Raw genomic sequence first — 60,948 nt, forward strand, 5'->3', positions numbered from 1 at the left:
GGGCCTAGACTGATACCTGCTGCAGACACATGAAGGGAGTTTTGACGACTCTGCTGAGTTCAGGTTAGTATAAAGCAATGGTAGTGTTAACACTAGCGATTTTCTGGCCTTTCCTTGCGTTCCACAGGGAGCGGTGCTGGGTGCTGTAAAGCCGCGGGGCAGGCAAGCCGCCACGCAGCGCCTCGTGTGCAACACGTGCGTGCTAACTCCTGGACGGTGCTAACAGGGGACATTACAGTTTACCCTGTTCCTAGCAAGTCCAGATTTACACAGACACAGTGTCTATGTCCCATCATGCTCCTGTTGAGATCAGCGGACATTCTTCCACTAGCTTCTATAGAAATCAGATTGGTTTAGCTTTGGTAGAGGCCCAGGACAAGTAAATCCTGTCCTGTGAATTCAGATCAGGCCACTTCTGTGACTTTCAGACTGGGAGATCTACGTCTTCATTATAACACATCTAACTAACAGGATTTAGCCTTTGTATGCAGTTAAGCTCCTTGGGGTTACAACCCCTTGATTCCTAATTCAAAAGAAGTAGGTGTGAATGCTCACATATTGCTTTATCATACTGCCATGGCAACAAAACCCTCATAGCTGCAATGTCGCTGTTAGTCATGTAGCAAAGGACAGCCAGAGGATGTTCACTGCCTCCACCCCCCTCAAAGGTTAACACCACAAAAACTCCTGTTCCAAAACACCAAACTACCCACTATTGTAATAGCTATTTTAGGACCACCGCAATGCAATTGTCTCTGTATGTGCTGACAGATGTTATACGTTCTCTTGAACACCGTGTTTTTCCCTCTTTTTTGGTAAATCCATATTACTTCTCATACCTACATCTTTTTTTAGTGAAATATGTTTTAAGAAATATAAAAAGGAAGGCTAGCTACTGGTAATTATGTTTATGGGGACCTCAAGATTGATTTGTGAAATAATTCTGGATAAAACAGTGTTTGTAAACAGACATCAGTCTGGTGTAATACACTGAACAGTTGTATGAACTGACTTCTACACACTACTAAAAAAAATCAAGTAGAGCACAGTTTAGAATATGTATTTTAATTGATGATGAATTTCTACAGTGTTGCAGTATTAACAATCTCTAAAACAAATATCTGAATCTGTCGCTCAACAAATCTGATAGTCCTTGCAAATAAATAAGTTACTAAAAGTATCATACTGTGCTGTTTTCCTGTCTGTGTAAACTGCTAGTGATAACATATTTCAGAAAAAATAACAGTAATGAGCAGCTGCAGTGCGTTTACATTATTAAGAAATACAGTTCTATACATGATGCTCCTAGATAAGTAATTCTGTACTTACACTTTTACAAAGCCATGAACGGAAAGGACATAAAATACATTCAAGACTAAACAGAGAAGCAAGAGAGCTGTGAATAAAAAGACAACAAGTTTCAGTCAATACAACGTGACACAGAAAGTATTGTACACTCCAGACCTGGAAAGCCACTACCAGTCCCAGGCCTGAACCTGACAGCAAGTTCCCACGCAAGGGCCAGAGATCTCCTCAGTTTGTCTTGGCACAGCCTTAAGTTCACTTTGAGACTTACTTTGGTGAACTAAGAGTTGACAAGACAGGTCTTCTCAATCTGGTAATCCATAAGGATGAATCACTTGCTGACCTTCAGTCCTACTGACAGCACTCAAGACCCCTAGGAGGGCATCAGCTCAGAACTGAACCAGGAGTACCTGCCCATTAGTAAAGGTGTGCCGTCATGAAAGGGAGTTCAAGGAGCTACCCCTTTCGAATATTAACCTGCCCCTTTAACAGCCTCATAAAGCTTTGCAGGCACTAACACTACTGCAACTCATTTGAGCAAGAGAACACAGAGCTTTGCAGAAACGTGAGGCATTTGTTTCTTAAACAGTCATTGTAACAAACAGAGTAAAAGGTTTTAGTGGGCTAATCATCTACAAAAAGTATTTATGTTCAGCGGGAGTTTAGATTGTAAACTGGTAATAAATAATACAGTCTCTCTGAGCACTTTTTCAAATATACGTTATGAACTAAAATCTAATTTTCAGAAAAAACTTTCAACCTTATTATTCAAAGCCACATTTAACTGATTCTTTATAAACAACTGCAGCCAGTCTGCCTGCCTGAGAATTTTGATTTATGAAGCCCTCTTGCCTAGTGCAGAACTTATTTGTATTAACTTCCCTTCCTTCATTTTTCCTCAGGCAGACTAGCAAGAGATGAATTCACAAAAAAACATTTACGGAGCAACTAGATTAAATTATAATTTATTGTATTGGTTGTAATTTGTTTTCATTCTTATTTATTTAGTAATGATATACATATCCAAATACCCACTACAGTAAACTACTGTGAAGACTGAATGTACCACAGCCAGAGCAGTAGATAGACCTACATTTAAAATGCGTATGTATTTCTGGATAAATAAAGGTAGGTCCTCTCTGGTCACAGAAGAGGTATCCATGCACCTCCCTGTTAACTACTCATTGAAATCACTCCATTATCAAGAACCTGGCTAACTGTTACTTTTGATTGGAATTAGAAGCACACCACACCATTTCTCCAAGGCTGTTCATTTCAAACTATGCTAGTGGTGGAGCTATTTACTGTTGGATCTGGTTAATGGCTGGACTTGGTGATCATAGAGTCATTCAGGTGATCATAGAGTCATTCAGGACTTTTCCAGCCTGAATGACTCTATGATTCAATTGAGAACAGTATGGCACAGCTATCTTAGCTCACCAGTATTTCAAGAAATACAGGCTTATAGGCAGCATCAAGAGAGCTGCATGGAGCAGAAAAGCCCTTTCTAAGACACCCTTTGTACACACAGAACCTCCCAGCTGATCACATAAGCTCCCTATGCAGAAGGTATGAGAGAGTGCAGAGTTTCCTCTCACATCCCATTTAGGGAGTAGTGAGACAAACTTATCAACTGCTGCTCACAGAGGACTCAGTGACTCTCTTAGCAGCTAATGTTGAAGATGCAGCTTCTCATATTCCTCTGCACTGCTCCTACCCCAAGACCAGAACCTGGCCTCTAGACATTCTAGGCAGAGCTGTGAAACAAGGTGATTCACCCAGTCTGAACCACAAGAGCCCTTCCCAGTGGGAATGGTGAGTGTTGGATGGAACCTCAAGAAATCCGACTGCTTTCAGCTGTAGTTTATAAAAAGGACAGTGTGTTTCTGTTACTACCAATAGTAGGAAATGTCACTGGATGAATAGGAATCTCTTTCCAAATGCCTATTCATATGTATTGTCATTAAAAAAGCTTTGTAAGGTCATACTCTATAATAATCTGTTCCAGAAGGCAAGGAAGAAAAGGATAAGCAAGAAAACACAATCATTAGACAAACATTAAAGACACTGATGTTTGAATACATTCCTAATCCTTCATAAACAGGAAGATTTCAATGCTTTAGAAGATTGGGAATATTGCAGGGAGGAAGACAAAAAGGCAGGTGTCTTAAAGAAGTTGGAAAGAGAGCACCATACGAAACTCATACTTAAATTTTTATGTCCATTTAACAAGCTAACTAGATGTTTCACAGTGTTAATTGAAATTTAAGTGAGCTACCTAGGATAAAATCCTAGCCCATCTGAAGTCAGTGGTAAGAGGATTTTACCTGCAATTCTCACTATCTTTGAGAATATATTAAAACAAAAGATATACATTGAGGCTTCAGTGGAAGGCTTCAATCAAAAAAGAAGAGGAAGAAAAGAACACATTGCTTTTTTATTTTACAGTGCATGCCATGTAAACTAACCTACATGGCAATCTCTCTAGTCTATGAAACCATAAATGCAGTACTCTAAGTTATTTTGAGCTTTATTGTTATTTATTTAGCAAGACTCTTCTGTAGCTGTAGTATCACTTTTAAAATTGTATCATTGCCTTGCGCACTGTTGTTTTATGAACTTGCAAACCCTAGATTTTAGCTAACTGCCATATTTTTTTTTCATGGCACATGTACAAGAAGATATAAAAATAACTCCCTGATTGACATATGGTAATATCCTTAAGCCAAAATGAAACAAACCCCAACTAAACCCAACAAAAAAAAAATCCCACCACACCACAGTGTTACAGCACAAGTATTCCTTTCATTACAGGAATAGTATCTGTGGGACGCACTCATCTGACCAAAGATTTCAAAATCACATCCTTAAAATATGCAATGCATTTTCAATTAGTTGATAGCTATGGCCTTCAGTGAGCTGCCCTGACAGTAAAAAACAGACACAGAACTTAGTCTAATCTTAGGTACTCGTATTTCATCACACTCTTCTGCTTGATAACTGAGAAACATTTCAAAAAACTGCCACGATGCTCCTCATGGATTGAAAAGCAAGTCAAGTTTACAAAATAGTACTCTAAGAACTTTGGACAAATACACCTGCTAGTGTAAGACAACTATATTGTGACTGAGTGTTGTAGATGTTTATATTTTTAACTCTTAATAATTTTAGCTGCATATAAAAGAGAGAGTAAGTTAAATTATAGCACCTTGTGTGAAATTTGTCCTACAAAGATTACACTTTTTAAAATTGTAACAACTATTCTACCTCAAGTCCACTATGGACCTGTCATTTAAAATGAAACTAATTTACATGTAACAGAGACATGCATAAACATGACATAAATTTAAGCACAAAATGGAATTTGAAAATTAGGGATGTAGTAAATCCTTGCTTTTCCATTAAATTACCTGATACATCAGAAAATGATGTATCTACAATTTCCAAGAAAGCTGTATTATCATAAATTCACTGAAGCTAAAAATGGAAACTGCCTCTTAAAGTACATAGTTCAAACTCTTGTCAAAGGAAGATTATTTTCCAATGTTGTGCTACACCCAACTTAGAACCTTGCAAGAAATTGTCTGCATTGATAAGCACTACTGTGTCATTCTATAACATAACTGATCTCATTGGTAGGATCTTTCTCCTGATATTCACTGGATATTTACCTTGCCTCAGTTTTATATAATCAATTCTAGTTATACCTTCATGATAAGAAAGCCTCTTCCTTACATGTATTTATCTCGTAAGAGAAAATTATACATACTTGACGACTCAATCTTTCCAACTTCTTTCTCATTTCAACTATTTTTTACTGTTCTCTGACTTTTCAGGAGACTAACTCAATTCCTCATCCCAGAGGTACCCAAAACATAAGATCATATGCTAGAAATTATCTCAGCAATCACAAGGAGCGTTCTGATTTCCAGCTGCCTGATACAGCTCTTCCACATATATATACTCTTCTTTTGATATTCGTGATTCCAGAAGCAACAGTTGCCTACATTATCAAGGCTTTGTACTACATTATTACATTTCAATCTTCTCTCTCACTAAGTATCCAAGTTTCCTCAAATGCATTACCTCCTCTCTGAATCTCTAAGGCTGCATATAATCCTTTTCTACCTTTAATCCGCCTGTTGAACCTCTCCCACTCAGGTATCTTATAGTGTAATATCATCTGTAACATCTATTAATATACTGTAGATCCCCTCTTGCAGATAATTGAAGACATCAAACAGATTTAGGTCAACACAGTATAAACAATTAATGGGGAGGGAGCAATTAAACTTTCACAACGGGATAATTTAAAGCACAATTTATATTTTAAGACACTATTTAAAATATAGTTTATCCCACTTAAGCTATTTATAGGAAGTTAAATGTCTCATTATAGATACAGTTTCTAAATGCAGCATCATTATTTTCTGCATACATAGCCAAACGTAGAGTAGGAAACATGCTGACAATCAGTCTTCTTCGGCAAACGAGTCCCATTCCAGCCACTGACCAGAGAAAGGGAGGCACATCAAGCCTACTCCTCAGCACTACCTTTTAACCAGTTATTATTATATCTGTTATTCTACATATACTTAAGATTACAAATGAAAATACAGAGATCTACATTTGCACTGACAATCAAGAATTCAGCTCCTTTCAGAAGTCCTTCTGGAATCCTACAGCGTGACCCTGTAATTCAAAGAACGTTGAACAACATGCTGGCAGTATTTGTAACTGGAAAAATATTAGTTAATATAAAGCTTAAATAACATTTAAGCCACCTAGTCTATGAAAAACATCATTACCTAATTTATGCTGTTTTCCAGAAGACTCACTTTCAGTACAACTTATCAACTCCCCTTCTGTTCTTGATGATGACTACAGCTCAAAAGAGACCTTTCAGAACAGAAAGCACAGTAACCAACTATTCCAGTTCTTACACCTATTTGTGAACCTATTGAAAATAAGAACAAAAATTGTCTGAAGAACTAAACAATTAAAAATCAAAGCGAAACCAACAAGGAAAAGGTAAGTCTGAAGATATATTAATTGTAAAAATAATACAGTCCATGCTATTTTATGCACAGTTGTTTATTCTTGTTCCATGTTTTAAAACTTGGACTCAGAAAAATCACAGGAAGTTTTGGGGTTTTACCCTCTTTTTTTCCATTAAAAGCACCATAGTTACACGGCTTGATTCAGTCGTCCTTTTCCACAATCACCTCTCCATGAAGCACCCTTCTTCTCTGCCGCAGCATGTGGAAGTAGAGTTGTGGAAATACTTGATCAAAGCATAAAAGAAAGCAAATTAGGTGAAAAAAACGCAATAGATCACATAATGGCAAATCACAATTTTGCAGAATGATGAGCTGAGGAAAAACTACGGCACACAGTGCTGCAGTTGGTTAAGGTGAATAACAGCAAGTCACACACATTGCAGTGAATCACAAAATAATAATTACTCAGAAGTCAAACAAGGCCCCCTGAATGTACACCCTGTGTTCAAGAAACTTCCCCCCAACACTTTCTTTGTATAACCAGCACTTAACCACTCTCCAGCAGTGCCGGAAATCTTTAAATCTGTGCTAAGGTAAGCCAGTTTGAATTAAGACTTTGAGAAGAATACAAATCTACCCTACTTATTCAAGTCTGAACTGAGGAGCTTCCCTTCTGATCCTCTGAGATGTATTATATTACTGTCCTACTGATACATTTAATCCTCATATAGAAAATTGGATTTGTTCCTGAAGCACTAAGTCATATAAACAATTGTAAAACTATCAGTAAGTTATGATAGCTTAGGACATTTTTTATTTGTGTAAATGACTCTTGCTGGCATTCGTGTTTTCTTGTGACAAAAAATATCACAGTGTGTGTGTTATGAAAGTCCATGTTTAAGGTGAACTCCTTAAATTAATTCCTTTTATGGCTGCAGACCACATTTCAACTTTGCTTTACCTGCTTCTCACTGTCTCTCCCTAATCTCTTTCCTTTTTTCAACCCTCATTGTCCAGGCTACCTAAAATATTCTATTTGCCTAGTTTGGCCTAGCACCATATATGGTGCTACAGCTGAACCAGGTTACTTTCTCCTTCTCAACGCTGAGTAGGTACCAGTGAAAATAACACTGGAAATGAAAGACAGATAGTCTCTAATCTTAGCTCTGGTTAGCCAATTGATCTGTGTCTTCTGGTATCCAGAAGTACAAGGACAGTCTGATTAAACCAGAGACTGACGCACGTTTAGAGAGGTTTGAGGGGTAGATTTCTGTGAAAATGAAATCGTGGAGAATATTGCTTCAAGTTTTACCTGAGCATGCTCAAATGGTGATTTTCAGAGGTGACACATAAATGGATATTAATAGCAACAAAAGCAAGGCAAATCTCTGGCACAACTTGCAGAACAATTTTAAAGGCATTGCTTCAAAGTGGCAGAAGCACTAGAAATTCTCAGCAACACAGTCACAGAAGGTCCCTTCCAACCCAAACCAGTCTGTGATTCTCTGATTTCTGTGTGTAGGCAAAACCTTTTTTTATGTTGTCCAAGTCTTAGAAATGTTTTTAACATTTTCACTGAAATTTTTAAGACAGCTTATGTTCTGAGGCAGATAACAGGATGGAAAATTTCATTCCAACCAAATAAAGCACAGCAAAGCATGGAACAACAGAAAAACAGCTTTTATAGTAGAAAGTGTTCATCAAATTTAACTACAGCGTTGCCAGCATTGCTGATAATTGATTACTATCTGTCAGTGTTACTACAGTTAAGTAATACTTACATGGTATGTAGGAGAACATGACAATAATAAGGAAGTAATAGTAGTCAAAGGAGACATTATATTTGTTGGGAAGTCTCAGTGAAAACATTCCTGTTTTCTTCACATAGGGTAAAGCAGCATATATGGTTAGCAGTTCACCTGCAACTCCAGCAGGATACAAAACGATAAAAAAGTTGTATCTGCATTAAAAAAGAAACCAAACTTGTGAGAAATACCCCTGAATTTAAAGTTTCCTCTTGCTATTATTAGTGCCACAGCAATGTAATATAGTAGTTCCTGCACCAAAATCAAGGACCGCATCCTGACTTAGCACAGAATATCAGTTTCAGTTACTCTGGACAGCATTGCTTAGGTTCTCAGAGAATGCATTCCCCGGTCCTTTTATTTAAAAACACTGAAGTATCAGAATGGTTGCATATCTTTCTAATACTAAAGAGTAAAAACAACCCTAAAATTTGTAGTGTCCAATGTATTTTTTTGAGATTTATTGATATTGTCACTGACAGGATTCAGACCACGACTGGGTCCCAACTTCAGATGATCTTACATATTTTTGTTACAGTGCATGCACACTGGGTCAACTCTATGACTTGTAATTTCTTTGAATATAATGAAAATGTTGAGAAATATGAGAAACCCTTTTTACCCACTGCCACATGGGAAATCCAAAAATACTACATTTACCACAAATTGGTAAATTAAACTGGAAATTAAAACCAGAAGAAAATTGGAGTGCATGAGATTTATCAGATCCATTTTAAAATGGAAAGTTATTAAAAAATTTAAAAAAAGGCACGCGGTTCAAAGCAAATGTGGTTTGAATGCCACAGGCCACACAGGTGGTGACAAAATGAAAATGTAATCAGTAGGGTATGTACTGTCCTTATGCATAGCACATCATGGAGGTAAAGTTTCTCCTAAGGAACAGCTTTCGGGTCCATGCAGGGATCAGCGATGAGAGCTGTCACACAGAGAGAAAGGTACGGTGTGCACTCCATGACCCAAAGAGATGAGATCCAAACCAGCAGCAACCAAACATGAAATCCTCCTAGGAGCAAATGGCCTTAGGGGACTCACAGGTCAGAGAACAGATGAGGGGAACTGATATCATGACAGTTTGTCTTTATGCACCAACGTAAAAATTCTGCACTAAAATTTAGAGCTTGCCTATTCCATTTACAACCAGCAAGCAAATCTTTTACACTGACAAGCTAAAGATAACAACTTTCCAGCTCCCAAGGTGCACTGAATTTATGACCAGTTGTACTGTTTGATTATCCATTAATTTGATGGGATATTTTGGACTCCATGAAAAGATGATACATTTTCAAATGTTTTGTGACTAATATATTTCACCATGTATCTCTGATGTGAGAATGTCAGTTTTCCCTATTGTCTATTATAAGGAAACAAAAATCTGTCATTCAAGATACACTGACTTGATGGCAAAAAAGTGTATCCATCAATGTGGTACCTTCTGAGTGCATTTCTCTTCCTGAAACCTACATAAAAAAATTATTAATGAAACCAAACCTGATTTTTTTTTTAAGTTTGCCATTTAATACTTAAACATAGCCAAGCCTACCACCTTAGTTATGAGCAAAAAGATAAGATTGGACATAAATATCAGAGTTATCAAATAAGTGCATTAGGAGCATCACTACTGCATTATCTATAAAACAAAAAATAAGGAAAATAAAAAACACACTTTTTAAAAAGTTTGCTGCACTGAATATTTTCCTTCTAATAGTGTAAGTCTGTCTTAGGTGTATTTTTCAAAAAATTATTACATAGTATACTACTCTTCCAGTTAAGTCCCTTGATAAGCATGCAGCCTCTGTAAAATATCTGATCCAGTGGCCAACCTCGAGTATGCTTCAAAAATCAAAGCATTTTTGATATGGCACACACTTTTTATGTGGGCTGAACTAAGCCATTATTTAGCTTTGCTATGTTAATATAACTTACAAAAAACTCTGCTAAAGCAGAACTTCTCATAAAGTAATAATATGCATACTGACTGAGTGACAACTCCCACGTTTTCAAAGACCTAAAATCCACAAAGACTAGCACAGGTGCTTAATTTTGGGCATTGTATTCAAAAAGCATCTTAAGGAGCCATACTATAACTTAAAAGATAACTCCAAAGATTTAAAAAATATATATATAAATTAAAGCAGAGTTCAGACTGCGAGAGACAGAAAGCAACGAAAAAAATCACACCCAAAAATGTCAAGTAACAAGGATCCCAAGTACAGAAAGCAACTGACTTGCACTCTGCTGACACATAACCAAAGCTCAAACATCTGCGCTCCTGTGTGTTAGCTCAGCATGCGTGAAACTAACATGCACAGAACCATGAGACTGAAGTGCAAGACATCTCCACCTGGCCCATTTAATGAAGTATGGCAAATGGTTGAGCAGGTTGAATGTGTAGAAGGAATATCGAGTAATCTCTGTCACAGTCCATACGACCAGAAAAAGAATAACGCTCTCCTCATTCTGGATCTGCAGAAGTATAAAGAACCAATACTTTCTTCATCCTTAAGCTTCTTTTCGTGCAAACTGCAACAGACTTCTGTTTAAGATATATGGAACAGAACTAACAACTTGTAAAGAAAGAAAATTTTGGCATAACAGTAATATGCTGAAACCATTACCATGTACAGTTCTTTAGCATACACATTTACTAACATACGGACATTTTCCAAACTGAGCAATTTTTATCTATTATGCAAATATCGAACTATAAAACCCTGTAATTGAGCTTATCCCTCTCTCTTTCTCCACCTGCATTTTCACTATGCTATCTCCTTCTTTTAGTTGACTTTGACTGACTTATTTTCTTACTCCCCAAAACAGCAAGAAGAAAACATCACTACAGAAGATACGTTCCTTTCACCATTGGTTGTTACCCATTCCACGTTTCACTACTCTGTCTCCTAGTCTTTCTCTTACTTTTTTTTCTTGCTCCTTCCTCACCATGCAATGGAAGTCTTCATGAAACTTTAGACAAAAGGAATTGCTTAGTGTAATCTACTGATTATGCTTAGTCGCAGAAGATGAAATTTGGCAGACTTCAGGGAGTTGTAAGATAGTTAAGGAGCTGGAACACAAATGGATCACTAAATGAAGAGTGGTTGGTTGATCAAGAGCTTTGGATAAACTCACTCAACAGTCCCATTTAAAGTTTAAGTTCTGAGTCATTAAACTGCCTCATCAGTAGGTAGCACACCTATCTGCTGTTTCAAAATACCAGGTTTTTTTCACTCTAAGTGAACACATAAACAGAAGTCCCCAAACACAGAGAAGGTACATGGGGATCTATTACAAACACTACCTTCTGAGAAGAAGAATTACACGCAAGTAATTTTTTCTTTAAAAGGGGAGGGATTTTGTAATACACTTCCATGCCTGAAGGCTGAAAAGCTCCAGGGATGTCTGTGAAATAAAATAAATTTATTTTGTTAAAATTACAAAAAAGGGATTTTTTTTAATAAAATGCAACATGGTGACAAAGCTTAATACATCTCAAAGATGCTGAAAATGCACAAATCTGTCAAAAGTGAAGAACTTGAAATGTTCATCATCTCATAAAATCACGTCCTCAATGTGTCAGGCAAAGAAGGTACACTTCTAGTGAAAGAATCTCACTGACATCACAAAAGAAAAGATGTAAAAACACTGCCAAACTCACAAATAGCAACATCTGAAGTGCAAAGGCATCCAAACAAAGAGGCAAAGGGAAAGACAGAATTAGGCTGGCCTTAGCCTCATGCTATTAGAGGCAAACACTGATAACCCAAACTTGGATTCCTGTCACAGTGCTAAATGCAAGCAGAAGAGCTTTACATAAGTATGCAGAGAATTCCTATCTGTTGCCTTGCAAATCTCCAGTCAAGCAGAGAGATCTGGGTCTGGCTATTATCACTAACATGCCTCTCACCACCTAAAGTGACCCTGAACATTCATGCCTGCTAAGCAATAACAGCGTGAAATACAATAAGACATACATTAAGATGCATTTTTTTTCTCAGACACAGCTTGACTCACTGTACCGAAGACAGAGGAAACAAAAGAAATGACTAGATAAGCTAAAGATTTGGTTCACTGCAGATAATAATATGGCAAAAGGCAGTTCTTTATTCCAGCATTCATGCAAACTTTCAATATAAAAAACTTGTTAGTCTTTAAGACATTTTCCATTAAGGGAAAAATGAAAACATTCAGCTTACCAAAAAAAAGGAAAAAAAAAGAAAAAAACAAGTCAAACAAACCCCACGCTATGAAAAGCCTATTTCATGTTAAGAAAAGCGACAGTAAAAGAAAGGATGAAGTGAACGGAAACAAAGGGATGTGACAACTGAGGCAGGTGCTATACACCCCATCAACAGAAAGGCATATGCCATCTGCTGGTGAGACAGTTTAATGGCTCAGCTTTTCCAAGAAACTGAGGAGCACGGACTCAACATCTATCAATTCTCCCATGCCCTTCACAGAAAGCAGACCTCAGAAACTGAACGTCCTATCTACCATCTACAAGCAGTCTGCTTGTTACATTCTGCTAATGAATTGCCAGTCTTAAAATAACCACCTACAGCCAGGCAAATAAATTACCATCATTTATACAGGACCTTAAGTGTCACTGTGGCAAGCTGGATGACTTGATATATTTTTAATGAAAAAAATGCAGTGTGCATGCCATGAAATGTTATTACCATAGCATTAAAATCTTTACAAGATTCCTAAAATAAACTGCAAAATCACAACCACATTTATCTAGGTAACTTCACTTTAAGTTGTATTTCATTTACATTAATTTGGTAAGTGCTAAGACCAGTTTTTGAAAGGGCAGCAGTAACACTGTGGTAGGTTTGCTGTTAAATAATAGCAGTAGTCATCGATCTTACTTAGGCAGACCACAGCGGGCATGATGCCGAAGAAAGTGCTGATTCACAGCTAAGACTCAGACCCAATCTCCTGGGTAGATGCACATAAATCCCATTCTGTAACCTCAGCTTTGAAAATCACACTCAAGTATGTAAGTATTCTCTGGAGGAATATAAATTTTTATTGTTCTGCCTTGTTAAATGAGATCTGTATTAATGGCTTCTCCTTAACAACAATCAAAACAGAGCTTGCTCACACACATACCTGTTTTATACTATGTGCAATGAACCACACCATGAAGATTCTTGAACTCACTTGGACCCCAGTCACAAGCACGGATGTGCGAACTATTCCTTAAAAGAGAAACATGTTATCTCTGTTCAACAATTTGTGTGTTAATTAGTTACAGGAGAAACTAAAACAAAGAACTCACCAACTGCACAGTGGACTACCTGTAAATAAAAACAAGTTGGAGGTTACTGATGTACTGTATGTTACTATCTGCACTACAGACATGGCCTTTTGATATTTAGTGTAAAACTAAGCTTAATTCTGCAGAATGGTTTGGGTTTCTTGTCTCTAACTAACAGTCTTTGAAAGGAATACACATCAGAGCCCTGGCAACCAGTGCTGTGATGTGCTCAGTATCTGATCTGTGCAAACACATCACAGAGATTTATTTTCCTAATTAATCGTATATATCATATATTTAGATACTTAGAAAGCAGTTATTGTTTCAACTAGAAATCCTCCCTTCCATTGTCTTATTCAAAGAAGAATTTTAAAGGAGAGATTCATATAAGGGATGCTAAACACATAGCAATTTTAAAATATTCTGCATTCATTATGGATTAATAACGTCATTATAATTTCAACAATGACAGCAATGAAGCTTCATCTTCTGGTCAGTCATATTTAGCAAATACTGTGCTTTTCATTATTTTGACAGATTTGCATAGAATTACTTGTAAAAGTTTAATAGCATAAAAGCCTATATACAGCTGGCCACAGGAATTTATTAATAGCTGCTTGAACTACAGATGTAGGCAGATTGAGAAAGGAAGTTACAATGTGGATAGGCACTCTTTGCTGTGCCTGGGAAAGAACTGTAAGTGCTCAGTATACCCAACCATTTCATTCCATAGGTGTTCCATAAACTGAGACCACTGGTGCATAGTTGGCAAAAGTCATATTACTTGAAAAATATTTTGCACAACTCACACAGACCCTGTTGTAATGGGTCATACATGGCATAGGAATCCAGCCTGGAAATAAGTAGAAGCAGGAGAGACACAGAAGGATAATGAGCCTAGTATAACAAATACGAGGGAAGCCATCATCTCTGGAGATGGAGACGAGATCCCTACAATGCTAGAGGGTTGATCTGCTGCCTAGAATGCCTTCAGAGATTTTACCTTCTGAGTTAAAGGCTCTCAAATCAAAGCAGTTCCCAGGCAGTATTTGATTTAAAGAAATATGTGAATTAAGTTTTAAATAATGTGCCCATTCAACAAAACATTTTACCCCAATAAACCCTCCATTAACTAATAAAATTAAAAGGACATGAAATATTCATACAGTGTTTTGATATTAAATTCAGGTTAATAATGTGCTTTCCCTATGATATGCAGCATCCAGTAAAGCAAACTAATGTTTAAAATTTACCTCAAGCAAAGCAAATGTCTGGAAAAATTTAAGCGTCTTTTGAACGCTTCTGAATAAGCCTCTATGTGTTCCTTTCTGTATATAAAACCGCACCATGGCAATACCTAATACCAGCCACCTACAAAAGAAAGAGAATTGATACATTTCACATTAGAATTCTAAAAATATCCATCCACCGGTAAATAATTTAGTAGACTATTTTCTTCACAGAATGTCTCTGCTTCTTCACTTGTTTGTGTTCTTAGGAGATTATTAAGAATACCTTCAGACATAAATATTGTAGATTATTATGTAAACATGACACTCTTTTATCTCTTTGCTTGGAAAAGAATAGAGAATGATTTGTTTACCTTCAGAGGGTTGACCTGAATTGAGGCAACCCCCCAAAACCACACGTCCATCAGACTTTTCACTAGCAGTAGCTACATATTTTTATTAGTAAATCGTCACACATATTTACTGTGAATTACTGTTATTCAAAAGCACGTGATGAACTCAGCACTGAAGCCACCATTTTAGGTGAAATGTTGGGTCAAATATTTGCATTTAACCAGAAAAGGACCAGAACCTGTGCACATAATCTTTATGTTTTCCGTCGCCCTGTAACTCACAATTATAAGAAATGGCTAGTGATCTGAATGCTTCTGTTTGTGATTGTCCAATTAATTTTACCACTATGATTCATTTTTTAAAAGTGTTAAGATTTCAAAAATCTTTTAAAATTAGGCTCCAAAGCACTGAACTGGAGAGATGGGTGCTCTATGTTCCTGGCTTCCAGAGGCAGGTATATTTAACCAGCATATTTGATGATGTTTTGGCTGATTTTTAAAATACTTTTTAAAGGAAACTAAACAATGACACCATCTGATAACCCTTCTGGATGTAAAAGAAAGAAATGGTATCTTTCAATCAAACTGGAATTTGATATAAAACTTAAACTAAGATCTCAAGTGGAAACTGAGACTAAAACGCTGGTGGGTTGATCTTCACCACACAGCCCAGACCCAGCACAATAACCCAAGGCATGTGCAATTTCTTCCACATAATTAATCCATTTTTAGACAATTAAGATTTTGCGAACTACTGTACTATATGTTCCATTCCTAATGCAGAGCTATACCACATTCTTACAAACATAACGCTAGTGAGATGCCTTGAAACTTCCAGTTTCAATCTGCAAAGACTAAGAAAACACACTAATTCTTTACTATATAGACTTAGAGGCATAACAAGAGATATGGATGGCTATTTTGAGAATTAACAATAAAAATACAAACATTATGATAACTTTAGCTTCACTTCTTGACTAATGATATTGGGAAGACTTACTCAGTTCTTTCATTCTACATAAAGCCATAGCAAGCATGCTGTACAGCGCCATGAGCTCTGGCTAAGGAAGTGTGTGAGTGACAAAGCAGAGAGGTCTGAGGAATACTCCGAGGCAGATTCAGAGAGCACATAAATATTCAGAAAAATACCTATACAAACATTTGGATAAATTTTTAACACATCTCCCGTTCTTATAATCTTCCCTAAGCATATGACACTGGCTAACATTGGAAATGGAGTACCAGGAAATACATATCTTCTGTTATGCTGTAACAGCATGAGAGTGGATTGTGACAGCTCTCTGTTCACCTTGGGTGGCATGTACTTCAGTCTCAGGCCCGTAGCAACTCTTACACGCAGTGGTTACTGCTATGCAGCCACTTGGCGTGGCCCATTCCAGCACTTCATGACAACGTTTCAAACATGCACCGAGTTTGTCAGGCTTCTCCACATCGTAGGAACGATTCCCCTTCTTGAGCCCTTCTACTTAAGGCCATGTATCCAATCTGCCAGAGCTTCAAAATTTACACCCTGCAAGTGTTACTTAGATTTTATAACACATTTTATATCTGAGTGCATTAATTTGAGGCTCTCTCTCCCACCACTGTGGAAACGAGGCATTACTGGAATATCACTGGTAGTCCTTCACAGCAAAGCTGCCCTGTTGTCACAGGGAGGTGTTTGACAAGAGGAAGGTGACAGTGAGTTTACATCCAGCTGGCAGCAAGAATGACAGAAACAGTTCCATCCTAGCCCTAGACTGAGAAGTTAGAATACATCTAATCTAACAAGGTGTTTTCTGCCCCTCATTCTGTAACAAAGGGTGGCAAAGAGAACTAAGACTATACTCAGAAGCAAAGACTGCATATATTTTTCTTAAATACTTTTTTATTTGGACACAAGTTTCTGTAGATCAATTTATTTAGTTGTCAGTGCTTGGACTTTGTATCTCAGTACAAGTCCTTGTACTGAGTATTGCAAATCACTGGGAAATGGAAAACACTTTCTGCAATAAAGGTAATACTTCCAGTTAGGACTTTCAGTAAGATTGGTACTGATCTGTCATTTTAGTCCATTAAACTTTTGCTAGAAAGAAAAATAAGCCACATTTTTTTAATTACAATGACTGTTAACGTGACATTATGTATTAGTTTGTTAAAATTCTAGAAACACTTTGCTATATTGCAATGTGTGGACAAATGGACAAATATATTGTTCAGTGCCTCTGTTAGGTATCGTTTTATTTCAAATACTTATTTTTATCTGAAAATGTATCTGTAAAAGATTCAAAGAATTTTTTCCTATCACTTATTTCTGTTTCTATATAAAGTATTTTGAATGTCTTAATGCCTTTATATATTAATGGGAGACGGGAAAGAAGGAAGTGGGAGACACTGAATCAGGACCTAAGGTCAAAACTAATACGATTTGATAATCTTCTACAGACATATAAAAAGTCAGTGCAAAGAGTCAGTGTTGATTAGCAAGTTCACACATGGAGCACAGGGCTGGGTATTCAGTGAGGTAACATTTCTGCTAGCTAGAAAAAAATAGATTGAGTAAAAGCCCTTTTCCAAAGGTGCTGCTGTAACATCTGAAGGCTAGAATACGAGTTCAAGGATCTCAGTTGCTAGTGAAAAGAAAGCCATTGTGATCATATTCCTGGCTTTCTGCATCAATGCTTCAACTCCTGCTCGGAGCACAGCGTATCGGTTTTGCTCTACGGGATCCAAACTGCAGAGCGTTCACCCCTTAGTAACCAAGGTAAACGTGTTCTCATACATATGACACCCTAGAATTTATAAAACTCTTGATTCTTAGTTTTAAGTATGTGGAAATAAATAGGTATTTTTCTTTCCGAGAGCTAGTGAAGAAGCCAGATTTTTCAGGAGTGAAAATACGCGCTTCAGGCGCTAACACCATAAACGCGAGTGCTGTCCCGATCGGCTACTCGAAATGAATACCCACTCTCCTCGCAGCAGAGCATCGCAGCAGCACTAGCGCAACCGGGCTCTTTCCTGCCCACCGCCCCCTGCTCATCTTCGCCCGCCCGCTGGCGCTGGGGACGGCGCTCGCCTTTGGGAATCTCTACCGGTAGGAGCTCTGCTCACTTAGATCCAGGGCTCATGGACCTGAACGGGGCGTGAGCTGACAGAGCCCGTCGCAAGCGGGAACCGCTGCCCGGAACAGCTCTCCCCGAGCCCCCGGCACCCCCTCAGCGCCCGAGACGGCCGCCCCGAAACCCCCAGCGGCACCGAGGGGCGCCTTCGCCTCCCCGCGGCCCGCCGGCAGACCCCACCCAGCGAGGCGCGGGGTGCTGCGGAGGCGCGGGGGCCGGTCTGGAGGCGGGCGGCGGTGGTTGTGCCGAGGGACGCGGCTTGCGCGGCACCCCCGCCCGGCATTCCTGTCCCGGCTATACTTAACCTCTGCGGCGGGCTCGGGGTGACGCGCTGGCGGCTGGCAGCGCTGCACCGTATTAGGCAATGCCCAGCAGACACGGGCTAGCCCCGCTCCCGGCGGTTCCCCTCAGCCCCCGGCTCTCACACCCGGCTGCACCAGGGCTACGCCAGCCTGCCGGGTCCCTGGGACCCCGGCTCGCCTCGGGCGGGCGGCACGCAGCTCTCGCCGCTCCGCGCTGTCGCCCGGCTCGGCGGCTCCGCGCCCCGTAAGGCGCCGCGCTGCCGGCCCACGGCGTGCCCGAGCCCGCTTACCCCGCGGTCATGGCGACGTTGTAGAAGATGAGCCAGGACGTGGCCAGGGCGCCCAGCCTCCTCTTCTTGCCATTCTCCTTCTCCTCCACCGCGCCGTTGCCGCCTCCGTCCTCCTCGCTGGACGCCATGGTTCCCCCGGGCCAGGGAACGAGAGGCACACAGCCGCGGGGAGGAGGGGCTCCCTCCGCGGCGGGGCTGAGGCCGTGCTGACAGCCGGACCTCGCGCTGTCTCTCACCCCATCTGTCTTCCTCGAGGGCCGCTGCCCGCCGCCAGCTGCTCACATGGCGCCGCGCGCTCCTCCCTCCTCTTCGCGGGGGCTCCCCGGGGCTCGCCAGACCCTCCGGGGGCGGCGCGCCGCGGCCCCCGGCCGGGCAGGGACGCGGCCCCCGGGTAGAGCGGGTGAACCTGGCGGCGACCCTCACGAGGGGTCCCCGGGCAGGCAGGGCCCCGGTCCTCACTCGCGGCCCCAGGCCGTCAGACCGCTGTCCCCTCCCACGTGGGGAAAGCTCCCTGTGGGTGGCTGCCGGGGAAAAGTGGTGCGCATAACCCACCCCAGCAAAAGAGACAGAAAATACCAGAGTTCTTGAAAAACACGGACATGTGTGCCTGAGGTTCAACATCTGGGAGTCTGGTCAGACACTGACTGGTGGGAATGTGCGCAGAGGGTCCCACATCAGTGGTCCAACAGCCAGCTGCCGGGCCGATCCTGGAGAGACAACACCTTCCAGCCTGGGAGGTCGCAATACCCACGAAAGACTGAGGCCCACACCTGAGAAGGGGGAAATTTCTTCCTGAGGCCCAAAGAGAACCAGCTGGCAGACTGAAGGACGAGATTTTAATATTCATGTTACCTTAAGCTGTAGACCAGCACACGGAGCAGTGCTGGGTCTCTCTCTGGACAGGGCAGCAGCCTCAGCCTGAGCTATGCTTCTGTGATTCATTGTACGGAGCCACCTGCTGCATCAGCCATCCTGACACCTGGCTCAGTCTCTGCCAGCCTGGGGATTCTGTTCATAGTGGACATGTAGCCCCATTTCTACAGCTAAGCATGGTGACCATGGCTGCTCTGTCCAAAGACCTTGAACTCAGGCATATACAGACCGAAGAATTCCCAAAGTGGGTCAGGATATATCCTTGAAATTTCAGCCCTAAAAGATTTCAAGACTCCAATTATACCTCCTTTAGGATGAAGGAGGTCATCTCAATGTTTAAAACACCTAGGTGGCCTTCGTTCCCAGGGACTTCAGATAAAAGTTCAGTAGATGTGTCATGGAAAAACTTGATCTCTCTCCCTCTCCTCACCAAAGCACACAGACATTCAGCTTTCAGACTCAAAATACATGCCCACCAGCAACAGCAGATGTATGATGTGCATGCAAAATGAGTCCTCGGAAAAACGGCACCATGCATATGCCAGCAAGATTATAGTGAGTATCCATACTATGTATGCACATGTGTTTTCTGTGTTTAGGCAGTCACAAATATAAACCAATTAATGATTTCTGTAGTTAAAAAATACAGACAGGAGAATTTACACTCAGAATTGAGTGGTCTAATTCAGAAGTTTTTGCCAACCTTATGCTTCATGAAAGAAACTATGTGGTGGGCAAATTTGGGATAACCTGAGCCTAAATTTCACCTTAATGTAACTGATAAAATTTTAGTTGAACTCTGTGGCTATCTAAAATATTTTCTGTATTTGCTTTTTAAATTGAGTATTCCAGCTACTTTACTTACACATTGAGTATTCCAGCTACTTTACTTACACATTTTTCCCCGCCAAATTTCACTTTTCTTTTCAAACCTTCCTACCTTCTTGGCTTTGACAAATTAAACACATACTACGTAAAGAAATGGTTTTTGTCTCATGTGAATTTGTGAACTTATGACTTCACTAACTGATGAAGGCTTTCTGATTTTAAATTATCATACATGGAGGAAGGCATGACCTGATCCCAATTCTTAGTATTGGCTGTGGTTTTTTAATACTTTTAGCTATAATTTGTAATGATTTGAAGTAATAAAAGCTATGTGCTTTCTGAAGTAAACATTTCCCATTTTTAAATCCCTCCTTGGATGTTTTCCATGCTTTTACACAGAATCTTTTGAGATTTCATAAACAATGTTTGATATATTCTCATTAGAATACTATATTTGGATGCACAAATTATCTGTAATGATGACCAGGTCTGACTTGAGTTTACTCAAATAAGAACTTATCAGTGAGAAAACCCTGAAGATTCTTATTTTTTCTGGATTTGAATAAACTACACCACCTGTGTTTTGTTGTTTATCACCTCAGGGAGGAGAGTCAGGTTTCTAATTCTGTTATACTGTGTGATACTGACTTATGACAAGATATCATCTGTGTCTGTGAGCCTTGGAGGGTATTTCTATGTGGCATTTCTCCCATTTCCATCTATTGGGCAACAGCATTATTTAACAGTCACACTGAATTTATGGGGAAGACAGGGAGTGCGGTGGGGTGCTTTCTTGTCTCCTTTTTCTTTCAGGCTTGTTACAGCATCTTTTGAGAACTTTGACTATACCTGGGATGATCAGGCAAGTATATGCCTCTTGCTTACTCTCCTGAATGTCTTTCTGGTCTTATGTGTTACCAACAACAGTTCCAAGAATATTGTCAAGAGATCTTCCGTGGGGCTGAAGGGTCAGGGGTGGCATGGCATATGGGAATGGTATGAGCAGATACCTTGACAAGAAAAGCAGATTGATAGGCACTGTGGCTAAGCCAGAATGAACCCTTACAACAGGCACTGTAGCTACTCAGACCTCAGAGACTTCAGCTCCTCCAGTCTCCACAACAAGTACTACAGCTACTCAAACCTCAGAGGACAGCCCTGTAGCTGAGCCAGAAAGCCAACCAGTACCAATGTCAGCTGCCCCTATACAGGAGAAGAAATACATGAAGACATCAGTCTGCATCATGAAAGACGATGATGTACCGGGACCATCACAGGAACCTGAAGAAGAGGCAGTACCAGAGGTTATAACTGGATCGTTGTCTTTGTGTGAGCTAGGAGACATGAGAAAAGATATCAGCTGCCTTCCAGGGAAGCACCTCATCACCTGGTTACTCCAGCGCTGGGACAATGGGGCCAGCAGCCTGCAATTAGAAGGCAAGGAGACCAAGCAGCTGGGATCCCTGCCCAGAGAAGAAGTCATCGACACAGTGATTGGAAAGAAGTCACAAGCCCTCAGCCTCTGGAAGCGACTTCTATCAAGTGTAAAGGAAAGGTATCCGTTCATTGAAGATGTTGTGTGTTGGCCAGACAAGTGGACAACCATGGAGCGAGGTATTCAGTACTTAAGGGAGTTAGCCATGCGAGAGATGGTTTACTATGACCCTGATGATTTGCAGCTACCCAGTGATCCTGATGAAGCCAAGTGTCACCGACTCATGAGGTGTAAATTTGTGCAGAGTGCATCAGTGTCATATGCCAACTCACTGGCCGTAATAAGCTGGGGAAAGAAAGAAGCACCAACAGTGGATGAGGTGGCCGGCTGACTCCATCTATTCAAAGAAAGTCTACTGCAACATCCCATGCTTGTCTGTGTTTCCTGATCATTCATGAATGTATAAGCACAAAACCTATTACTGAAGTTTCATAAACACCCCACTGATTTCTTTTTATGGTAAAAAAGAAAACTTGTCTGTTGTTTCTGGTTTTGATCCATGCAGATATTTTGCTCCTTAGTCTGTAACTACTTCATATCCTTGGTAGTTCCCATGTGACAATTTTTCTGCAGTATTTTCAAAGTGTGTTTGTTGCATTAATATGTATTAATCTGGTTTTGTAATTGCATGTTCCAGGAATTGCCATAAATTACTTGAAATGTATTTTCCTTTTAATAACTTTTCTATTGTTCTTTTTCTAAATTATTTCTGCCTATTTACCCTGTAGATATTTGTGTTTCTGTATTTTCTGAATCACTACAAGATCCTTCATTTAAAATTTGATAAAATGTCAGTCATTTTCAAAGCATTAAGTAATTAGATTAGAAATACTGTACTCTTAGAGCGACAAAATTATTTAATCTAGTAGCTCAACGTTGGCTAGTGCTTGCCGCGACGGAGAGAGACGGGACACAGCTTGATGCAAGCAAGAGTCGATTTATTGTAAAGAATCATTCCTTTCTATATGCTCTGCAGACGGCTGCTTTCTGTCAAACATACGGTGTTCGTGGGCTACATCTGATTGGTCAACGTTTTGCTGTCACAGCAGCATCTCTATCTTCTCATGCTAATAGAACTTCTAAAACCTCGTCGGACAGCAGCTATACCTTAACAATAGAGGACACTTTTTCCTGGAGCCTGTCCCAGCAGGGGGCCGGCAAGGCTGCTGCCACCTTGTTTAGTTTCCCCAAGGTTCATGGCCTGAAGGCCCCATCCCGTTATCTGTTAACCTGGCAGCGCTTGAGGCTTTGTTTCTCAAGCTGCATGCCACAAGTGCTTTTCTCCCCAGAAAAGTCTCAGGATGATTCATAAGGCAGAGCTTGTCTAAATACAGAAATGTAATCAGTGGAACTGCGTAAGTTTATGCATTAATTGCATTACCTAATTCTAAAATAACCATCTTCTAAAAGCAATTATGACTGCCATAATTTCACAGTCTGAAATCAAACTTCCTAATAAATTTTAAGATAGTTAGATCAAGATCTTCTGTATTAGATGAGCACATCTTTATGTTTCATACTCTTTCTCAGGCTTCACAGGTAGTTCTCCTTTATTCAGCTGTAGTTCCAAGCATCAACAAGGCTACACTGTCATTACAAAAATGAATGTTTTTTTTCTGGCCTTCTTGATGACTGGTATTATAAATGTGTATTTGTCTTCTGGGCTGCTATTGCACAAGTTGATATTCAATACCTTATAATGCTGAATGGCTTTTATTTCCAATCTATGTCCAGAAATGCGAGGTGAAGCTTTTATGAGAATTACTCTCTCATGCAGTGTTCTATAATGATTTTTTTTAGTGGTTAAAAAATTTACCTTTCCAATACGGGAATATTGCTATGAAATGTTGTTGTGCTCTGAAAATAATACAGTGATTTATCAGCTCCACTATCACAGGGTAAGGTCATCCACTATGAAATGATGCAAGAATTACATAGTATAAGCCCTACAGAATCATGGGATTATCTTCATATTTAGGAATAGTTAAATGCCAGATTATAATTTAAAATCCTGTGGAAGGAGAATTTGTTAAAGAAAAAATGAACTGAAATTCTGCTTGTCCTTTTGCTCTGTCTTCACTTAATGCTCCCAACATGCTTTGCAAGAACAAAGTGTTGAGACAACAGAATTATATATAGTACTTCCACACTATTTTAAGGTTTATAGTATGTAGTAATCAGTGAGGTATTCAGGGATAAATGCAAGTAAATAGAATTTAGCTACGTCTAAATTGAACAACACAGTATTTATACACTTCTTGTGCATTCATCCGTGTGTGTATCTCTATTATTTTATTTACTACTCTAGGAATATGGCAGAAGATGCTTTTGAAAAATGTGGTGTAGAATGGATTGCATAAATTTTGTGGGAAAAGCTAGAAGATGCCTTTGTGTTTGGGACATCTGAAGCAGCTGGAGTTTTGCACTGCTACCACAAGACAAATGATTCATTTTGAGCCTCTGACTGTACAGTTCAGTAGTCAGTGAAGGAAAACAGGTGCCATGAACATGGGCTGAAGTGGAAGTTTATATTTATTATAAAAATACAAAACTTCTGGTGTCAATATTTATAAGTTTTTGTATGAAAACTATTGATTCTACATCCCTGAAAAGCATTGCTATGTTTACTTTATGTTCTGAAAAGCACCAGTTTGAGATGCCCTTGTGTGTTGTTCTATTTAATCCTCTTCAGAAGCAAAACTATAACCCAAACTACAATGTTGAAGAACACAGACGTGTTAAACAAACATGATTATCCTTCTCATCTGAGCGCATTTTATTCAAAATCAGTGTATTTTTTGCTACAATAGACTAATTGGACTTTATACAATAATTATTTTCTTCATAGGATATTTTGGACTGTGCCACTGTTTAATTATCCTGACTTTCTTTTTGCATTGCTCATCTTGGATGGATTTATGTATAGAGCAGTCCCACAGGCTGTAATCTGTGCTGCTGGCAATCTTGCACACTATGCAGACTGGCTGTATCAACAAGCTAGCTCCGCTCTAATGCTCTAATTATACAGATATATAAAAAATGATCAAAATTTAAAATTAGTACCATTAACTTCAATGGTACTCTCATATGAGTAAAATAAAGTACATGTTGAAAATTTGCTGCTAGCATAAGTAAGATACTCTTACATTCCATTCCCTATATTATACAATAAATGTAATGTTTTTCTTAAATAAATAAGCTTGGCTACCTTACCAACAGATATCAGGCAGATTTTTCATAGGGTTTCACAAAATACACTTTAATAATATTAAAAATACCTGTGGTTTCCAGCATATTTCAATACTATATGCAAGCACCTCAATCTCTATAGAGGAGACTGCTTCCATTATTAGTTTCAGAGCACACAGAGTGTTTGCTTGTAATTTAGTTTTATTTCAAGGACTCGAGTTTAAAAGGGCTCTTTATCAAGGGAGTAGTTCTCTAATCTAACTCCCATTATGGTCAGTGAAATTTTTTCCATTTTCCTGCTGGAAAACAAAAAGGTTAATTTTAATCTGGTTGAAAACTGGTCTGAGTTATCAGCAAGGAAAAGTGACCATATTGGGTATAGTCAGTTTGTTCATGCTGAGAACAGGTGTTCCTGCCAAAAAAAGCACTAGGACAAGTGGTTTCCCATGGCAGTGTTGGGGAGCTGGCACAGAGTGATGCTCCTGCCAGCATCCCCTGGGAAGCCCAGGCACCCAGAGGCCCCAGCAGAGGCCCCAGCAGCTCCCACAGTATCTCCTTCTCACAGGTTATCCCAGTACATCACCATAACCTTCCTAAAGCAAATAGTATAAACACGGTTTTGTATTTGACTTTGGTGACCTTTTAATCTGAAATAATTTAACAGAACTGTGGTGTAAACACGTGAAAAGCTACTTCATGTGAGTTGCTTTGCAAGTACTGCTTTGAATACAGAAACATTGAGGGAGATATAAACCCTTGTTTCTGGCATCTGTGTGGGCAAATATTAACTAGAAAGACGCGCATTACAATTTTTAACGTGGTCAGGGCAAAATGAATTATTTTATAAAGTTTATTATTTCTAATGTCACACAGATTTGAGGGAACTCCAGCTATATGCATCATATAACCCTACTGGCACACTTCATAAGTATTAAGGAAATAAATAAGAATACCATAAGTGAGCCATGCACCTTAGATACTTATAAAATATAAGGACACGTACAATGAGTTTATAGATGGGAAGCAAATCACTGTAGTTCAGTACTTAGAACACTTACATGTGGCCTGTGACCGGGATATATTTTGTCTTAGTCATATCATTGTTATGCACTACAGCATCTTGTATGCCATCCAAAACATCTTGTACTTACCCTGTCAAAGACAGAAGATGTGATTAAATGGACTGCTGGCACTTTCTCTCTTATGAACCTTCCTCTTTTCCTTTGATTTTCTTTTCCACTCAGTTTCCAGTTCTGAAAGCAACATACACAGTGAACTGCAGAGAAAATGCAGTTAAAATAGAGGTCAGTGTGACCGATCCCTGAGACAACCGTTGGTCTTCATATCTGTTTCCTTGCTAACAGTGTGCTGGTGTGACTTTTCCCTGGAGTCAAACACCTTATCTTTACGGTGCAATAGCCAGCAAACTAATATGTGCTAAAATAAATGGGCACACCAAGTACAATATTCCTCCAGTAAACTGGAACTGCAGTGAACTTTCCCTTCATGGCCATAATATTTTTGTCTTCCTGTAAGAAATGCACTTGTCTAATGCAGATGTGTGTCGGTTGAGAGATTGTAAAAAATGTCAGAACTTCCCCTGCAGATTGTCATTTATGAGTTGCTGTTCCCAAGTACCCTTTCCTATTGGAAGAGTATAGGACTATAGGGAAATGAGCCATTGTATATCATCATAATCCAGAACTAACCTTGGTATGGATATAGACTTATAATAATCTAAAAAATAAGTAATAAATTATATAAACAAATAACAATATTAAACAGTTGCTTAAGCAAATTTAGAAGTATGCCACATCTTTAAAATCCAGGAAGTGCACTGCACTAGCAATTAACTGAACACATGCCTTTATCTCTTCATAGTATCTGAACAACAGCATTATATAAAAAAATGAAGGGTGCAAAGAAAGAAGTGTCCTTATGAATCATCCGAGGCTGTTTGCTTTGGACAAACATAGCACATTTAAAAAAAAAAATCACTACCCAAAACTTGCTAAAAGGCTGTCTAGAGCCAAGTCCTAAGTCAGAGGACTGCTGGTTTGATAAGCTCCTCTATGAAATCAACAGAGTTGACTGTTGCAGAGGCCATCTTCAGAACAAGGTCTGAAATAGAACGGATGAATAATCCCCTGGACATGCCTGTTTTTCTTGATCCAGTCTGGCAAACCTCAGTCCCCAGCCCTGCCTTCCCACCTCTCCCTTGCCTGGATCTACTTGCAAGGTGAGTCAGATGAGTGACACAATCCAACAGGGAACTTTCTGCAGTGAGGTAGTTTTCAGCTGATCAGCTGATGGTGCAGCCACAAAAAATGAATTGGATCAAATTCCAAATCTAATGTGAGAAATGTGGTGGCAGCACATAGTTGTGGGCACAGGGAGTGCAGTGTTGCTGCATGCTCTATCAGCTGTAGTTACCCTGAAATTAGATGCAATTTGAGACTGTACCTTTGAACTTTATTCCTTACTTTTAGATAGCCAGCTCTGGCAGCACGAGTCTCATTTGAAATCCAACAGGAAATCATACAAACATTTTGAACTGCATCCAACAAAAGAAGTTTGGCACACTTTTTTTTAATAGCATACTCATTGCACTACTCACACATAAGGTGGAAAAGCTGGTTTCCATAGCTGTGTGTCTGGGAGGGCAAACGCCTCGCTCTGTGGAAGAGTGCTCTAACTGCTACCCATTGCTGTGCTGTAGAATTCTGGAGCCATGGGACAGGGAAAAGTGGGAGGTACATTGTAACACAGAGCATTCCAAGGTTTTCACACTGTGTTCAACAGGAAAAAATTGTTACAGAAACAAAACATGAGCCCTGACTACAAAGCCTACAGATGTTCCCTGAGTTTCAACTACCTTTTTCAAAATGTAGAATAGGGTGTTGCCTGGAAAATAAAGTTGCCTTTGGATCCTTTTCTGTTGCAGACAGTCTAAAATCCCCACATCTCTTGTGTTTGCTCCTACGGCAGGACTACTGCATAAAAGCTCTACCTATTTTGAAAGGATTCTTAAAATTCATTTTGAAACCCATCAGAGGGAAGGGAAGAAAAAGGAGATAAATCAGGCTTTGAGAACATCTACCATATGTCTTTTGTGAACATAATGGGGAATGATGAATGGTGAGGATGTAAGCCATCCCCTGAGAATATCTAGCAGATGTCATTGAATTGAGACAGAATCAAAAGAGAACACCCAGTTCCTTAAAAGTAATCAGTCCTAAGCAGTGGTGAGTAGATCTATGCTGACCTGCATCAGCTGCTGAGAACAGTTGTTCTGCACAGGGAAAGAAGCAGAACTCAAGATCCTGGAAAAAAATTTAGTAAAATGAGGCAGTGCCTAATGACTGTAAATCCCTGTGCGAAGAGGATTGGTGTGCAGTTTTCATTTGATGTGTCAGAAGTCTGCCTAATGCATGCAGTCACATTCATTATTGAGCGTGGTTAGTGCTATTGATTTCATCTGGTGTTTCTGCACGCAAACAGTAGTGATATCTTTTTTATTTGTTTGCAGTCTCGTGACATGCCCGTATTGCTCTTTGAGATGTCTGTGACTCTTCCCTCACGTGTGTGTGTGTGCTCTTTTTTGTGACCCAACTAGTTGAGAGTTATTACACAGTACTAAAGATCCTTAAGGATAATAACTTGAGTTTTATGTGACAGCAGGAAGCAGCAGCACGTGTCTGTTACTGTGGGAGACATCCCATGAAAGCCAATAAGATAGCTGTACGAAGTGAAGCAGCAAGATGGACTGCCTGGCCGAAGGCCACGGGATATTCGAGGTCCCGTGAACAACCGATGGCTACTGATCCCAACGAGGCTCAAACCGTGGAGCAGTGGCCAGGGCCACATGCCCCGCTGCCAAAGATGCCATCATAACCACCACCCTGCACCTTCGCTGTCAGGCCACTTACATCAGCAGCGTGACAGCAGAGACAACGAAAAGACTGAGCCCCGTGTGTAAAGGTCTGAAATTTTCCTATAGGGAGCGAACGTGTCTGAGCACGAAACCGACTCACCTACTAACACCGTGAGACACTAAAGAGGTCAGCAGAACTCAAATAGACAGGCCCCGCCTTGAGCTCCTGCCGGCCCTAAGCCGCCTGGCCTGGGGCGGAGGGGGCAGTACTGGTACCTGCGGGTAGCTGAGCGGCAGGCGAGCTGAGGCGCTTACCCGCACACCTGCTGAGCCCGGCGGGGACTAGGCGCAGCTCGGGCCGCAGGTGCCTGCGGAAAGGGTCTCAACAGCCTCTCTGCCCGCCGCTCCCCGCGCCGCCGCGGGGCGGGTCAGGGACTGCGGCCCGGGCGGGCCGGGGCGGACCGCGGGCCGTCAGGCGGCGGCGGGGCCAGCCCCGTTTCCCAGCATGCTGCGCGCGGCGGGCCGGCTCCTTGGCCCTGGGAGGAGGCGGCGGCGGAGGTACCCCGGGAGGGAGGAGCCGCAGCCGCTGCCGCCGAGGGTTTCTCGCTCCGCCGCTGTGCTGCCGGGAGGGGAGGGGTGGCGGCTTCGCTGCGCCTCCGCGTCCCGCGATGCCGCTCTTCGCCACCAACCCCTTCGACCAGGATGTGGGTGAGTGGTTCCTGCGGCGCCGCGCTGCGGCCCGGCCTCCCCTGAGGTAACCCGCGGCCGGCCCTCCCTCCGCACCCTCTCCCGCCTGAGGTCGGCCCGGTTCCCCACAGCCCACTGCCGCTGGCCTCGCCGGCGGCCGCCCGGCCTCGCGTGTAGCGGGGAGCCGGGGGCAGCAGCGGCGGCCGGGTCGGGCCGGCGGTCACGGCGCGGCGGGGAGCGGCCGGGCCGGGCCGGGGGCGCCTCTTGGCAGCGGTCGGCGGTGCCTGCGGCCTGGTCGGTGACAGCACGGGGGCGGCGGGGGCTGCTGCGGGCCCTGCCTGGCTCGGTGGGGCTGGAGCGAGGGGATGCTCGGGAGAAGCAAGCTGGCCTGTTTAGCAGAAGTAATGTTGTAGCAGAGCAAAACAAATAGCGAGAGATGCTTATTCCGGAGTGTCGCTGGGAGGATGAGTAAAGAGCACTGTCAACAATTGCTTCACAGATGGGCAGCGAGATCGTTGTCAAAACGGGCTGCGTTGGGAGCTTTAAAGTGAATTCCCGTGGGAGCTCTCTTTTTCCGTTTCGTGCGAAGCTTGGCGTGCTGTGATTGGGTTTCATCCCTACCTTGCTTGTACCAAGGCCAAACTAGATGGAGAAGAAATGCCAGGCTTTTACTTGACGAAAAATATTGTTAATGTTAATGTGTCCGAGCTGAAGTTAGAGTAGCACATTGGCAGTTGAATACTTCCTTTGCACCTCTGATCTGTGACTGTGTACTATGGTTTGTCTCCTACCTGCTGCTGACATCTGCTTTACTTTGAGTGGTAAAAGCTATGAGAAACAGTAGAGTATAAAAGGACTTTTTTTTTTTTTTTTCAAATTTGGATAAGTACTCCTCACGCCCACCCTGATTATCTTCTAACAGCAGTATAACACTGCCTGTGTTTCTTGGAACAAATTTCTTTAGGAGCCTTATACTTGCTGTAGCTTTCAACTACAAATACATTGTTTCTTTCTTAATGTTTATCCAACTTCAGAAGTCAAGGCACTAATCCTAGCTTTAAAAAAACCCCACAACTCAAAACTATTTGAAAAATATGTATTTTTTCCTGGGAGTGAGAGTTAGTGTGTCAACAAAGGACTGTGACACAATTTCTGTATATATGTTACCAGGATTTCTTAACCTGCTGCATCTTAATAAAACATAGCTCACTTTTCTTCTCATTTTGAACAGGTAAGACTGCTTTTCTGCTGAAGACTACCCTTCAGTTTATAATTTTCTTGGTGGCAAAGCTGACAATGGCATATTTTGAAAGCCAATGAATCGTTTTTCCTAATGATTTTGCTGTTTTGTAGTGTAATTTGGCAGTTGAAATGGAGGAAGAAATTGCTCTGCTTGCCAATTTTCTGTGGGCCATTAGATGATTGAAGCGTTGGTAATATTATGTGTGAGAATAATTTGAACTAATAAGATTAAAAAGCGGTAGCTGAGGTTCTGGCAAATACTCGCTTTTCTTTTTGTTACTTCCTAAGGCGTCTCTCTGGCTGTGAAGATGAGACTGCTTGAGTGGGTTTCTCTAGAGCGAAGTCTGATAGATGTGCTTCTCAGCATTGGAAGGGTCATAATTCCCCTTACAGTTACTTTGGTGGGTTATTTGCTGTTTTCTGGATGCAGGGGATGCTGCCTCCTTACCTGCTGTGCTTGCCTAGTTCTATCACCAGTAGGTATTTTTCAAAACTATTGTTCTGTATACAGTATGAGCACAGAGAAGTAACCACTCAACCACAGATTGTTCTTGGAAAAGCAGATAGTGGAAGTGCGGTAATTTTCATCGGTAAACACAGCCGCTTTCTGTTGGGGTCCTGAGGGTGACCGAAGGAGCAGAAGACTGCTCAGTTGGTGGCAGCTTACTTTCAGGAGCCTGCTGTCTTTTATCTGTCACCTAACTGGATTTGTACTGGGGAGATGGGAATGATGAAGTCTCCCGGAAAGTGTCCCTAGGCTGCTCTTCCCTGAGGCCCCTTGGGAATGTGCTATTATCTGGATGAACTTCTTGGCAGGCTTCATAAGATAACGTCAGCTGTAAAGTAAGCTCTCATGTTCTCAGGGAAACTTCCAAAAGTTGTCAAGCTTTTGTTATTTTTCAGTTCTTTTCTCAGAGTGGAAGTTGAGTTCTTTCCTTTTATTCTTGCTCAGCAAGAAAGATTTCTGCTGAAAATCAGATTCCTAAAGCAGGAGAGCAGTGAAAAGCTATGCCTAATTTCAAATTAATTTGGACATTGGTGTAGTTGATAGTATTGCTGTATATTTTCGTCTGCTGGACAGCTAATCAGTACTGTGTAATAGTTGGAAATTATTTTGGAACCATTTAGGGTGATGGACTGCAGAGAACACATCTGGAACTCAATTGTTTTCCATTGTATTGAGGAACATAAATATCTCTGTTCAGAAGAGTAAATTTCTTGGTTTGGCCAGTCATCAGTTCAAAGAAATGCTTTGACCATGATTCCCAAGGTGCAATTCATTCTAATAAAATACTCTTGCTATATAAACTCATTATTCTTTAGATTTAGCCCCTTGGTTAGTCAGCATCTTCAAAACCATCTAATTAGATGTCTCTCAGAGCTGGTCTTTTCTCTGGTGAGGCCAGGTTTGCCAGAAGGAGGGAAAACGGTTGCCGAGGAGATTCTTGACCCCAGATAATTATGGAGACTGAAGACGGTGAGCTAAGTTCTGGCTGCGAGGGAAGGTGAATTCCAAGGATTGGTTCAGCTTGTCAAGAGGCTGGCATTTTATGTCCAAGTTGGCCAGCTGCTTTTCTCAGCATTGTTTTATGGAGAAGGATCTTAACTGTGAGCTAACAGGGAGTCTGAGTAGAAAATGTGTGGGAATGGAGCGATAACCATCCCCCTTTTTAGTTATTTATAAGTGTTTATGAAAAATGAGAACTTCTCACTATAGATACCTTCCATGTGTGTTCTCAGTGAAAAGTGGCAACAATGACAGGATAAAAATCAGTGGAGTACCTCTTCTGTATAATAGCCAACAGGAGAATATTTTCAGTATCCCCTCCTGAAAATCACTCACTGGACTTTGAGTTCAGCTGGGCAATTTGAAGCCAACATGGCATGTTCCTTAGGCAAAGGAGGTTTTGTAGACTGTAGTTCTTTTTCTTTCCTCCCAGGGAAGAGCTGTCATTTTAAGTCCTTCCCCTCATTTCAGCTGTGACTGTGTGCATTATAATATGGAAATTCAGGAGAATCAAAGTAGTTCTCCAACATGTAAAATCTGTTCCTCTAGCTGATAAAAATAAGACTGTATATTTGATGTGAAAAGTTAATTTTTGCTGATCTTTCTTCTGAAATACTGCTTCTACTGTGAGTTGATTTTTGGGGCTCTGCAAATAAATCCTGGCACTATTTATTAGTATAACGTGCCTGTGATACACCTTGTTTACGGAGTAATCATCATTGTTCTCATATATCCCTAATGTGCTCACCTTCCTGCCCTGTGGTAATATTTCTAGGGGAAAGGTAGTTTGAGTTCCATTGGGTTTTTGTTAGAATTTGATGTAAGACATCTAAACATCTAAATTATTTTTGCCTGGCTTGTCCTACTGTTATTTTCAGCATTGTTTTACCAGATCTTAAACCCCTTTGTCTTCGTTCCACTCAGCTTACTGAGTTGAGCCGTGTCCGTCTTGGCTTTGCATGGTGAGATCCTACAGAGACCTCTGAAGGCATGAGTTGAGGTGGCCTCATGTCAGCCGCGGCCGCTGCTTTCTTTGCTTGCCTTGGATCAGCTAGCAGTGCTGTTACAGGACACCTTCTGCAAGTGCTCCCATAAGGACGTTTTAGGAATACTGTAAATGGGGATACAGTTAAGCCGGGATAGCTTTACTGAAGACGATGGTTCAGTAGGGAATTCTGCCTTTCTTTCTTTCTATGGTGTCATTGCCTGTTAGAGGGAATCTTCAATCTCGTCTAAACGGAATCTGGTTGGATGTATTCTTCTGTGCGGTTATGAGCATGATAGGGAAATGCAGGGTGGTTAATAGCACAGTGGTGTTTTATGTAGAATGGACCAGCAAATGCATTTGTTCGTTTTATGTGATGGACAAAAAGAACAAAATTAATTACTTTTAACTTCAGTGGTGTGGAATGGTATGTAATCAGAATTTCTTGGCAACTGCAAAAAGAAAGAAAACATTGCAATTGGTTTCAGCCTTTCAGGACTGCTTCAACTATATTGAGGAGATGAAGTAGGTACATTTATGTTTTTACAATGCTTTGGAATTTAAGTATTTGCATTTATATAGAGAGAGGGAAAATGATTTATTTAGCCTTGGGAACCGAAGCCTTGAAAAGCCGGAATCAAAACTCAGTAGCCTTGGTGACTATTAAGCAGGTATTAAGAAGACTTTCAGTGGGAGAGAGGGAAAGGAGGCTGAGGGCAGTGTTGGATTTTTTTCGTTAATTTTGTGGTGTTTACAGTGATATGTGTTTTTGAGGATTCTCTGTTGTGCTAGAACCTGGTTATAATTTTAGTCCATGAGTGAAGACTTTCTTTAGTTGTTCTTTTGAAGGCTTTTTCTACCTGTTCTTTTATTCGTAACTTCAATTACTGAGAACTTCAGTGTTTCATTGGAGAGATGTGCAACTGGGAAAGTGAAATCATGTCTGTGAAACTTTAGGTTAGTAGAATATTCTGACAGTTTTTATTCGCATTTGTTTTAACTGCTTCAAATCATGTATGTTTTAAGTGTTGGGTTTTTGAGGATGTTTTGATCTGCTGTTATTTCTTAAAGTTTTAGGTAGTTGTAACATATTTGTGACATTGTAACAGAAAAATGTATCAGTTCTAAGATGGAAGTGTTAAAAAATGAGTAAAACTTAAAGCTTAGGAAGTTCAAATCTGCCAAGACTTCCCTCCAAAAATGTTACGAGCAATGGGTAGTCTTAAAGTTTTCTACTTTAAGAACTGTATCAGGAATTCACTACAGTATCCAAACACTGAGAGGACTATTTACTCTTGCAAAAATTTAATGTCAGTAGAATGTTGCTATTCAGATACAAAACTAAGGCAGAGGAATCGAGTGAACAGCACATATTTGCATGGAAAATCTGCAGCAGTATTTGTATTTCTCTTACTCTAGCACCTAAGCAATCAATCACTAGGTCTGATAGTGGCTTTTCCAGTGTATACTACATTTCTTCTGTACTTTATAAACATGATGATGATAAATTTCTTTTAGGACAATTATAAATTATCAGGATTTTTTTTTTTCTTCTGAAAACAGTTCATTGCTTTTGTCCTAAAGTGATCAACCACAGTTGTGTCTTATACATAATAGGGAACTTTAAATAGAATCACATTGCAAATATTTTTACTTTGGTTATAATTTCTAAGTATGATTTCAACACTTAGATATTTTATTTAAAGATTATGTTCCAGAATTTACTGTGAAATTTTGAAGACACAGACACAACTGGGATTTCTATCAGAAAGCATTTTGCTTCAGAGCACTTTCTTAATTATTTGTTTTATATGTGATTTATGATTGTTTGTGCAGTTGAAGCAGCATTTCTGACTCAGGAGTTGTGCAACTGCAAATTGCTGGTCGATGAAAGGTGTGTTGTAGGGCAGTACAATTAATGCTTACCTTATTATTTTTTATGTTTTCCTAGGCATCTATTTCTTTAGGTGTAATATATTAGAGGCTGGATGTTGGGTAAGATGGAATTGGTCTGACTATAATTAGTATTCTGAGTAGAGAAGAAGTATAAAGGGAGAGGCCTGGCAGAAAAATGTGTTGTATTTGTTTTGTGTGTCATGCTTTTGTTTTAGGAATTAAATAAATTTAAGAAAGGTCTTCTTATGTTGTGCAGAGTTGTTGTCTGAGCAAGTCACAGTTCTAAGTATCCTTCTCCTCTGAAATTACAGTGCTTACCAATTTTTGTGTCTTTGTGGAATTAATTGCAAGAAAATAATTTTAAATAACTCCTAGAAAAATAAAGGTGAAAGTTGAAGACCTGTAACAAGGGGCAGTAAGGGGGTGAGGCGGGGGGGGGGGGGGGGGGCGGGGGGGTAGGGGGGGAGGAAGGAGGGAGCAGTTAAAGTAAAAAACCCTACTAATTACAATATGAGGTGACCTAAGATTTTATCATTTTGCTCTGGTTAAAGTTACTACACTAGAAAAGTTACTTCAGGTAGGCCTTGCTTGTGCTAAGAAAGCAGTGCCTTGAGTTTGAGTGGTACAGCTTTATGGGAGAGAGGTGTTTCGGAAAACTAGAGACAAAGTTCCATCATGTCATGTAGTCCTGTTTTCCTTTGTGCTTGACATAGCATTAATAAGTTTCTAAGACCATTGATGTCATGAAGGAGCCAGCGCTGCCTTTAAAAGTTGTTTTACTTAAGTCTGAAATGTTATCTGACCCTGGCTTGGTGTTCACTGAGGTGAATAAGGTTTTGGAGCAACGGCAAAGTGGAGAAATAGGGTTGGAAGCAAACATTAATACTGCTGTGGCAGAGTTACTTTTGATCAGATAGAAGATGAACACCACCCCCCACCCCCCCAGCCCCCAAACTAGCACATTTCTAGTTTGTTATATGTTCTGTGTTAATCCACCCTGCAGATTTCAAATATAAATGTCTGTTTTCCCCTCCTTACCAGAGCCTGACAGTGACATGCCAGCTGTACCTGAAGGCTGGTAGGGTGCCAGCTGTTAGTCAGGGTAAGCAAACACTGAGTGCACATACAGTTGGAGTTTTTTGGCTGTGACTGTGTGCTTCACATTAGAAGAGAGAGCATTCATGGATTTTAAATGATGGTAATGTAAGTAGTTTAGCTTGAGTAGCTTTAAGTCATGATTTTTTCTACACAACACTAATGAAATGTCAGAATTATGTCAAAGCTTCTTTGTTGCCCGTCTTCTCAGACTGGTGAAAGGTGATAGTCACTCACTTAGGCTCTGACAGTCATAGTGGCCTGTTCATGGACAGTCAGTGTCAGATAGCGTACTGCTAACATCCACAGTATGCTGTTAACTTTTAACTGTCCTTGTCTGAGATAAAATTTAACTGAAACTATAGAGACTTGTTTTTTCTCTTCACATTTATGATTAATTTTATTATTTGAGGGAATTAATGGATGCTTGTTACTAGAGAAGCCAGAAGAACATAATGAAACTGTGTTTCAGACTGAAATTTCCTAAGAAACTCTTTGGTGGGGGAAGGTTTTGCAAGCAAATGGCAGTTTTTATCAGGACTAAGTTCAAGTTCTAAGGAGTATAGCCATTATAGAAAACTGGTAGTGGTACTCATGGATCAATTTGCAAAATACTCTTCTGGGAATTAAAATGAAGGTTGCAATCATTGTGGTTGATATGGATCAAGGATTTCATCAGTCATCATCTTATTTTTAGTTCAGCCAAACTATTGAAATTAGCATAAAAAACAGCTGCTTGTGTTAAACCCTTAGCATGCATTGCTTTATTTTTTGGTTTGTAAAATATGTAACCTATTGCTGTGCCATTTCTCTCTGGAAAGAGAGGAAAGAAGGATCAATTGTTGACAAAAGCAGTTTACTGTCTGTTATGTAGAATAATGGAAAAGGTCAAAGTTTTGGCTCCGTTGGATTTCTCAGCCCTGACTACTGAAGGCTGTGCGAACTGAAGTTTGGTGTTAGGTGTGAGGGAAGGATGCATGTGGGCTGGGAGGAACTTACAGCTCTGGAGAGCACCATGCAGACACACTTCAATGCCTTTTACCCCCATCTCATTTACTTGCATGTATAAGGTATCCCCAGCTAAAGGACTGGAATTCAGGAGTAATGATACAGTATTAATTTATATAAGCAGGACACAGGCTCATTGCTATGTTATGTTATGACTTTTTTATTTGGCATGCTGGGTGGGTTCTGCCATGATGGTGTTCCTCTCAATTTTTGCTTCACCATTGACATTTCCTCTATGAACCACATGAAAATGAAGACTTTCTCTCTTACCTATACTTGTCCGAAACATTATTTGGAACAATAGTAGACTGAAAGAAAAATGGTTGTTTGATCAGCTGATATATCTTAGTGCTAGATGTTAGCATGGTGTCAACCTGCAATTTTTTGTATTCTTGTTGATTATGACCATTTTTTGTAATCAAGTAAGTTTTCTGTTTTAGTTTAGAGAGAACAGAGAGTGCTCCCTTACTTTGTCAGATAGAACATGCAGAATTGTAGGAAACTCCATCTAGGATTTCCCTGTACTCTTTTGCGGCTTTCCTTGCATCGGGCAGTACAACTGATGTGTTATGCCAGTTGTATCTGGCAGTGTTTATTTTTTTTCCTCAGACTTACATTGAGGGCATGTAACCAGAACTTTGCTTTTCTGCGTTTTTGTTCTGGATTAAGAGACTAATTAACCCAACTTCAATTTCTAGGACAGAGAAACTGATTCATAAAGCCAAGCCATCAACTTTGGGATGAGTAGTTCCTAGTAACCTTTGGAGATTAGATGTTTTGCTTTGTCTTTCTCATCTCTGCAGTCTTTCAAGTGTGAATATGGATAATGAATTTTTCATAGCATATAAATTTTTATAGGAAATATTTGTTTCCTTTCATAAAACTAAGTAATCTGAGACACTCCCCGAGGGATGATACTCATTGCTCAGGCGTATTTTGTGTTTTGTAGAGTGAGGTGAATATTAGATGAAGCAGGGATAGGAAACAAAATTTATATCATATTCTGCACCTATTCTCCTTCTGCTTGGTGAATAAGGGAAACTGCTTGTGCTCTCCAGGCCTGGTCTGATCTATCAGTGTTTAATCTTCTATTGTGACTCAGTTTCCTTTAACACTTATTTGCTGTTGCCCTCTGTCTACCTAAGCTTTTCTGGGGCAAAATAGGGAGGGTCTATTTCCCCCCACTCCTTTCCCCCCCTTCCTTCTTTCTCACTCTCTCCTTCTCTTGAAGTGGAATCTATTACTTCTCCACGTACCCTTTCTATTTTTTCACTCTTTGGCAGGGACTACTCTTGTCCTATTCAAAAGATTTGGAAGAAAGAGTTCCAATAGCTTCTATGAGATTAGCTTTGATTTAGCAGTTTCTGTAGCTGTAAAGAGAGTGGAATATATCATCGAAAGCAGCAATGAGAATGGGGAGATAAAAGTTTACTGATCATTAATGAATTGTTGAGGCTTCTTTGTTGACTTGGAGTAGACAGAAAGGAAATGCAAGACACAGCAATATAGTGTCTGAGAAAAGTGGTAAATGCAGTTGTGTCTGACTCTGCAAACAGTGAACTAATGCTTTGGTTATTCATACCCTGCTAAGCATTCTGTTGGTAGCTTTACTACTTTTGTCATATTCTTGGGTATATCTTTATTATGTGGGAAAACAACCCAAAAATATATATTTACTTATGAGTTTAAATTAATGGAGGCAAGCAGACAATTAAAAAGAATTAGGAATAATAATTTTAATATACTTATTAAATGTATGAATGTGTCATGCATTTAGCAATGTACAGAGAGGTACTATTGCAACATCTTTGTTGACAATTTGCTGAATTCTTTTATCTGTTTTTACATTTTTTTTAAACAATTTTGATTTACTTGGGTTTTTTTATTCACCAGAGAAAGCAACGAGTGAAATGAACACTGCAGAGGACTGGGGTCTCATTTTAGACATCTGTGATAAAGTTGGACAGTCACGCACAGGGTAAGTAACTTCAGAAATTTCTTCCCCAAACTTTATTTCAATCTCACATGAGAGGAATGAAGTTTTTCTTAGTTAGTATAGACTTTTGCAACAGCTCAATTTAACTGAAATTCATTACAAGGAAAAGGAGAATACATGGATTTTATGCTCAAATAGTTTGGAACTTTTTGTTTGGAAATACTAGCTGATCTGTTAAAATTAAGACGTGCATACAGCAGCCTTTCACCAGTGTAACAGAACAAACAAATGGTTATGTTTTAGCAGTGGCTTTGTAAATTTAGGAGACTTCACAAGGGATTTTTCTTACAAAATCATAATGTAGATTGGAAGTGACCTCCAGAGGTCATCTAGTCCACACCTCCAGCTCAAAACAGGTCTAATTAGATCAGGTTGCTCAGGACCATGTAGAATCTTGAATGCCTCTAAGGTCAGAGTTTCCACAACCTCCGTGGGTGACATGTTTCGGTATTGAACTACCCTTAAAGTAAGTAAGTAAATAAATAATCCTGCAATCTGATTACAATTTCCCTTGTTCCAACTTGCCCATTGCATCTTGTCTTATGATCGTGCAGCTCTAAGGAAGAGTCTGGATGCATCTTCTATGTGTTCTCTGATAAATTAGTTGTAGAAAGCAGTAAGATCACCTTTTCATACACTCTTTTCAACTTCTCCATCTCTCCTTGTACGTGACTCTCCTCTGACCATCCTGACAGTCCTCTGTTGGACTTTTGCAGTGCATCACTATCCTTCTTGCACTGAGGAGCCCCAAACTGGACAAAGCACTCCAGGTGCAATCTTACAAGTGCAAACTGGAGGCGAAGGATAACTTCTCTGGCCCTGTGGGCTGTGCTGACTGCCTGGTTGACCCAGGATGCAGTTGGTTGTCATTGCTGCCAGGCTGCACTGCTGACACCGGTCACCCAGTAAGACCTGCAGATCCTTTCCAGTGGAGCTGCTTTTTAGGGGGGCAGCTCCTGGCCTTTGCTAGTGCAAACCATCTAAAATCCAATACCTTGGCCTTGCTGTTACTGAAGTTGATGGAGGTTCCAGTCTGCCCATTTCTCCAGCCTGTCTAGGTCCCTCTGAATAGTAGCCATGCCTTCAGTATGTTGATTGCTCCCCCACAAAATTCACTGTTGTCAGCAAAGTTTCTGAGAGTACATTGCCTCCTGTCATTCAGATTAGTGAAGACATTTAGCAGTGTTGGTCCCAGCAGAGGTCCCTGAGGGACCCCACTAGTTGCTACCAGCTAGCTGGAATTTGCAACACTGTGAGATTAGCAGGCGAGCCAGTTTTCCACCTACGTTGTCATCCTTTTATCTGGCCCATATTTCACTGTTTTGGGTGATAAGGAGACTATCTGAGCTTCAGCTGTCAAAACTGTGCTGAAATTAAGGTATAAAGCATCTGCTGCCCTTCTCTGGTCTCCACTGCCAGACCACCAGTCTTTGTCACAAAAAGCAATGTGTGTTTCTTCCCCTTGTTTTGAGAAGCTATTCTCTGACATCAGGGCTTTGATAAATGTTTGAACATGTGATCATAATTAAACACGTCTTAGTATGGGCTGCTAATGCTTCAGTAATTGATTATTTACTAAGTATTCTTGTAGGCTTTATTCATCCACTTGTCTTTGACATGAGAAGTTAAAGTGTAATTTGAGTTAGCAGATAAAAACTGTGTTTTAAAGATGTTATTTCAGTGTAGTATTAGGCTTTGGAGATGTTTTAAATACGCCTTCTCCAACTACTTCCCAGTAACAATTCAGGTAAGGAACAGCTTCAAAAAGAGCTATGCCATTGCTGCTCTTCAGTGAAAGGCTTCTCTGAGAATGACTCGAATTGCCTTGTAAGGCTGCAGGAAACAGTATGACATGCCAGACAGCAGGTTCCCACCTGGGACTTTTGTTCCAATGGACAGGTTTGCAAATAAACTTATTCCTTGGGATTAGAGATGGTCTTTAGAGGAGTAATTATAAACAGCACGGCACACCTAGATTTCTGTGCTGTTATGTGTAACTGTAGTTAAGATTAACAGCTGGCAAGTTTTTAATAATGTTTCATACTATTCTGTGTATGTAAAACTGCAATTCTGCTCCTTGTGCCTGTAACAGAAACTGTTATTGAAGGTTTCAGTATTCTATTTAATCACTGAAAAATTTCCATTGGCAGGGTTTGGTCTCAGCAATTTAGCCTGAGGAGCATTCAAATGTATAAGCCTGCTTGGATGTACAGACAAAGCTAGAGGTCTTCCTGTAGCATCCAGCTAAGTTTCTCGGGGGCAGCTGGAATTCCTGTTGTGATTTGTAGGGTTTGTTTATTTTGGAGGGCTTTCTGTGTTTTGTGTGTGCTCGGGTTTTGTTTTCTTTGGGGGGGGGGGGGGGGGGGTATTTGGTTTTTGCTGGTTTTGGGGTTGTGGGTTTTTGTTGTGTGTTTTTTTTTTTTTTTTGGTTTTTTGTTTGTTTTTTTAAAAAAAGTCCTGGCTGTGACTTTGACCTTTGTAACACTTACCCTTCTTGTAATACGCTGCCAGCTGACTCGTTGCTTAAGTTCAGTTTCTGTTAAAACTTGCTGATAGTGGATTTGCTTTGTTTTGATTTGCTTTGTCATGCAATAGCAAGGTAAAGCAAGACAAAGTTCCCTTTAAGTTTAAATCAGATATGCTACAGTGTTTGTGGTTGAAATACTCCCACAGTTCCAGTGGCAAAGATGTTAGTCGTCTTGACTGAGTTCTGCTTTAATCTTTGAAACAATTGTGATTCAGTACAAGTTGACAGTTCTTGGCAGAAGTTTAGATTAGAAAATCTCTGCTTTGTGGGTGTTCTTTGTACCAGCTTGGAAGCTCCTTTGCATGCCTGCAACATTTTGGATGTAGATCAACTTACACCTGAAGCTACAGAAGATGAGAAGGTCTATTCTCCATTAAGTGGCACTATTACATGGCATGTTGCCTCATTTAGATTTGCCAACAACTCGTTTGGATCCGGGTTTGTTGGAAACCTGATATGCTACAAATCTGCTACATTTTCTAAGACAAATTAGTTACAGTTCAGCAACAGAACTGATACTGTTATTTTTACATTGCAATACCTTGATTACAGAGAATAACCAATAGCTAAAAATTTTATCTTTCTTCCCTTAATCCAACGAACTAAACCAGGTTTTAAAAAAGTTAGAATTCCACTGAATCTCTCTGTTTTCTCTATTTTTTTTGTGGATTTCAAAATCTGATTAGAGTTGATGCCAAAATTTTCATAGAAAACGCTGAAAGGACAGTAAATTCAGTAATATTTTTATCAGTATGCCTTTTTTTACAATAGCATATGTAAAGTATTGCCAGGTGTATTGTGGAAATAACAATAATTTGATCATATTCTTTGGAATTTGTCCAACTATGAGACAATCAACATGTGGCTTTTTAGTATTCAAATTTGCTTTAGGAACTCGTACAGCACAGCAGGTGCATATTACATCGTTTGTATCCCATTTTGGGGGGAATATTGACAGTTGAGTAAGCAAGTTGCCTTTCCAACATGGAAACATGATTAATCCAAAGGTTTTACAGTTAGAGGCAATCTTTTTTCTGGTTTTGTACATGTCGTGGTTTTACCCCAGCTGAGAGCTGAGATCCACACAGCTGCCTGCTCTTTAAAGGAAAAGAGGAGAGGGAGAAGGGGGGGAGGGTGGTGAGGCGAGGGAAGGGAAAAGGAAGGGGCAAATAACAACCCCAAAACCAAGAAACCAAAAGCCCGTGGGTTGGGATAAGGATAGTTTACTAGATTAGCACAAAGATAAAATATAACAATGCTAACAGGACTTTAGAGCAAAAATCTATGAAACTGTTGATACACAATGCAGTTTCTCACCGAACCCACAGCTCAGGCTGTGCCACCCAGAGCCGTCCCGGAACCCGACCGTCCCCCAAAAAACCACGTGTCCTGGAGCCGCCCCTGCTTCTCTTCCCATCAGCCCCCCTTTATACTGAGCATGACGTAATTGACATAGAATACTCTCTTTGGCCAGTTTGGGTCACCTGTCCTGGCTTCGTCCCCTCCTTTCTCGTGAATAGAGAAATATGAAGAACTGAAAAAGTCCTTGACTGCCTGACCACAACTAAAAACATCAGGGTGTTATCAGCACTGCTTTCATTTTAACACCCAAACACAGCATTCCCTCTGCTGCTACAAAAGAAGTTAACTCCAGCCTGACAGAAACCAGGACAATACAGCATTATTGAACACTTTTATTTTATAAACTTTTATCACATTTGACTGGCATTTTTAATCCTCTGACTACAGGAAAGGTATAGATTTTTGCATAGTGTTGGATTTCTGCAATCTATAGGTTATCAGCTCTGCGTAAAATAAGGTTATAAAATTTAAATGATTCATTAAGCAGGAAAAAAGGAAAAATTAAGAGCCACATATGGTATGTTTTAGCATGAAGCACACCCGCCCCTTTCTTAGTCATTTTAGTGCTTGCCAGTTCCTTTATCTAATTGTGTAATTGGCTTTGAGATTCTTTTACCTTTTGTATGAACCTAATGACATATATCAGCCTTTAGGCCTGAAACAATCACAACTTCAATTTTTCTCCAGAAAAGTTACTTAATAAAAATAATGGCTAAAAAAGAAGAAATGAAGTCAGCGACTGGGAGAAGACACCAATGGCTGAGAAAGTAGAAATGTTCATTGCAGCACTGTCTGTTGGGGTGGGTGTGGGTATTGAAAAATTGTCATTGAGAAATGATTTTTCTATATTGCTGCTTGCCTAACTTTGTCCTAATTCCTTGTGGATTAGTCACTGCCTCAGTGAGTCAGTATTCTGGTTAGCTGATTCTTCTTTGGTTGGTTTTGTGCCTGTTCATACAAGAGAGAATAGTAACATTGCTTTACTTGATAGTCTTCCAAACTAATTTTTTCCCATCCCCTCCTTGAGTTACCCAACCTCAGTAGCTTTTTACTTAGTTTTTGCATTTCATGCCTAACAGTCTTCTGGACATTTTTGCCTGATTTCCTCTTTGTTGGGATGCATCATTCCTGAGCTTGGAAGAGGTGATCCTCGAATACCAACAAGCTAACATGGGCACCTCTTCCTTCCAGGGCTTTATCCCATGGTACTCTACCAAGCAGGTTCCTGAAGAGGCTGAACTCTACCATTTCATGGTCCTAGCAGCCAAAGCTGCCCTTGAGCTTTATGTTGTCCACCAGCTGCTCCCTTGTTGGTGAGAACAAGGTCCAGCAGGCAGCTCTCCTTGTGGTCTTCCAGGAACTCCTGGATTGCTTATGCCCTGCTGTGTTGACCCTTCAACAGATATTGGTGTGATTGAAGTCCCCCGTGAGGACTAGAGCTTGTGAACGTGAAGCTGCTTCTGTCTGTCCGTAGACAGCCTCATCCACTCGGGTCTACCTGGTCAGGTGGCCTGTAGCAGACCCACCCCGTAACGTTCCCTGTACCTGCTGTCCCTTTAATCCTGACCTGTAAACCCTGGGTTGGCTCCTCATCCATCCCCAGATGTTACAGTTACAAGCTACTAAATGATTTACCGATGATGTTTGGAAGAGCTTCCTGTCTGTTAACTGTATCATGCATTTTCTCGTGTGCAGTAGGAAATGTTCATTCCATTACAGTTGTTTTTTTTTTTAAATCTGTCTTGTGTTTTTTTTAGGCCTAAGGACTGTCTCCGTTCTATTATGAAGAGAGTTAACCATAAAGATCCCCATGTTGCTATGCAGGCATTAACAGTAGGTTCTTTTTAATGTAGTGCTTTTCATTCCTGAGAAGTTATATTGCAAAAAGTCTTCTCTGGGTATTCATCTTTCTTTCTTCAGCTTCTAGGAGCGTGCGTATCAAACTGTGGAAAAATCTTTCACTTAGAAGTCTGTTCAAGAGATTTTGCCAGTGAAGTAAGCAATGTGTTGAATAAGGTAATGTTATGAATTCATTTATACAATGCATAGAAAAGCGGAATCAGAAAATTAGTGTAACCTGAAAGTGGATCGGTATCTACTTTTGGAAGACTGAAAACTTGGTGGGGGGGTAGAGAAGGATGCAGGATGACTGGGAAGATGGTGGCTGTGAGAAAGAACTTCCTGAATGCCACTTCACGTGGCAATTACTTCAGTATTCTGTTCGGGGAGGTGATGTGTGTTCATCTATAAATATACAAATTAATTTTCATACTAAATAATAACAGTGAAACACTACGCTACAGGTGGGGTGAAATGGCAATAATACAGAGCTTTTATAAACCTTGTTTTAATTTATTTTGGGCCTAATACATACAGTACTGTTACAGACACAATGCTGGTGTGCTATTCTTGCTTTATAATAAAGATATCCCTTAGTGATACACTTCAACATAAAAATCCAATATAGATGCTATTGACAGTAATGTTAAATTATTTGAAATCAAGGAATTAAGAACAGATTCCTACATTATTTCTATTGTGCTTGCAGGGTCATCCAAAAGTTTGTGAAAAGCTGAAAGCTCTCATGGTAGAATGGACTGATGAATTCAAGAATGACCCACAGCTTAGTTTAATATCTGCTATGATAAAAAATCTTAAGGAGCAAGGAGTTACTTTCCCAGCTATTGGGTCACAGGTATATTAAATTTTGTTCTTAAAGGGTTTCATGTATTCTTTGTATCCTCTGTGTATTTTACAGTTTGTAGGCTTGAATTCTGTAATGTGTTTGAGAGCCAAATTATATTAACTTTTCACAGAATTGTAGGAGTTGAAAGGGACCTCCAAAGATCATCGAGTCCAACGCCCCTGCCAAAGCAGGTTCCCTAGGACATGTCGCACAGGGAGGCGTCCAGGCGGGTCTTGAGTGTCTCCAGAGAAGGAGGTGCCACAACCCCCTGGGCAGCCTGTTCTAGTGCTCTGTCACCCTTACTGTGAAAAAGTCCTTCTGCATATTGGTGCAGAACTTCCTATGCTCCAGCTTGAAGCCATTGCCCCTTGTCCTGTCTCCACAGACCACTGAAAAGAGGCTGGCCGTTTTCCTGTGTCCCACACTTAAGATGTTTATAAACATTAATCAGATCCCCTCTCAGTCTTCTTTTCTCAAGGCTGAACAGCCCCAGTTCATTCAGCTTGTTCTCGTAAGGGAGATGCTGCAGGCCCTTAATCATCTTTTAGCCCTACACTGAACTTGAATTTTGTCTATCACTCTTAACAGAACATTCCTTTGAGGTGTGAAATACTCTGATTTACTTTAGATTTAATGCATTTTGTTGAACTCATTTTTACATATTTCACTTTTGGCTAGGCTGCTGAACAGGCAAAAGCAAGTCCAGCTCTAGTTGCCAAAGACCCTGGTACAGTAGCTAACAAAAAGGAAGAGGAAGATTTAGCTAAAGGTGAGTGCCTTTACTTGTTGACCTGATGGATACATTACCAGATACTTCATAAACCAGTAACAAGTGTTTGCTTCCTTTGTGTGAATAGCGCATTTATGGATTTGGGTTATGATTTATGTTCTTTTCTTTTTGTACCCTTCCAAGAGGTTAGAGATTAAAAGTACTCTATGGGTTAAAAATATGAAAAGTTCCTGGCTTTTACTTTCCCCCCCCCCCCCCCCCCCGAACTGAAACAAGAGTAAAAAAATCTGTAAAATCGCATGTGAAGGGCATGTTCCACTATGGAAGTATTTGACACAAGTTCTGCACTTGGATTCTACTTTTCCTTGGGAAGTGAAGCACATTCATTTGCAATGTAAGCATTTTGTGGAAGGAAAAAAAGATTATATTAAAAGTTTTATGCAGGTTGGGTTTTTTGTCCTCCTCTATCCCTTCTTAAGCATAATTTTTTTTTCCCCTCACAAACCCAGAGGAGTTTAATATGAGTGAAACCTTTCTGTTCAGTTAAGTTTAATTGAAAATGACCAAGAAATCTAAAATTATTCAGGATAGGGAAGGAACAGGAATGATGATAGAGAAGGAACAGGAATGGATGGAATTTTGCTTGTCTAAGAAAAATCTCTTAATTATGAATAAGGAGGTCCTTATGTACTGTGAGGGTAACTGAGCACTGGCACAGGCTGCCCAGGGAGGTTGTGGAGTTTCCGTCCTTGGAGAAATTCAGAAGCTGCCTCAACAGGGTCCTGGGCCACTGGCTCTAGGTGGCCCTGAATGAGCAGGGGTTTTGGACAAGATGACTTCCAGAGGTCTCTTCCAACCTCAGCCAATCTGATTCTGTGAATTCAAGCTAAAGATCTAACAGAGGAACAATGTGTAGCTGGACAGCTGTATCTCTCTAATTTTTTTAAGTGATCTGGAAAAGATGAACACCAACACAAATACTTCACATCAGTTCAAGATAATATAATAACAAAAAATGGATGATTTCACTGAGTTATCCTGCTTGTGCTTAACTGCTATTTATTCATCCCATCCATGTTGAAAGCTTCAGTAAATCCATGGGCAGAATTGTGCTATCTAGTTGTAAAACATACTTTTGGTTTTTACTGTTTTTCCTAAGTGAAAGGCAGAGGTTGATTATGATGCAACACAAATGGAATTATACGAGAAGTTTTCAGAGACAAAAGTTTTAATATAACACAACCCATTCTTACATGTAATTTTCATATTAGTAACTCTTCTATTGTAGCTATTGAACTGTCGCTAAAAGAGCAAAGGCAGCAGCAAGCAGCACTTTCCAGTTTGTATCCGAGCACCTCAAGCCTTTTGACAAATCACAAACACGAGGGCCGAAAGGTTCGTGCAATCTATGATTTTGAGGCTGCTGAAGACAACGAGTTAACTTTTAAAGCTGGAGAACTTATAACTATCCTTGATGACAGGTAATTTATATAGAAGGCCTACTAGAAGCATATTAGACTGAGAATATTTGTATCTTCTATGTAGAAGCATACATTAGAATACAATTGCAATAAAATACATTTAGATATTAAATAATTCCATTATCTCCTAGGTTATTTTTTAACATACCAATGTAGCTGCATAAAGATGCTTGTATAAAGATTGCTGTGTATGCAAAAACTGTATTTATGTACAAGTAACATAAATGCCTTGTACAGTGTAATTGTTAGGAAAATTCCATGTGATTATGTGTTTTATTTTAATGTATGGGGTTTCTAATTACTTTTTGTCTTCAGTGATCCAAATTGGTGGAAAGGTGAAACTCATCAGGGTATAGGATTGTTTCCATCCAATTTTGTAACAGCTGATCTCTCTGCTGAGCCAGAAATGAGTAAGTAACACTACAGTTATGTGTATATATTAAGCCTGTATTTCCATAATGGTGTACTTTCCCTATTTCCTTTCCCTTATGATAGAGTTCAGTTGTAAATTAATGTGATACTAGAAGTAAAACTGAGGAGCTGTGGTCTCAAAAACAGCAGTCATACATTTATGTGTCAGACCAAGGTTTCCCAGGTTGGCATCTGCTGAAAAATATGATGCTGTCTGCTAATGACTTTTTGAGTAGCTTCCTTGAGACTCATGTAACAACTCCATTGACACATGGAAAAAACCTGCTGTTGCTACATTTATCTAAATTGCCTTTTTGCCTTGTTGCAATGGTAGCTGTGTAATCAAGGAAAAACTGAAGGCCAGATGGAAGTCAGAGACAGGTTACCACTGTTCAGACTCAAGAAACATGTTCCCTAGATACGTATGTCTGCGTAATGGAAGGAATTTCTTTTCTGCATACCTGTTCTCATCTTGTATCTGTTTGTGTCAGTCCAACCTACTGTAGCTATTTATTAAAAATATGAAATATTAGACAAGGGTTCAAGTTGATAGAACTAATTTCTGTAAGTCTGGTGGGTTTGTAAGATGAATCTCCTGTGATCTCAATATGAGTATGCCAAAGATATGAGCAGGTCAGCAGGATTACATGCTGTAGGAGTCATCTGTTCTATCTTAAGACTAACTGATAAGAGTAGTGTAAGAGCAGTATTTGGCAGCTCTTCTGTTGGTGCCTCTGCTACAGAGGAGTGAGATGCTTCTGTAGGTACAATTGGATGAAGAAGCAATAGCAAAATTTGAGAACTTTCAATGCTATATTTTGCTGTGGAGAAAAAAAGGCTTCTGTTTGGCTTAGAAGATTTTACCATTTTTCTCTTAAACCTGACTTATTAGCCCTATTTCCTGTAATCACACCCTTCATCTGTTTTTCTGGTATCTTATGCGCAAGGAGACTATGATGAAGACAGTAACATGCTAAAATGTGTTTCTGTTGACCTTGTGTGAACTAATGTCTTTTTTATGCAAATTACAGATTTGTTTATGAAAATTTATCTAAATCTATGGAGAATTTTTGTCCCTCAAAAGTCAACCAAATAGTTTTGGTTGTTTTTAAATTTTCATAATAGATGTTTCAAATGCAAAGAACTTAGATGACATGCTAGCTGTATAGCATTTATTTGTTTTATTTCATAAAATAAAATCTGTCTGTTTATCTTGCAGTGAAAGTTGAGAAGAAAACAGTGCAGTTCAGTGATGAAGTTCAAGTAGAGACAATAGAACCTGAGCCCGAACCAGTTTATATTGATGAAGTAAGTGTGATAGGAGTACTGATTTTCAACTGCTGGTACATGTAAATATGTGATGTTTAACCTTGTCGTTGTATACCTCAAAACAGAAAAACCTGAAATACCAGGAATACATAATCAAAAGAGAATTGGAAGGGAAAGTTTATCTAATTGAAAAACATTTGGAGTATACTAATTTTTTCATGTGTCTAGTTCTCAGTAATTTCTGAAATTGAATTTGCAAACTGCATTCCATTTAGAGCCCTACTGCAGGATTATACAGTTGTTCACCTCCAAACTGAAAGCTTGATTGGAGTGACACATTTGCTTCAAGTTTTGCTTAAAGTACTTCAGTATATCTCAGAGATACTCAGCTTGAATGCTAGCTTCCATTTATTTCCACTGTAACCACTGCTGTCTTCCAGTGGTCTGAAAGTTCTCTGTCCTTCTCTGAAAACCGAGCTTTTTGTTGCTTTGTAAGTAATGTTAAGTGAGATTCACACAGTCTCACCACAGTGATTCTGTAAGCTTCCCAGAAACTCAGCCCAGGATGCTGTTCCCTGCTTGCTTTTTTTTTTTTTATTTCCTTTCTCTCCCAGGGGATTTAGAGCTCTTCAGAATTTTTTCACTTCTCTCTCATGACCTTCCATTTCTTGCTCAACCATGGTTCTGTCATTGTTTTTTGAAATAAAGAATCAGTTACTGCCTTCCTAAAGTTCTGTTTATCTCCTGCCTCAAACACTCTTCCGCCTAAGAGTTATAAGCTGTTTTGTAATCTGCTGAAATAGCTTATCTTAGGTCTGCCTTGAGGTGTCTTCCAGCTTTTGTCTTCTCTTATTCCATGTTTATGTTTTAGTGTCTTGTCTTGTTTTTAGAGTTATCATAGTATAATTTTTAAGGGAGTAGTTCATTTGACGACTTCCTCCCTTTCCTGGGGTTAAGGAGAAAAAAACATGGGTTTAGTTTCCACTTTGATACAAGTTATATAACTCTGGCCTGTTAAAGGCTTTTTATTTGATAGCACTCAATTTAGAAGTGATTTGTAATCGTTTACATAAAATTTTTGGTTAAGCAGTATAGTTCACTCCAGGACACACTTTTCTAGGAACTTGTGCCTGTTAATTTTCTGCCCTTTTGTATTTTCATAAGTGGGTTGCATTCAAGCTGGTTAATCAGAGATGACGTTTTCTGAAGGCAGCTGTGCACCCCTTAGAGTGATCTTAAAAAACCTCTTTCAAATATACTAGTATGTATGTAATATATATATTTATATATATGAGGCTGATAGGCTTCATACACTTTGAAAATACAGCATAGTTTTTCAGTTAATTCCATTTTAAGTAACCATTTCTTTTTCAAGTACTCTATGTATTGTCAAAACATTTGCACTAATCCCACTAGGTGGTAGTATTGCTTATGTAATAACTAGAGTTGAGCAATAGAAACTGCTCAGGAAGTGCTGTTTAGAAGGACTTTTAGGAAAAAGGGATATTCTGCACGTACCACTTGTTACCGCTGGTATTTTTAGCATTTGACTTTTCCTTCCTCAAGCATCTTCATTCCTGTAAAGTAGCAGGTCTGATTTGTATTTTTTTTAAACTTAGTCTAGATGATTTCCAGGTCCCAAGAGAGCCAAAAGGCTTTTGTAAATAATGGCTTTAATTTACTCTCCTAAAAGTGTTAATTCTTCCCCCATACATATGCTTTAATTCTAGGATAAAATGGATCAACTCTTGCAGATGTTACAAAGTGCAGATCCATCTGATGACCAGCCAGACCTCCCAGAATTGCTTCATCTTGAGGGTAAGTTGTTGTTTTCCTCTCCAGTAATTACCTATATCAAGCCAAGTTAAAACTAAGGTGAAATGACTTCAGCTTCATGTGTATGCCACAGGCGTGCCTGAGAAGGGTGCCTGGGCTGTAGTTATCTTCTCACTGTTTCCCACATTGAAGAGACCAAAGTGCAAAATTTTAACTTAAAACAAGCCCACTTCTCTCTCAAGGAAACTGTATTCATCAAGGAATATTTAATTCATTCTTAGTCATCCATTTTTCCTCTCTGTGGATTAGCACAGCACAAGTTGCAAAAGGGCTGTAAGGTAGAATCTATGAGGGGAGACAGAAATACTCCTGAAGCTTAGAATAAACTTGTGGATATTCCACATCCTTTTCACTGGCATGCTCATTGCTATAGGACTTTAATGTTAGCAAATATTTTAGACTGCTACAAATTAGGCTAGTCCTTTAGGCTCGAATTATTCAGACAGCCTCTTCAAAGAGGCATTCGATCTGCATTGTTAGATACAGCAAAAATTTTGTGAGCAGACTTTGCAGAAGGAAGTAAGGAAACTTACCTTTTATGAGACAGGACATTGGTTTAAATTGATGATTCAGATAGGACTAGACTTTGTTACAAAAATAGCAGATTCCAGATCATTCAAGAAGTTAATCAGGAAAAAAGTGCATAAGCTTGTAAGTTTTAGGATATCTTCCATCTTTCCACACTCATCTGGTTCACCGTATCTGTAAATGAATCCTGTTCTAGGAACTGCATAGCAGTGAATTTTAATGCTTTTCTGTTCTACTTTGGGTAAGTTTTTGTGGTGTTTTTTGCAGGTGTTAGTGGATTGAAAAAGCCCCCTTCCCCCAGTTAGTATCCCAGAGAGACAGCAATGTGCTGTTGGTGTCAGATGTGCATATTACTTCAACCATTGCAATCTCTTTTCCCCTGCAGTGTTTTGCAGTAATGTTAGTTGAGCACATAATCTACATTGCAGCAACAATATTTATTCTTCAAAGGAAAGATCACCTTTACCTGAACTTTTAAATGCGAAATAGTTTGTTTTACACTCCCTGGTTGTTTAATGTGTTTTGTTCCACTGTATTTTCATTTTCTTTTTAAAATGTACCACTACTGAAAACTTTGCTGTTTCTTATTCTTAAGTGGGTCATGATGCTGCTTCTGTTACCACAACTTTTTTGTGATTATAGTAATGATTTTGACCGTTTTTGGTTGTTTTTTTTTTTTTAACTTTCTGACTTGTAGTATGGAAATCCTTCTTACTCTTGATATATTTGAATGTCCTTCTATTCTAGCAATATGCCACCAGATGGGACCCCTCATAGATGAAAAGTTGGAAGATATAGACAGGTAAGTAAGGAACATGTGTATTGACTCAAATTAAGATTTGTTCTTAGAAAGGCCACTGTTACTTAATGATATATTAATCATCTTTCAGAATATTAGTAGCGTCTCACCTGGGAGGAGGTCTGAAGAGATTCTTTCCTAGGCACATATTATTTTATAGTGTTACACCATTTGATGGTAGGGCCCTTGTCAGGCATCACTTCACAGGCAGGAAGAGTTGCTTCACACCTCATGAAAGTTTTGCAGTGTTGTCTGTTCTGTACTGAAACTATCTAAATTGTAAAATAAGCTGCAAAATATATTTTCTAGGAAACATTCAGAACTTTCAGAGCTGAATGTTAAAGCAATGGAGGCTCTTTCACTGTATAACAAACTGATGAATGAAGACCCGATGTATTCTATGTATGCGAAACTACAGAACCCACAGTATTACATGCAGTCGTCTGGTGTTTCTGGCTCTCAGGTATGTATGTGATCTTGAGTAGCCATTGATGTTATCAAGTATATACTGAGCTATGGTAATTTCTTATAAATTATTAATGATAAACAGTTTTTCACGTGAGCTAGCATTTTACAAAACTTGCTTAGATTTTTTTTTTTACAGTGTACTTTTATTAAAATAAATACATACTGATATAAAAGTGTGGTGGAGCATCTTGATTGCAAGTAACAATTTATTTCCTATTTCTGTCCTGCTGTCCGAACCCCCCTTCTCTCCCCTGAGTTGGAAACCTCTTTTTATGATTTTTGTTACCTTAATACTAGGTTAAATTCTCTTGCTCCCTTAGAGGTAATCACAAATAACTGAGCAGTATTTTCTCTCAACCCAGTATGTAAGAAAAAAAAAGAAAAATTGCTTCCAGCAGCAGGCTTTGACTATTCTCCTTTTGCAGGTTCTAAGACTTGTAGTTTTTTTCTGTTCAATTCTTTTTGATCAGTGGAAAGAAGCATCCTGTGCTTTGAGTAGCATGTAAAATTAAAAAGTAAGTTGCCAGGCCTTTGCATAGTGGGTCAAAGAAAGTAAATTACCAAAGGAGTACAACGCCTGTTTAAGATTATGCCCTCTCTACCCTAAAACCAGTCTTTTATTTTAGTTTACCTTTTTTTATAAAATAGCAGTAGAGAGCATTTAGCATTTAAATTGAAGTTACGAATTGTAGTTTTTTGATGGCAGCATTTCCACATAAAAGGTCTTTTAAACATGTAAGTTTTTAATTCCATAGTGTAATGCATGCTTGCTGTATTCTTTTCCTCTTTATAGGAATATGTAACATTTCAAACTGTTTTTTCAATAATATACTTGCTTTTCAAATGAGTAAAAAAAAAATTCAAGCCAACCTGTTAATGCCTATTCAGTGTTCTATAAACATCAAAGCAGTTTTAGTTATTTTATCTTCCACAGATCTGTACTTTTGGTGTCTTTTAAGAAGAGGCTGTATGTTTTTGCATTGTCATTAAGAGGAACATTGTCTTCTGTTCATATATGATAAACAATTTGACTGTTGAATAGTTTGTGTTTTATAAATGGGCATGTGTCTGGGGATCCTTAAAGGGAAAAACTGGATTCTGGGGTGAAGGTGATTGTAAAGTTCTGAAAAGTTAGGTCTCAAGCCTTTGCTACCTTCTAAAACCTCTTTTGTGATATTGATAAGCCTTCTATGGATATGTCACCTGAAATTCATGGATCTTAAGATAGGAGGGCTGAATATTGTAAATTTACATTAACTCTGATATGTGTGAGACCTGATAATTTCTTCTAGTAACTTGTGTTAAGCCAGATAGTTAAAAATTGAAGAAAAGTCTAGAACTTCAGTCTTGATTCAGCATACAATTCACATACCTACTGGTAAGCTTTTCCTCTAGCTGGTTGTAAAACATGACCTTATTTTCAGTTGACATTTTCTTGAGATCTCTTTCTTTCTTCTGCCCTGCTCAAACAATTTTACAGTGGCAGTCTCAACAGTTACCTGACATAGTAGGTTAAGTAACAACATAAAAATGATACATTATTGGCGTCCCATTTAACAATTCTACTTAGTGAAAGTTATCTGGGCATCAAAATGTATTCTGCTTTGTGCTGCTATGTGTTACATGATTGAAAGCCTTCGGTTTTCATACCAGAGTAGAAGCTCTTGATTACCATGAGTGATAGTCATGAACATAAAATTTGAATACAAGTTGTCCAGTAAACTATTTGACTTTCTTGGTACAGGAGCCTAGAAATGTAGTGTCCTTTGAAAACCTGGTAATTTTTTTGGTACTGCAACAATTAATAGAAAACAATCGGTTGCTTTCTATGAAAAAATCTGTAATAATAGGTTTAAGAAACTGTCTTTAAGTTCTGAAGTCAGACATTAAATACTAGGGTATTTTTGGTTTTATTTTATTTTTAATATCCCTTTGTTTCACTTCCTAGGTTTATCCAGGGCAGCCTCAGAGCAACGCATATTTGGTGGCTGGGAGTGCACAGATGGGCCATATTCAAGGCTATAGTCTTCCTCCTGAACAGCTCTCTTCTCTCAGCCAGGGCACAGTTACTCCATCTGCCAGCTCTGTACCCCCTGGTCAGCCTGCGCAGGCTTCCTACACAAAGTAATTTTTAGTATTTTCCTATTAAAGTTTAAATCAATTTAAACATAAAAGGAGTAGAGATAGTAGCTAAAGTAGTAGGTAAAGGAGATTTTAAGTACAACTGAAAGATACTTCAGTGCCATTATTTCCAGTGTGCTTTTAATTGGTATTTTGTATTTGGTAAGAATTCCTGACAAACTTCTAACTCTGTTGTTGTTTTTATAATTTTATCTAATTTTTAACTTTATATGTAAGAAATCTATAATTATATAATGTATCTAAAATAAAAATTAGATAAAATGCTAAAGACATCACCGATATTTTTTATTATTATTCTAAAACGTACATTTAATTATGAAGATACATGCTGCCCTGGCTGGCTTTGCGTAATTTATGAGATGGTGTGTATTGGGTTTTTTGTCAAATATCGTACTGTGGAAGTGTGGGGAGAGTTCTGCTCTCTTTGGAAAAGTAGTGAATGGGCTATGAATGTTTCCTAAAGCTTACACAGCTTCCCCATATGAAGGGGCTATAACTGGCTTTCTGTTTTGGGTAGATGCCCAGAAGATGCTCAGCTTTGGCTACACTACCTCTATTGTGAAATTTTTTGAACTGACCTTAGAAAAAGGTTAGGGTTGGGTATTTTTAACTCCCTGTATAAAGTAATTTTATTTTATGAAGTTATGAGAGACATGCTTTTTGAGTTATTAAAGTGTTTGTTAGCTTCTTTCCCCCAAAGTTACTTATCTGGGGCAGTTAGATGTATGTTGATAAAAGAGTTTCTGGATACCTCACCTGACTTGTTTTGTTGTTTAAAATAGTTGGCTGGTTTGTGGGGTTTTTTCATGGGCAGAGTGGAAGATAGATTAAAATAAAACAAAGTACCGATTCACAGTCTAGTTTTAAATCCATGGGAGGTATCAGGTGTGTTTAAATGAGAGAGGTGTGGTTGAGTTTGAATTGGAGTGTTCATTTGCTATAGCTTTGACAAGGTGTCAAGAGTACAGAGATTTTTGTGTGCGTGTACAGAACAGCTGAAGAAGCTACAAAGTGTTGCTCTTCTGTTCGTAAATTGTTTGTTAATTCAACTTTTCATTTTTTGTTTTCTTTTTTTTCCAGTGCAATGGTTGCCCCTGTTGCTGGAAATACTTACTCTAACCAGGCTTCAGTGTATAGTCCACCACCTGCTACTGTTGATGTTGCTGCTTATCAGAGTGCTGGAACTAATATGTCCCAGGTGCCAAACTATAATTTAGCATCTACACCTCTGCCTCAAACGGCAGGCAGCCAACAAGCACCTCCACAACAACCACAGCCTCCGCCACCTCAACAGCCACAGCATAGTTACTCACAGAAGGCTCTGCTATAGGATCCAGGACTTCTGATTCCTAATCTACTTTAACCTCTGCTAAAGGCAGTTGGCAATTCTATGAGTTTCTTCCTTTAATCTCTTAAACTTTGTTTATCTTCAGCTTAATAAGAATCTATCTTGGTGAACAAGTTCAATTTGCACTGACTTTTTAGGATTTTTTTTTTCTAATTTTGCAGAGGAATGGGCATATTTAGGACATTTCCTTTTAAAATGCCTAAAAATTGGTACAAGATTATTTATGTCTGGTAAGATTGGCTAGTCTGTGAAAACTCAACACTTGCAAACTGTTGTGGCATATATGTTATGTACATATAGTTTGTGGTTGCAGTAGTGGCCATTTCGTATAGCTATGGTGATCATGTGAATATATTTAACACAATGTTTAAAAATAATTTACTTTACTATTTTATTTTAATCATGAACTGACAAACATGTTTCATAGTTTTGTCTAGTTTTATGACAGAGATGTCTTTTTTCCAGTGCAGGAAAAGCAGTAATTCTGCATATCATGGTTACACTTACAGGCTAAGGTCTATATATGAATTTACAAACTTATCTGAGTGTAGGTTTCATTACTTCTGGAATTGAACACAACGGTATCATGACTATTAGATGGCTTATCTACCAAAGTAAACTAGATAACTAGTAGGCGGTTTGAGGGGATAACAGCAAATTATGATTCTGCTTCAGATATAATTAATAACTTAAAACTACTATTCAGAGGCTGCTAAACGTATTGTGGGACCATGCAACAGATCAGGATCTTGCATTTTATCATGAGAAGCATGTAATTTATTTTTTCTGAGTTGTTTTTTTACAACAAGAACCAGAACTGTATTCTATGTGTGTTGGTAGAGATTACACCAAAGATGGAGCAAGTGAGTTGGAGGAGAAACAATGGAGTTTTAACTGGAACACACAACATGAGTAACACTACTTTATTCAAGTCTTCTTAATTAGAACATGGAGAATTATGGACATTTAAATCACTTTGCTGAACAAACCTTCAGGGCTTTATTTTCTCTCTTGTGGCCTTGCTTAGCAATTCATTCTGTTTACTGTTCTTTACATAAACACTTCTGCCTTAAACATCTGTTTCAATTTCCAGTTGTACCGTTTGATTTGATTAGCCCTCCTACAGTCTGAACAGTTTATAAGGCATATTACTTTCACTTTCATGTTACTTTGAATTCCCTTCTGCAGCAACATACATTATATTTCATCAAACCCTTGCCATTTCACCGTTACTTAACCAGGTGGCTCTTCAGGGCATGGTATTTCCTTTCTACAGCTGAGATGCTGCGAAAGGAGCATGGTGATGGAAGGCAGAGTTTCTTGGACAAAGACTGCTGTTACTTTGCATTTGTGTTTAATCGATTAATGCATCCAGGTTTCCTCTTTTCCAGTGACTCTAATTCCAATTAGAGCAATACTAGATGGCTTCAACACCAGATCTGTGTTTTCAGTCTCGCTAGCGTGTATGTCAGAGATTGTTTGCTTTTTGTGTACTATATTTTAGAGCGATGCTTCTGGAATTAAATGTTGCAATTGTACGCTATATTATAAGGCAACCTGAGTTATCCCATGCACTCCTGTGTTGGTTCATGCCTTTGTTTCACTATTTTAATAGACATTGGCATTTTGCCTGTCAGTGCTTTCAGATGAGTGCTTTGCATAACTTCTAACTGGGGTGGTTACAAAACGTGCCCGTAGCTGATGTGTTCTAGTTGGGGATGTCCTGGGCACCGGGCTGTTTTAATATACTGGTATTTCCACATATTTTTTTTTTTCTCTCCAGAATTTTTTAAGCACCCTCACAAACTGTCATTACTTCAGGACTTCTGTCATCACAAACATCTGTGGAATTTGAAAGGAAGTATTAAAAAAAAAAAATCCAAGCTATTATTATTATTTTTGTAGATTGAAGAGGTGATTTTCTTTAGCAAAGGCATTTAGTATCATTTAGCTAGAGTCATCTGTATGCTTTAGGTATCTTATTCCAACATCAGAGAAACAGTGTGTATAGAAGTGTACAATTTCTACAGAAAAGTGAAAATAACTTTTTACTTCATGGTTCGTAGGCCCTGATTCAAGGAGGAGCTTGAAGCAACAGAGTAGTCCAGCTGACATTGACTATTTATATTCTTAGGTTTTTAGACATTATGTCGCATGTTCCCTATGGAACTTCTGTACAGAGATGACTTGGCAAGGATGCTTTTGTTACTAATGGGATGCATCCACGTGTGCTGAGGGAGCTGGTGGAAGTGATTGCTGAGCCGCTCTCTATCATCTTTGCCAGGTCTTGGAGAGCAGGAGAAGTGCCTGAAGACTGGAGGATAGCCAATGTCACTCCAGTCTTTAAAAAGGGCAAGAAGAAGGATCCTAGCAACTATAGGCCAGTCAGCCTCACTTCTGTCCCTGGAAAGGTGATGGAACAGCTTCTTCTGGATGCCATCTCCAAGCAATTGGAAGAGAAGAAGGTCATGAGGAGTAGTCAGCATGGATTCACCAAGGGAAGATCGTGCTCGACCAATCTCATAGCCTTCTACAATCTCATGACAGGCTGGGTAGATGGAGGGAGAGCAGTTGATGTCATCTACCTTGACTTCAGCAAGGCTTTCAATTCTGTCTCCCATGACGTCCTGATAAAAAAGCTGAGAGAGCATGGGATAGATGAGTGGTCAGTGAGGTGGGTTGAGAACTGGCTGTCAGACCAAGCTCAGAGAGTGGTGATCAGTGGAGCAGAATCTGACTGGTGTTGGGTCCAGTCCTGTTTAATATCTTCATTGACGACCTTGATGAGGGAATAGCATCCACCCTCAGGAAATACGCTGATGATACAAAGCTGGGAGGAGCAGCTGACACACAGGAACACTGCGCTGCCATCCAGAGAGACCTGGACAGGCTGGAAAGGTGGGCAGGGAGAAACCAGATGAGATTCAGTCAAAGCAGGTGTAAAGTCTTGCACCTGGGGAGGAATAACCGTCTGTATCAGTACAGGCTGGGGGACGACCTGCTGGAGAAGAGCTCAGTGGAGAAGGACCTGGGTGTCCTGGTTGATGACAGGTTGGCCATGAGCCAGCAGTGTGCACTGGTGGCTAAGAGAGCCAATGGGATCCTGGGGTGCATCAAAAGGTATGTGGCCTGCAGGTCTAAGGAGGTGATCCTCCCCCTCTACTCTGCCCTGGTCAGGCCCCACCTGGAGTATTGTGTCCAGTTCTGGGCTCCCTGGTATAAAAAAAGACAGGGATCTCCTGGAGAGAGTCCAGAGGAGGGCTACAAAGATGATCAAGAGCCTGGAACATCTCCTGTATGAGGAAAGGCTGAGTGAACTGGAACTGTTCAGTCTAGAAAAAAGAAGACTAAGGGGGGACCTTATTAATGTTTATAATTATCTGAAGCAGGGGATGCAGGGGGAATCAGCCAGCCCCTTTTCAGTGGTCTGTGGGGACAGGACAAGGGGCAATGGCTGCAAGTTGGAGCACAGGAAGTTCCGCACCAACATGCGGAAGAACTTTTTCTCAGTGAGGGTGACAGAGCCCTGGGACAGGCTGCCCAGGGAGGTGGTGGAGTCTCCTTCACTGGAGATATTCAAGACCCGTCTGGACGCCTGTCTGTGCAATATGAGCTGGGGAGCTGCTTTGGCAGGGGGGTTGGACCCGATGATCTCTCGAGGTCCCTTTCCAACTCCGATGATTCTATGATTTGTCTTTGTTTTTAGAATGTTTGAAGTCGTCTTTCCTTAACAAACAGAAATGCTTGTTCCTGGGATCTCCTTTGAACACTGAACACTTATGTGTATCTTAAGTATTTTTGCTTTCCAACTTACTTATTTTGGACATTTCTCCATCTTTAAGGAAACTAAAATAACTTTTCGTATGTATACATCATGACCAAAAAACACTTTCTAAAATACAATGCCACTATAACTTCAGTTTAATAAAAACTTTAAAAAAAAAGTTGGACACTTTTTATTTTCCTTCATGTATTTATTAGAGTTGCTGCTCTAAAGTATATCCC

The 60,948-nt window shown here is 39.7% G+C and overlaps 2 protein-coding genes across 2 annotated transcripts; one reads left to right on the forward strand and one right to left on the reverse strand.

The window, feature by feature from the left end:
* Nucleotides 1-6,485: 6,485 nt before the first annotated feature.
* On the reverse strand, nt 6,486-18,809 carry HACD1 (3-hydroxyacyl-CoA dehydratase 1; the record flags this gene model as incomplete). Its single annotated transcript, XM_084280107.1, has 7 exons — nt 6,486-6,589; nt 8,087-8,265; nt 10,473-10,594; nt 13,241-13,329; nt 13,410-13,428; nt 14,642-14,759; nt 18,682-18,809. The coding sequence occupies 7 exons, from the start codon at nt 18,807-18,809 to the stop codon at nt 6,507-6,509; spliced, it is 738 nt and encodes a 245-aa protein (XP_084136233.1). The 3' UTR covers nt 6,486-6,506.
* A 10,799-nt stretch (nt 18,810-29,608) lies between these two features.
* STAM (signal transducing adaptor molecule) lies at nt 29,609-57,023 on the forward strand (the record flags this gene model as incomplete). The annotated part of the gene is made up of 14 exons (XM_084260181.1): nt 29,609-29,648; nt 39,254-39,338; nt 45,003-45,078; nt 45,166-45,261; nt 45,794-45,940; nt 46,610-46,700; nt 47,950-48,142; nt 48,458-48,552; nt 49,773-49,861; nt 51,553-51,640; nt 52,934-52,988; nt 53,295-53,448; nt 55,402-55,577; nt 56,676-57,023. The coding sequence occupies 14 exons, from the start codon at nt 29,609-29,611 to the stop codon at nt 56,923-56,925; spliced, it is 1,635 nt and encodes a 544-aa protein (XP_084116307.1). The 3' UTR covers nt 56,926-57,023.
* Nucleotides 57,024-60,948: the final 3,925 nt, after the last annotated feature.

The sequence above is a fragment of the Gallinula chloropus genome (genome assembly GCF_964237585.1).
Source record: "Gallinula chloropus genome assembly, chromosome: 2".
Taxonomy (NCBI): Eukaryota; Metazoa; Chordata; class Aves; order Gruiformes; family Rallidae; genus Gallinula; species Gallinula chloropus.